The sequence below is a fragment of the Narcine bancroftii genome, chromosome 5, assembly GCF_036971445.1.
Source record: "Narcine bancroftii isolate sNarBan1 chromosome 5, sNarBan1.hap1, whole genome shotgun sequence".
Lineage (NCBI taxonomy): Eukaryota > Metazoa > Chordata > Chondrichthyes > Torpediniformes > Narcinidae > Narcine > Narcine bancroftii.
In genome coordinates, this window is record NC_091473.1 from 182,528,232 (window position 1) to 182,600,320 (window position 72,089).

General features: G+C 45.6%; 1 protein-coding gene across 5 annotated transcripts; it reads right to left on the reverse strand.

Moving 5' to 3' along the window:
* Positions 1-11,616: 11,616 nt before the first annotated feature.
* LOC138764298 (carcinoembryonic antigen-related cell adhesion molecule 6-like) lies at positions 11,617-49,684 on the reverse strand. Of its 5 annotated transcripts, XM_069940031.1 has the most exons (11): positions 49,432-49,684; positions 48,470-48,787; positions 28,839-29,156; positions 25,173-25,448; positions 23,767-24,024; positions 20,189-20,309; positions 18,867-18,916; positions 15,936-15,997; positions 14,456-14,494; positions 13,207-13,250; positions 11,617-13,107 (listed from the first exon to the last, which is right to left on the reverse strand). In XM_069940031.1, exons 1-11 carry the CDS (start codon positions 49,667-49,669, stop codon positions 13,104-13,106), a joined length of 1,728 nt encoding a protein of 575 aa, XP_069796132.1. In that variant the 5' UTR covers positions 49,670-49,684; the 3' UTR covers positions 11,617-13,103. The 5 variants fall into 5 exon arrangements, with proteins under 5 accessions (XP_069796132.1, XP_069796134.1, XP_069796135.1 ...); XM_069940033.1 differs by lacking the exons at positions 11,617-13,107; positions 13,207-13,250; positions 18,867-18,916 and having other exon boundaries at positions 14,452-14,494; XM_069940030.1 differs by lacking the exons at positions 11,617-13,107; positions 13,207-13,250; positions 14,456-14,494 and having other exon boundaries at positions 15,231-15,997.
* Between the last annotated feature and the right edge of the window lie 22,405 nt (positions 49,685-72,089).

Below are 72,089 nucleotides of genomic sequence, written 5' to 3' on the forward strand. Positions count from 1 at the left end.
CCCAATCACTGGAATTAAGAAAGGAATTGTTTCATGTAAAACCCCTCTCAATAACGGCATTCGAGGAGGAGGGTGGGGATTGGGGGTGTGGAGGTAGTGGCCAGGAGTGAAAAATGTGTGGATGATCGTGGAGGTTATTTCTCTTCTCCCACCTACGTGTCATCCTGCCTCCACTCCCTGCCCCTTCCTCCCTCCTCTCCTCCACCTCCTGCCCCTTCCTCCCTCCCCTCTCCCACACCTTGCCCCTTCTTCCCTCCTCTGCTCTACCCCCGCCCCTTCCTCCCTCCTCTCCTCTACCCCCTGTCCCTTCTTCCCTCCTCTCCCCTCCCCTGCCCCTTCCTCCCTCCTCTCCTCCACCCCCTGCCCCTTCCTCCCTCCTCTCCCTGTCCCTTCCTCACTCCTCTCCTCCTCACCTGCCACTTCCTCCATCCTCTCCCTGCCCCTTCCTCCATTCTCTCCTCCTCCCCCTGCCCCTTCCTCCCTCCTCTCCTCAACCCCTCCCCTTTACTTTGTTTTTCGCCCTTGACTTCCCGGATACCCTGAGTGACCTGCTGAGTTTCTCCAGCATTTCTGCGCATTGCGCTCTAACCCATTGGATATAAAACAATATACGGGAACAGGAATATCAAACAATATCAGTGCAACGGTACGAACATTCATCCGGGGGATATTTTCATACGTCCGCGATGTGCTTTTTAGCATATGTGGCCACGGCATCTGTGGGAATACAAAACACTCAGTCACTCCAGAAACAATATCAGAATAAGTTCTCTCATGCAGAGGGGAAGAACTGGCCCCTTGGATCCATATATTCAAACTCCCCTCCTCTTCCCACCCACCCTGTACATTTCACCCCTTTTGACCCCCATCACCCCCGCACACAGGATCTTCCAGTAGGTCCCGTCATGGAAGAGATACGGGGGTCTCAGAGCCGGCACCACCAGGCTGAGGAACAGGTTCTTCTCACGGGCAGTGAGAACGCTGAACGCCCAAAGGAACGGCTCACACTGACCACCCGAGACGTACAATTTAGTCAACAATATTTATTTAACTTTACATACGTATGTGTATCTATTATCTGAATGTGTGTTAAGTCTGGGTGTGTGTCTGGAGGTTTTGCACAGAGGACCGGAGAACGCTGTTTCATCCGGTTGAACTTGAAAATGGACTGGACTTGATGAGCTTCTCCTTTTCTGCTGCTTGTTGTGTGCGAATTTATACAGGGCAGCAAAGACCTCGGGCGTGGGTGAGAAATGAAGGGCGATACAATTCAATGGGCCGCAGGTCGGCCAAGGCGGATCCTGGACCCGCAACACCTTGAAGGCGCCGACACGTCCTCAGGAGGCTGAGGTAGGCAAGTCTACCGGCCTCCATCTGGATAACCTCTTACACGGGCATCATAGGGAGAGTTCTATCTGGGCTCATCGTTGTGTGGGATTGTAGCTGCAAAACATCGGTTGCAACGTCAATACAAAGGATCATGTAAACAGCCAAGAGGATCAGTGGGGTCTACCTTTCCTCTATTGAAGACATTTACTGCGAGAGCTGTGTAAATCGGGCTCAAGGAATAATAGACGTCCATTTTCATCCAGCGCCCTGTATCTTCAACCCTCTACCATCGGGAAGAAGGGACAGGAGCATCAAAATCAAGAACGGGGCTGATGAATTGCGGAGGAAGGACCCACACAGGGCTGCGGGCTGCTGGAGACTTGCTCATGGCAACCAGGAGCCCAGGTCCATTCGGGAGGTCTCTTGCCACCCCTCATGAAATTGAAGATTGCAACTGCTCTCCCCCTTGTGATGAAGTTTGCTAACCCAATTCCAAGAGCTGTGGGAGGTGTTAGTATTTTTAATGGAGGAGCAACGTGGGGATGGCAGAAGGATTTCACTCACCGTTTTCTCTCGCGGTGGTTTTCGCGTCACCTCTCCCCGGACTCTTCCCCCTCAGTGAAGAGAGATTGGCCTCAATCACCGTTCTGTCCAAGGTCTGATTCCTCGCACACGGTTGCACGCAGAAACCCCACCTGGGGAAGGTTCAGCCATTCCTGGAAGGTATTTCAGTATATGAGTGTAGTTTTGGATGCCCACGGGAGGGCTGTGTTCCTTGGAGCGCAGGAGGACGAGGTGTGATCTCAGAGTGGTGGATTCAATCAGAGAAAGAATAGATCGGGTGAACAGAGAACCTGTAGCCGGCCACAGAGGAATCAGTGACCAGAGGTCAAGGGTTTAAAGTGCAGGTAAACAGGAATCTGAGGGGCGTTTAAGCAGAAGGTGGTTGGTGTATGGAACGGGGCTGCTGGGGGAGAGAGATGGCGCACGGAATATTGCAATGTTTATGCACAAAATGGACACAGAACTATCTATGGATAGGATGGGTTTAGAGGGACAAACGTAGGCAGGTGGGGCCAGTGTGGGTGGGGTACATTGGTTGGGTGGGCAACATCAGGCGTTAAGTCTTATTTACATGGATAGGATGGGTTCATTTGTCGGGGACACCAGAACTAAGGGACACAACCTCAAGATTAAGGGCAGTAGATTTAGGACGGAGATGAGGAGGTACTGCTTTCCGCAGAGGGTGGGGAATCTGTGGAATCCGTTTCCCGTTGAAGCAGTGGAGGCGACCTCAGTAAAGACGAGGTTTTATATAACTGGGGAATTAAGGGATACGGGGAAAAGGCATGTCGCTGGAGATGACCCCATCATCAGATCAGCCACTGAATGGCGGTGCGGGACGACGGGCTGAATGGCCGACTCCTGCTCCTATTTCTTTTGTCCTGATGCAGAACCCAAACGTCGAGCATTAACCGAAGGCTGTCTGACCCGTGGACACCAACCGGCGATTCGGTTCAGTTTGTCCAAGATCTGTTCTGTGTTGATTATTTCTGGTTGATTTTTTTCTGAGTTTCGAAAAGCGCAGAACAAAGACAAGTTGCTCTAACTGGAACATTATTAGTTGCAAAGACACTAATGAAACGCAGGGATGCGACGATAGTCCCGCTTGATTTCCAGGCATCGTTCACATGACACCGAGAAGGTCAGGCGCCTCTCCAGAAGGCGAGCGGTGGCCAGCGACCACCCATTCGCTTGTAGTAGGGTCGCGGAGTTTAGGGGCCGCGGGGGCTTAAAATGGGTCGGGAAGTATGACCAGCAGCGAGTGGAGGTAGGCGCACTATCCCGCTTGTGCCCCGGCCAATGAGATGGGCAGGTTGGACACAACCTGTCTGGCCTTGTCCCTGCACCTCGACTCCCGGTGCGACGCCCCCTCACAATGCCCGAGTCTTTACGCACAGGTACATCGTGGCCCTTCTCTCGGTCAATTTGTCTGGAGAAGGGTCCATTTTGTATTCAGGACTTTGATGAACGTCAAAATCTAAACAGTAGATGCTGTAAATCTGAAATGCAACGCGGGAAATGGTCGTAAGAAGCGCCAGGTCGACCAACATCTGAAGAGCGCCCAGCAGTTCAGTGTTAGCTCCAGGACCCTCCGTCATTGAACCAGTAAATAGAGATTCTGTAATTACCCACATGATGTGCATTCTTACAGAATCATGGAATATTACAGACTGTGCTCAATCATTATGCGGCCTCTTCCCACAGATGTACACGCAGTCCATATCCCTCCACCCCAACCCATCCAAGCACCTGTCCAGATTTTTAAGTAAATATTATAATTCAGTCCGCGTTCGCCACTTCAGCTCGTTCCACACTCCCACCGCTCTCTGTGTGAAGAGGTTCCTCCTAAACTTCTCCCCGTTCACTCACGTCCTCTGGTTTGTATCTCAAACCCCCCCCCCCCCTTAGTGGGAAAAGCCGACCTACATTTTCTCTGTCTCTCTCCCTCATCATTTTAAATATCAAATCACCCCTCGTTCTTCTCGGCTACAGGGAATAAAGTCCAAACCTGTTGAACCTTTCCCTGTAACTCGGTCCTGAAGTCCGGGCAACATCCCAGTAAATCTTCTCTGCCCTCCTTCTATTGATACCTTTCCTGTAGTTAAGTGACCAAAATTGCTCAAGATACTCCAAATTTGGCTTTATATACAAATGCACGATGACATCCCAACTCCTGGACTCAATACTTTGATTTATGAAGGCCAAGGTGCCAAATGCGCTCTGGATAACCCTGTCCACCCTATTACACCACCTTCCGGGAATTATGTACAGCAGCTGTATTCTCAGATCCCTCTGTTCTACCCCCCTCCTCAGTGCCCGATCATTCAGCTTCCAAAATGCAGCACCTCACATCTGTCTGCATTAAATTCCATCTACCACATTTCCCCTGCAAGCATTTAAATCAGTGGTTCTCATCCCACTTTCAGTATTCCCAATGCCACCGGTGCTTTGTGATTAGTAAGGGGTGGCTGAAGGTGGTCTGTGAGTGGGAAGGGTTGAGAATCACCCAATTGTTACTGAAATATTTGGCTTGAGAAAATGCTCATTAACCTATTTCCATTGCAGTCCGGAAACCGTGCACATAACCAGTCAACTCGGGGTGATTAAAACAGTGGCTTTCAATCCTTTTCTTTTAGCCCACATCCCACCTTAAGCAATCCCTTACTAATCACAGAGCACCCATGGCATCGGGATTACTTAAAAGTGGGATGTGAGTGGAAAGAAAAAGGTTGAGAACCACTGATTTAAATCCTTCCTCACTTCCAAAACTTGTGTTATTTGGAACAACCTACATACTTACAGTTAACTTTCACAATGGTCTCTCCACTGCCGCTATTGATCACGTTGACTACGGTGCATTTATAGGTTCCTGTGTCATTTCGCTGGATTGGCTGGTCACTTTTGAACCACGTTCGCGTCTGCACAGTGCCCTGAGCATCACAAGTGAGAATGATTGCATCCACATTTTCCACCGGATTTGGATAGTTGAGTGTGACAGTGACTTTAGACACAGGCTCTGAAAATATAACGGGAAAGTGAAAGGGGATGTTACAGCTTCTGACCAAGATTTAATCATAGCGGCTGTCGCTTTGTCCGCCAGGTCAAGACTTGTCACCGGCATCTTGCACCTTACTGCAGAAGGCTTGAATCCAAGAAGGCAGAGATTTGTCAGGGCTCCGGGATATTGGCGAGTTCTCACCGGGACTGTTGGCTTCATTACCACAAACCTTTGAATCAAACTCCCCAAGCAAGTACCTGGAATGAGAGGGATTGTCCTATCAAGAGAGTTTGGACAGTTTGGCTTTGCAGGCCAGGCCTTCCTTCGGTGCCGGTAAGTGAGGGGGAAACACTGGGCTCTCCCTTCCGCCCAGTGATGAGGACGCGCAAAATCGTCGAGGCCCCCCCCCCCCCCCCCCCCCCCCACAACCTTCCACCCCCGCACACGGCTGCTCCCGTCGGGGGATGAGATCCAGGGGATCAGAGCCAGCAGGCCGAGGGACAGCTGCTTCCCACGGGCAGTGAGAACGCTGAACGGCCCGCACGGAACCCTCCGAGACTCCCGAATTTCAAAAGCAATGCACCACGCCATCACGACTCCAGCAGGATCTCGCAGGGCTGAGCAGCAGCTGCGGAGGCAGAGGTCCTTTGCCTTTACAAATGGAAACTCCCGGATTGGCCTCCAGGCCTGGCCATCGGTATGGAAAGGATTACTAAATTGCGGGGCAATATTTAAGGCCTTTGGGCGGAAACGTGACTCCATCCAGATAAGGGGGAAGTGGTGCATTTTGGAAGGTCGAACCTGAAGGCAGAATACAGGGTGGCTGATGTGACAGAGGACATAGAGGTGTTTGGGAGATAAACTGGGAAAGGTTTGTTAGAGCAGGTCACACAAAGACACTAAAACACAGAATATTTGCAGGAGCTTTTGCAAGAGACTCATTTGCAAAAGGCAACAGAGGAGCAACATACTGCAGCAGCTTTGTCTGGAAGAGCAGGTGGTCTTTGAAGGCAGAGGCAGAACTAGCTTTGCTCTCAGAGTGGGAGGGAGTGAGAGAGAGGAGAGACACAGACTTCAGTTCCAGAGGGACAAGCCGGCAAGCTTCGGAACACGGCCTGGTCAAAGGAGAGGACTGGCTGTCTGGTGTTTCCCTTGGAATAGGAGAAACAGAAAGGAACTCTTGCGTGAATTGAAAGAGGTTATCATCTGGAGAACCCTGAAATGGGGCAAGTTTCGTCGTCAAGACAATGGAATGGATGTCCTGGAACGAGGAAACGCTCTCTCTCTGAAAGCCAACAAGAACCCTCCTGAGTGGTACCTGTTAAGCACCAAATCCTGGTGAACTTTATTAATGCAAACTTGTGTGCACAGTCCAAGAATTGCCTGCAACCAGTGAGATTGGACTGTGAACCAAAGAGCTTTTCTAAACTTACATACACATTACACACACCTGCGCTTAGAATTAGAGGGGGGGGGGTCAAGTAGGTTAAGCGAGTCAATAGAGTGTGGCTTTCACGCAAACAGAGGAACTACTGACATGGTCTTTGCCCTCAGACTGCTCCAAGAAAAGTGCAGAGAACAAAACAAAGGACTCTACATCACCTTTGTTGATCTCACCAAAGCCTTTGACACCGTGAGCAGGAAAGGGCTTTGGCAAATACTAGAGCGCCTCGGATGCCCCCCCAAGTTCCTCAACATGGTTATCCAACTGCACAAAAATCAACAAGGTCGGGTCAGATACAGCAATGAGCTCTCCGAACCCTTCTCCACTGACAACGGTGTGAAGCAAGGCTGCGTCCTCGCACCCACCCTCTTTACTATATTCTTCAGCATGATGCTGAAACAAGCCATGAAAGACCTCAACAATGAAGACGGAGTTTACATCGGGTACCACTCGGATGGTAGTCTCTTCAATCTGAGGCGCCTGCAAGCTCACACCAATACACAAGACCAACTTGTCCGTGAACTACTCTTTGCAGACGATGCCGCTTTAGTTGCCCATTCGGAGCCAGCTCTCCAGCGCCTGACATCCTGTTTTGCAGAAACTGCCAAAATGTTTGGCCTGGAATTCAGCCTGAAGAAAACTGAGGCCCTCCATCAGCCAGCTCCCCACCATGACCACCAGCCCCGCCACATCTCCATCGGGTACACAGAACTCAAAACGGTCAACCAGTTTACCTACCTTAGTTGCACCATTTCATCTGATGCAAGGATCGACAAAAAGATAGGCAACAGACTCGCCAAGGCAAATAGCGGCTTTGGAAGACTACACAAAAGAGTCTGGAAAAACAACCACCTGAAGAAACACACAAAGATCAGCGTGTACAGTGCTGTTGTCATATTCACGCTCCTGATCGGCTTCGAATCATGGGTCCTCTACTGGCATCACCTACGGCTCCTAGAACGCTTCCATCAGCGCTCAATCCTCAACATTCATTGGAATGACTTCATCACCAACATCGAAGTACTTGAGCTGGCAGAGTCCGCAAGCATCGAATCCATGCTGCTTAAGACCCAACTGCGCTGGGTGGGTCATGTCCCCAGAATGGAGGACCAACGCCTTCCCAAGATCGTGTTCTATGGTGAGCTCTCCACTGGCCACCGAGACAGAGGTGCACCAAAGAAGATTTACAATGACTGCTTAAAGAAATTTCTTGGTGCCTGCCACATTGACCACCGCCAGTGGGCTGATATCGCCTCAAACCGTGCATCTTGGCACCTCACAGTTCGGCGGGCAGCAACCTCCTTTGAAGAAGACCGTAGAACCCACCTCACTGACAAAAGACAAAGGAGGAAAAACGCAACACCCAACCCCTACCAACCAATTTTCCCTTGCAACCGCTGCAACTGTGCCTGCCTTGCCCGCATTGGACTTGTCAGTCACCAACGAGCCTGCAGCAGACGTGGACATACCCCTCCATAAATCTTCGTCTGTGAAGAGAGAGAGAGAGAGAGAGATAAGTTAAAGTTTGATGCTGTTTTCATGTTTAAAGATAATTAAAAACAACTTTTATTTAAAGTAACCCTTTGTATTGATGCATATCTTTTGCTGCTGGGTTTTGGGGTTCTCTGGACTCGTAACAGTGTTTACATTGTGGAAGAATACCGTCTAAATCCATACATCTTTCAAGGTTGCCGCGCCTGCTGGTGGGGTATTAAAAAGGCTTATGGGACGCTGGCCCTGCTGTGAATCCAGGGGTGACGTTGCCGCTCTACACATCTCTGGTGAGAAGTGCTCATTACAGGAAGGGGGTGGGTGGAAGCTGTGGAGAGGGGGCAGAGGAGATTCACCAGGATGCTGCCTGGATTGCAAAATAAGGGTTAATGAAGGAAGATTAGCAGGGCTGAGGGCTTTTCCCTTTGGAATGAAGGAGAGGGGACTTAATAGAGATCTACAAGATTTAGGTGGACGGCCAGCGCCGAGTGTAGCAATCACCAGAGCACGTCTGTGCAAGGGGAGGAACTTTTAGGGAAGACGTCAGGGGTACGGTTTTTAAAAAAAAACACGGAGAGCAGTGGGTACCCGAAAGGCTCTGTCAAGGGGAGGTGGTGGAAGCTGGAACGATATGTTTCAGTACAGAAAAATCTTTAGTTCCTTCACTATTCCATTTCTACAAAATTAATTCCCCTTCAGTTTAAATCTTTGTCCTCTGTCTACTGATTCCCGACCTCTAGAATCATGGACACGGTGTAATTCCCGCTGTCTGATGTGGTCACCGACTTCAGCAGGAGTGACCCGTTGGGGAGGAATAACTCAGCTCGTGAAGTGAACGCATTATCCACATCTACAGATGAACCGAACCACGAAGCAATGGTTTTGTCCTTGAAACCCCAGTTCCCAGACCTCACCTTCACTGACCGCCGCACCGAAAAGGTCGCGTCGCCGCCGGCGGTGACATTGAACCGACTCCGGTCTGTGTGGATGGTCAAACCCTGCGACTCACCTGAGGGAGAGTAACTCGGCGTTAAGGGAGAAGGCGACACCGCTTCGCCGGACGAGCCCGGTCACCCCTTGCGAGCTGCAATGCGGCTCCGCGCAAATCGAGAGAGCGACCCTCACCCCAGAGGATGAAGAAACAAGCGGCAAGCGTGGTGAGCGGCAGCCCCGCCATCCCCGAGACAGAGGGTGGGGGGGGGGGGGGGGGGGGGGTGGGGGGATGGGAAGAGAGAAGCGCCTGGTCTCTGCTCACACTCGGACACTGAGCCGCTCTTCCTGGTCTGCGGGCCAGATGCAGCGGAGTCATCGCTGATTGGTCCGGGAGCTGCCGGCGGTGCGAAGTCCATTCGGTCCTTTGCCACACTTCCATCCCTCAATGCCATTCGCTTCATTTTTTTCTTTAAAAAAACTTTTTTTATTATATATTTTTTTCTATATTTATGTTTTCTTTTTTTTCTTTCTTTTTTTAATTTTTTAAAATTATTAGTTGTTTTTTTTTTCGTTTAAGTTTTTTGATATATATTCTAAAAATAAAAAAAATTTTGGATTAATAATTAATACTTAATTAATTTTTTTTGTTTTTTTATGTATATCGATCTTTTTTTTAAGATATGTATTTTTTATTATGCTAATAGTATTAATTCTTCACTCTTTATCGTGGGGGTGGGGAGGGGGGGTTTAGGGGTTAAAAATTTTTTTTTAGTCTTAGTTTTTAGTTGTTAGGGGGAGATGCCGAGATTGGTATTCTATTAACTATGTTACTTTGTACTTGTATTACTTTATTTTGTATTTTTTTCTGTACGTGAATTACTTACTTTCTTCATATGTTAAAATCAATAAATAAAATTTCGAAAAAAAAACAATTAAAAAAAAGCAGTGGAGCCATCAATGGTTAGTGGGGGGGGGGTGTGGGGGGCAGTGTTCAGTGTGATGGTCTTGGGTTTCCGACCCAGACTGCCTGAGGTCTCCCCATCAAGAAGTCAAGAATCCAAGTGCAGACGGAGGTGTTTAGACCCAACAGTCCCAACTTCCCTATCAGGTATGTTAAATGCTGAGCTGGTTAATAAATAGGGTTTGGACTACTAGTCCCTATTTTCCAGGTGGGTGCTAGATGGAGGGAGGTGCCCATCGCATCATCCATGGAGCAGAGGGGAAAACAGCTTCCCACATCCCCTCCCCCCAAGTCAACATATTCCTGAGCTCCCAGTACAGATGTGGATAGTGCGTCGTGGACTTTCAGTGTATATGTCTTAATATTTTAATGCATTAACTGCTTTCCTAACTGATATCTATGTAAATATTCTCTGTGGTCCTGGAGAAATGCCTTTACCAGTGAGCAGGGTATGAACAATAAATAAAATTGACTTCACTTGACACGACCAGTGCTCTAACCACTGAGCTCTAACTCTGGCCCAGAGTTGGGGGGAGGGTGGGATCAGTAGACAGAGGACAAAGATTTAAAAAGGGGAATTAATTTTGTAGAAATGGAATAGTGAGTCGTTTAAAGGAACTAAAGATTTTTCTGTACTGAAACATATTTTAAACAGGTGCTTGGTGTACCCCACAATGACCCTCTCAAAGCATTTCATGATGATGGACACGAGGCAGGACACAGGCAACTTGTTTGGCACAGGGACGATGGTTGCGCCTTTGAAACACTTAGGGACCACAGCGCTACTCAGGGAGATGTTCAGTACGTCGGTGGAGATATCCATGTTATCCTTGCGAACCAGGAGTCGCGCGTTCATTCCTCGTTGGGGCCTCATTTCTGTGAGGGGGGCTCTGGACTTTGTCTTTGACAAATTTAAAGAATTTCATGCAGGTTCAATTCTAAATGTAGTTTAACATGGACAATAATAGAACCTTTAATGATTCGGGACAATATGCTCCACAGCACAGCAGGTAAATGGAGAGAGCGCCCCCTATCGATGACATAGAGAACAGAGGATAGTGATCTGCAAATTAGGTGCAGGAAGAAATTTTAATATGTTCTTTATCACATTTTTAAAAATGTAAATGTGCATATTTTAAAAATATTGAATAGTTTTGAATTTTTTGTTTCCTCAGTAACTCGTTTACATTTCCTAGACCACGTATTGAAACTAAGGTATGACATCGGAAAGTGTGGCACATTCCCACAGAGGCATGGTGGTAAGTGCGCTGACCGGCTGCATCACGGGGTCACCAATAGCCACGGAGCACGAAGCCCTGCAAAAGGTAATGGACACAGCCCAGGAGATCAAAACCCTCCCCACTGTCAAGGTTCCATTATTGTCATGTAATACTACATTTAGAATGCAAAGTATCTGAAATTCGTTAACTTTGTCTACCGTAAGGCAAAGAGTCGCCCCTTTGTCCAGCGACCCTCACAGAAACCGACAGCACCTGGTGTTCCCAGGCGGTCTCCCATAGGAACATAGGAAGTAGGAACAGGAGTAGGCCAAAAATGGCCCATCGAGCCTACTCCGCCATTCAATACGATCCTGGCTGATCTAATTTATGACCCAACTCCACCTACCTGCCTTCTCCCCATATCCCCTAATTTCTCTCTCGTTCCCCTCTGAGTCCTGAGCCTGCTTCGCTTCCAAGATCAGACAATCCCAGGCATAGGTGCTACGGGGGGGGGGGGGGGGGGGGAACGATACCGTCGGGAGGGCAGACGCGATCATCAATGACCCCCGCCCCGCCCGGCGCACGCTCTGTTCTCGCTGCTATCAGGAAAGAGGTGCAGGTTCCACAGGACTCGCCCCCACCAGGTTCAGGAACAGCCGCTCCAACCCCCCTCCAGTCAGTTTGTTCACATTTATTTATTTGCGTGTGTACTTTGGGTACAGTTTTTTTTTGCACTTCCAGTAAGCGGTAATTCACCCGGGCCCACAAGAAAACAAATCTCAGGATTGTATGTGAGGTCATGTACGTACTCTGACAACAAATCTGAAATCGAAATCAAAAATGTATTCGGCACTCGGCGTCACGAAGCACATTCGAACTCTCTCTCAATCCTTTGGTCGCTGTGTCTTACAAACACGTGTCTTCCGGGCCGTTCCAGAACCACAGTGTCCATGTCTCCTGCCGGCACTGCATAAAGGTAGAGGTTCTGCCCCTCACGGGTCGAGTTGGATGCCCCAAAACCGATAACAGAGACGTTTTCAGGATCCGTGCGTTGTGGAGCCAACCCCGAGGTTGTGCTTGCTCTCGTGAATGGGCTCGGCTCGCCGGGAAGTGGGTGGGGTGTGGGGGTGGGTGACCTGGATGACACTTTGTCAGCTGCGGAATCCCGGATGGCGTAGTAAGTTGCATCTCCTGCCAATCAAGATTGGACTCCACCCACCCATCGGTGCATACCTGACCATTGGCCTCTTTAAACATCTAATGATGACCTGGGCTGGACCCCCCACCCCCACCCCTGCTCGCTGCAAAGTCCACCATGCGGAGCACCTCTTTCTCTTCTGCCTCTCAGCGAACCCTGCTCCGCTCCTGGTCGCGAACTGTGGAAGCGCTGGAGGAGTCTTGGTCAGGTGCGCTCTATCAAGGGATCGGGGTTGTTGCGCATTGTGGAGCTATTCCAGATAACGTGTGGTTGGTTGTGATGAGTCTGTACAAACACTTCCTAAATCGGTAATTGGATCTGATGTTACTGGGTTGTCATATCCTTGTGTAAGCAGTTCCTGCTATCGGTAAGTGTAAAGTTCGATGTGACTGGGTTGGACTGTGCGGTGTGATTGACTTTACTGGTGTGTGTTAACCCTGTCATTATGCCATTACATGTATTTCAATGAAGACCCTTCCTGTATCCAGACCTGTTGCTCTTTGAACCCACCAAACTTGTTTACCTTTCCACATAGCAGACCGGCAGGGAAAGCGAAGGTACATGCCTTGGTGAATGAAATATTGGGGTATTAACACACCTCTTCAGGGGCTACGGGATAGGATGACCCGCGGCGAGAGGGCGCAGACCGACAGAGAAACAAGAATTACTTCACCCAACAACGAGAAACGTTTGCAAGTTCTCCGGCGGGCATGGAACGGGGTTGAGAGTGTAGAGGGAAGAGGGGTGGAGAGGGAAGAGGGGTGGGGGTGGGGGTTGTGTTCACGGTGTCATGTCACAGACAAAAGGATGTGTCCAGCAGAGAACGGGAATCACTGGGGGGCGACGTGGACAATAATTGTCACGGACAAATGAGAGGGAAGGTGTGCGTCCTCATCTCCCTCGATGGGATGCAGTTGGTGGTCGACGTTCACAAATCAACGACCACCTTCGATTCACCAGTCGCGTTACCTGTGGGAGCGGAAAAATAAAAGATCATATCGAGTTAAATAGGAAACTGGATGGATCGAGTGGACACAGAAATGCTACAAGAACGTTCTGCCTCGTTACCTTTTAAGGTCACTGTAAACGGATCGATCTTCCAAATTCAGTCCCTGTTGAAGATGATGAGGTCGTTACGATGCACAAAACATATCGTCAGACGCGAAAGGGGATTGTTCGGGGCAATCGAATTTGAAGGGAATTGAGAGGCGGCCGTTACGGAGATTTGGCTGGGAGAGGGACAGGGCTGGAGGCCGAATGGTCATGGCTTTTAGTGGGTGATGGAGGGGCAAGGGGAAATAGGTGACTGGGATGGGTTACAAAGCGCAGCTACTGAAAGGGAGCACATGCGCTGGGGCAATCCGGGAGAATAGAGAGGAATTCACTCTGATGGAGTGACACTGCCGGCCTCTGAATAGGCACCGGGAGATTGAGGGAGACCTATCCAGACAGATAATTCAAAACTATAAGATTGAGTGAGTGCGTGATATAATCTCTCTTATATTGACCGAGACGTGCTCGAAGCGACAGGATTAGATGGGAAATAATATCTTCAGGGCAACCAAGATGGTTTCTTTTAACCGTCCGTAGATGGTCCAAGTAGAGAGCCTATTCTCGGTAATGAACCTGACAGGGGAACCGGCCTCTCCATGTCAGATCATCGTGGGAACATTGATCACAACGACTTGGATGTCAAGTTGGTGATGAACCAGGATAAGACTGGATCTCGTGGAACCACGCTGAATTGGGGAGGGGGAAAAGTGACATTATTAGGCAGGATATATTGGGGGGGGGGGGGGTTTAATTAGGGCACCTGTTATTGGACAATTTCCCATCTCCAACGTGGGATTTGTGAAAGATCAGCCGATCCAAGATCTGGTCCGGAATGATCCAATCAGGTCAAGGATGGCCAGGTGAGGGTAATGGGGATGACAAGGGGGTGGGAGGCGGTGCATTTGATCAAAAATACAGTATCAAGTCTATGTGAGGTTTTGGACAAATATCCAGGGGATACAGATGATCAGGTGTCAGAAAGGGTTTTGCTTCAATGTGGATAGTGTTCGGCACAGACATCGTGGGCCGGATGATCTGCCCCCATGTCGCACTGTTCGATGTTACAACCTCTTTACTCCATTCCATGTTGAGCTCGATAGACCTTTGGGCGTTGAGCGGATTTGGGAACATCGGGATCCGGGGCAAACTGAACTCGGGAGATGGAATCCTTCTGAATTGTTGGAGAAGTCTCCAGTGGTTGAGCGGGTTACTCCGGGTTTTATTTCTACACGCCGGAACGGAATGAACAAAGTACTTCTCTTACCATATACGTGGAGCTCTCATCAGGAGGCGGTGTGGGTTTCTGTGGATGGAGCAGCAGAAAATGAACCAAGGGTACAAGGAACACATTTATCCGGGTTACACCCGATTCCTGAGGTCTGGCGCTTCCTCAGGAGGTTGAAGAGGGCAAGGTTACATCCATCACCACCCCTCCCCCATCATGACCACATTTTACAGGAGTACAATGGAGAGCGTCCTGTCCACCTGCCTCGTTGCGCGATGGTAGCTGCGAAGCACCAGACCGGGTCAATACAGAGGGTTATTGAAACGGCCGGTAAGTCATATTAACCGGGAGCGTCATTTCAATGGTGCTCAAAGAATTATCAGACGACCTTTTGTCACCTCTTAGACACATGGCCAAGCTGCAAAATAGCTTCTTCCCACAGACCATGAGACTGATGAACAGCGTCCTTTGACCCAGATAATTACCCCAATTTCATTGTAAATATTCAGCAGAAATTTTATCTTGACCTGATTATGAGGTGCTATGTCTTGTGTGTTTACGTGTACTCCGTGGACCAGAGAAATGCTCTTTCCTCTGGTTCCACATGTAGGGTCAGGGAAGAATAAACATGAACTCGAAAATTGTTCACGCTCATTACGGTCTGGGAGAATGCACATGGGCGTGTTTGACTTCAGGTATAGAACCACTGAACATTGCAGCACAGGAAATGGCCCTTCTGATCTGGGCCGAACTATAATTCCCCCTCGCCCCACTGACCTTCCCCCACTCTATGGCCCTCCATACCCCTCCCAACCTTGTAACTGTCTGAAGTTTTCTTACGTGCTAAAATTGAGCTCGCATTCACCAACTCAGCTGGCAGCTCTTTCCACATTCCCACCACTCTCTGTCTGAAGAAGTTCCCCCTAAACCTTTTCCTTTTTACCTTTAACCCATGTCCTCTGGTTTGGACCTCACTGACCCTCAGTGGAAAAAGTCTGTCTTCATTTACTCTGTCCATCCCCCTCATCATTTTAAATATAAAATCTCCCCTCATACTTCTACGCTCCAGGGAATAAAATCCGAAACTGCTTAACTTTTCCGTGGAATTCAGTTCCAGATATTGGATAATAGACACTGGACCATAGTTATTTGACCATTGACACTGTGGCCTCTGCAGACTGTGATCGACCATGGGTACAGCACCTCTGCCACAGTTGCTGCATGCAGGGCCGGTGCCAAGGGGGGGGGCATTGACCCCCAGACGAGGTGCTGTGTGCCCCCAAACAAGGTGATGCGTTCCCCCCCAAATGAGGTGCTGCGCCTCCCCAAACGTGGTGCTCCCTTGACAACGGGCTCAGGCCGAGAAATTGGTTACGCCTTTACTTCCCGGATACGCTGAATGACTTGTCGAATTTCCCTCGGGCTTTTGCATATAGTGCTCTGACCGTTCTGACCCGTGGCGTATGGAACGAAAATGGGAAACATGGATACCAAACCATACAAGTTCAACAGTACGAACATTCTTCCGTGGGATATTTTCATACGTCTGCGATGTGCTTTCAGCATCTGTGGTCAAGGCATCTGTGGGAATACAAAACACTCAGTCACTCCAGTTACATATCAGAGTAAGTTCTGCAATGCAGAGGAGAAGGACCGGCCCCTTGGATCCATGCATTAAATTAAAATGGTTCAAACACCCCACCCATCCTGTACATTTCACCCCTTGTAACCTCCATCATCCCCAACACACAGGAGGTCCCGTCATGGAAGAGATACGGGGGTCTCAGAGCAAGCACCACCAGGCTGAGGAACAGTTTCTTCCCACAGGAGGTGAGAATGCTGAACGCCCAAAGGAACAGCTCATAATGACCTCCCGAAACTCTTGTATGTATGAAACAATATTTATCATATGTGTACAGCAGAGATTGGTCTAAATATGTGCTATGTCCGTATGTGTGTCTGCATGTTTTTACACCGAGGAACGGAGAACGCTGTTTCGTTGGGTTGCACTTTGTACTATCAGAGGACTTGACGAGCTTCTCCTGTTCTGCTGCTTGTAGCGTGCGGATTTATACAGGGCTGCAAAGTTCCCAGTTGTTGGTGAGAAACAAGGGGCGATGTACTGTATATAATTGATTCTGTGAAAATGTAAGTGGGCTGATTAGGAAGTTTACAAACATCACAAATTGGTGCAGTTGTGGATAGACTCAAAAGGCTGAAAGATATAAATCAGTTTGAAATGTGGGTGAAGAAATAATAGATGGAGCTTAATCTGGACAGATGAGATGTGCTATGTTTGAGGTCTAATAGTATGGCAACATAAATGACAGGACCTTTGATGTAGAGAGCATCTCGGGATGCATGTGAAAGTTGACAGGGTAGTAAAGAAGGCATGCTTGCCTTCATCGATTTGGATATGCAGAATAAAAGCCAGGGAGTCGTGTTTGAGCTACAGTAAAAACCCCTTTATTTGGAATTCAAGTAAGTGGCAGCCTCAAGCAACCAGCTAAAATTTGGCGGAAAATAAATAGGTTAAAAAAAACATGAAACTTCAAAATTGGGCCCCTTCTGGCGGTTAGTTTGCCAATCACACAATCTCAAGCAAGGAAAAATGCACTTATCAGGCATCTACCAATCCCCGTAGGTGCCGAATACTAGGTTAGGTAACATTTGGAGTATTGTGTGCATTTCTGGTCTCCACGTTACAGGACAGATATGGAGATTTTGGAGAGAGTGCTGAAGAGATTTGCCAGGATTAGTGACAAACTTGGATTTTTTTCTCTGCATGGCCTAATAAAAGTTTGTAAAATTGATGAGGGATATAGATAGGGCAGATCATGTTGATAAAAGGGCAGCGGTCCATTTTATTAGAAAGATTAGTAGCGTTGTAAAGTTAACAACATAGTGATTCAGTACAAACTTTCTATACCATCTTTTAGTCAATGGAACTATTCAAAAAAATAGTTCAGCACAGACTAGAAGGGCCAATGGGTCTGTTTCTGTGCTGCAATGTTCTATGTTCAAATACAGTTCAATGGGCCACAGGTCAAACGACGCAGAGCCTGGAATAGCAACACTTTGAAAGAGCAGCAGTGCTCACATGTCCTCAGGAAGCTGAGGTGGGCGAGTCCAACGGCCCCCATCTGAACAACCTCTTACAGGGGCACGAAAGGGATGTCCTGTCTGGAGGCATTACTGTGGGGGACGATAACTGCAAAGTATCGACCCAAAGGTCTAACTCAGTGATTCTCAACCTTTTTCTTTCCACTCACATCCCACTTTCAGTAATCCCTAGGCCACTGGGGCTCTGATTAGTGGGGGATTGCTGAAGGTGGGATGTGAGTGGGAAGGGAAGGTTGAGAATCACCACTCTAGATCTGATTGTTAATGAAATATTTTGCTGGAGTAAAATGGTCATTGGCCCCTTTCCTTTGGAGTTCAGAACCTGTGCATAAAACGAATCAATTAGGGACGATTAAAAGAGTGGTTTTTAAACCTTTTCTTTCCACCCACATCCCACCTGAAGCAATCCCTCACTAATCATGAAGCACTGATGGCCTAGGGATGACTTAAAGTGGATTGTGAGTGGAAAGAAAAATATTGAGAACCACTGGTCCAGACAGCCGAGGATCACTGGTGTCTATCAACAACAATTACTGTGAGAGCTGCGTCAATAGGGCTCAAGGAATTATTGAAGTCCCTCTCCGTCCAGCGCATTGAATATTCAACCCACTACCATCAGCATGAAGTTACGAGTATCAAAATCAGGAATGCCAGGTTGGAGAATTGTGGTCAAATGACCCACACAGGTTACTGGAAACTGGCTCATGGGAGCCAGATATCGGAACCAGGACGTGAGGGCAAGAAGGGGCTGCCAAAGGGGATCTTATGGAAATGTATTAAATGATGAAAATCAGCTAGTGCTAGGTAAGTTGTACCCATTGGTGGGGGAGACCAGAATGAGGGGACATAGATTCAAGATACCGGGGAGTAGATTTTGGCCGGAGAGGAGGAGGAACTGCTTTTACCAGAGGGTGGGGATTCGGTGGAATTCACTGCCCGTTAAAGCAGAGGAGGCGACCTTAGTAAATAGATTTCAGACCAGGTTGCGTAGAATTTTTACATAGAGGGGGAATGAAGGGATATGGGGAAAAGGCAGGTCAGTGGAGATGATCTTCAGATCAGCCTTGGTCTCATTGAATGGCGGAGAAGGCCTGACAGGCCGGGGGGCTGTCTCCTGCTCCCATGTTCCTGTCTTCTTAATAAATGGAGACTCGAACCTTAATCGCCAAAACCAACAAGCCAAGATGTGGGGTTATTGCCCCTTCATGAGACTCCAACTGCCCTCCCTCGTGTGATAAAGTTTCCCAAATCAATTCCCAGCGCGGTGGCAGCTGGTGGTATTTCTAAGGGAGGAGTATCGTGGGGATGGGAAAAGGATTTCTCTCACTGTTTCTTCCCGCGGTGATTTCTGCCGCACGTCTCCCTGGAGGCGCCCTCCTGAGGGAAAAGAATCCAAATCGGAATCAGAAGTTATTGTTCTGGACAAGTGGTAAAATTCAGCCACCGTGCAAACATTTATATTATAACCATCTGACAACATGACTGGAAAAAAGTAACAAAAATAGATCACTAAAAGTGAGGCCGTGTCTGGGGTTCAGGAATTTGATGGCGGTGGGGGTGCAGGCAGGGGGGAACGAAGCTGTCCTTGTGCCTCTGGGAGCCCGTCTTCAGGCTCCTGGACCTCCTTCTCGATGGGAGCAGAGTGCAAAGGGAATAGTCTGGGAGGTGGGTGTCCCAGGGGATAGGGGCTGCTTTAATAAAGTCAACGACCCTTGTGGATATCCTCGATGGAGTGAAATTGACCTCAAACCCCAGTCTCTCCGAGGACTGATTCCACAGGTGCGAATTTCACCCGAACCCTCTCCGGCTTTCAGTCGTTCCTGGAAGCTTTTCTGTATCTGGTCGAGATCTTGCACACCGACGGGAGGGCTGTGTTCCTTGGGTATACACAGAGCAAATGCAATGAGGCTTTTTCCACTGAGGGTGTGTGAGATACAAACCGGAGGACATGAGTTCAGGCTGAAAGGGGAAACGTTGAGGGAGATTTGAGTGACACTGAGAGGTGGGAGTGTGGAATGAGCAAAAGTGGTGAACGTGGACTCAATTTTAAAATTGAAGAAGAACTTGGACAGGTTCATGGATGGGAGGGGCATGGAGGCCTACGGACTGGGTACAGGTCAGTGGATCTAGGCAGAATAATAGGCAGCACAGACTAGAAGGGCAGAAGGGCTGTTTCTTGGGTTTTAATATTGTTAGCTTGAAAGATGTCCCCCTGTTGTTTGGTCATCTCCCCCTTTCCCTTTTTGATCGGACATCTCGCATGTTCCCCCACACCTTGATGAAGGGCTCGGGCCCGAAACGTTGGTGATGTATCTTTACCTTTACTAGATAAAGGCACTGTTTGACCTGCCGAGTTTTTCAAACACCTGTCCTGCATATCTATTATTTGTCTGCGTTTGTGCTATGTCTGGTTGTGTTTATGCACCGAGGACCGGAGAAGGCGGTTTCGCCGTGTTGCACTTGTGCAATCAGATGACAACTATCTTAACCTGACTTTGAACAACGTCCTGTATTGTAGAAACAGTGACCGATTAGCTGACAAAGGGTATGAAATACAAATTGAGCTGCAAATTACAATTGTCGCCTGAGGACAACACCCTTGTCGTGTTTAATCAAAATGCAGGAAACATTTGAATGAAGTGCATTTACCTGTTCATATTATTCCTGACAAACCACACGACCAACCCGCAGACCATCGCAGCTCCACCAATAACGCCAATCGCGATGCCAGCTATCGCCCCAGCCGACAAACCACCAGGAGAGAGTCGTTCTGAAAATGTGCACAAGGGAGCCATGTCACATCATGGGATGGAAGCTAACAGGAAGGAAGCAGAAGGGGAAGTGGGTTTGTTTCTGGGGAGGAGGAGGGGTGAATAAGTTCACAGGGTAGCAGCGTGTATTGAGACATAACCAAGTGAAGGAGATTTTCCGAGCATCTCACCCCCCACCCAAACCCCACTTTCTTTCCCCTCCCCCACCTGAGTAGGACTAAGGGTTTCAACTCAGTGGGTACCTGTCCCCTCCCCCTCTGTTCCTGCCTGAGTGGGACTCATGGGTTAAAACTGCCCGGCCTTCAATCCCCTCCCCCTCCGTTCCTCTCTGCCCACCATCCGTTCCTTATCTGGATCCACCCATCATCTGCCTTTCTTATCCATTTTCCTTCACCTACACCACATAAATCCCACAATGTTCCATCCCACCCTCCTTCCATCCTTCCCTCCGTCACCTTCCACCATTCATAGATCACGGCAGTGGAGAAACAGACCCTTTGACCCTTCTGTGCAGAACTGTTATTCCCCTAAATCCACTGATCGGCAGTCAGTCCATATCCCTTCATACCTCTGCCACCCAGATAACTGAACAAATTTTCACAAATGTCAAAATTGAGCTAGCATTCACCTCTTTAGCTCATTCCTCACCCGAGTCCTGATGCAGGCTTCAGACCCCAAATGTTGTCCATTTCATTGCCTTCCCATAGTCCAGTGGTTCTCAACCTTTTTCTTTCTATTCACATCCCACTTTAAGTATTCCCTCTGCCATCAGTGCTCTGTGATTAGTAAGGGATTGCTTACGGTGGGATGTGAGTGGGAAGGGAAAGTTGGGAACCACTGCTCTAGACCCAATTGTGACTGAAATATTTTGCTTGAGAAAAATGGTCATTGGCCCATTTCCTTTCGAGTTTGGAAACAGTGCACATAGCGAGTCAATGAGGGACAATTAAAACAGTGGTTTTCAAACTTTTTTTTCCCCCACCCACATCCCTCTTTAAGTAATCCCTTTGCAATCACAAAGCACTGATGACATGGGGAATATTTAAAGTGGGATGTGAGTGGGAAGAACCAGTGCCGTTGGCTGTCTGAACCCTGGACTTCGTCCACCGGTTCAGTTTATTTTGCCCGCCAACTCTTCCATGTTCATTGTTTTTGGGACCGACAGGTTGACTATTAAATCATGCGGAATAAAGGAAAGTTGCTCCAAAAAGAACATTAGAACTTTAAAAGCAATCAATAGAATGTAGGGAACCACACTGAATTTTCACCAGCCCTTCAGGTGAGTTAACAAGGTTCCACAAGGTTACGAGAGGAACAGACCACGTGGATGGCCAGCGCCTTTTTCCCAGGGCAGGTCGAGCAACACCAGCGGATGTCTGTACAAAGTGAGGGTTAGGTTTTCTTTTAACACAGAGGGTGCCGGGTGGTTGGAATGCATTGCCAGGGGTGGTGGCGGAGGCTGGTTCAACAGGGTGATTAAAAAGAGATGGAACAGGGATGAAAGGGAAAGAGTGAGCCAATACTTAACTTAATTTTGGGTATGTTTATATAGGTCGGCACAACATTGTGGGCCGAAGGGCCTGTGCTGTGGTGTAATATTCTATGTTCTATGACCAACAGGTGAGAACACAATGTCTGTCAGTTTTCATTAATCTCGGCACGTTGCGTCTGCTCTACTCTTACTCTCGTGGACCAGCAGGGATGTCGCTACGATAGTTGATGACTTGGAAGGCCCATGGCCGCCGAGAGAACTTAAAACCAGGTTGGGTAAATTTTTATATTGTCGGGGAATGAAGAGATGTGGGTAAAAGCCAGGTTGGCTGAGATGAGCCTTTCCTTGGCTCAGCCACGAAGGCGGAGAAGGCTCGACGGGCCGGATGGCCGCCTCCTTCTCCTGTTTGTGATGTTCTTATGCCCTGATGCAGGCTGCAGACCTCTATCTGTATTTTCCTCTATGTAATGCACTATCAGTTTGTTTACATTCATTTTATTTGTACATTGTGTACAGATTTTGTTGTTGAACTGAGATCTTGTGTACCATTGGAAAAAGTTACATATAATTTACGAGATAATTATTTAGCTATCGGAAAATTTGGGGCTTTATTTGGAGCCTCTATGGGTTTAAAACGTTGAATACTTCTGCCTTGTTGTGGTTCAAAGTCTCAATCCACAATATTTATCTGATATTATAGTTCACTTCTCCTTTCTTTCCTTTTCAAAAGGGTAGTTAGTGGTGAGTATAGGGGTGATTTTAGGTAAGGGGTATATAAATGGAGAGGGTTTTGTGGGTAAGGGGGGGTTAGAGGTGTTTCCATTATAGGTATTAATATTTTGTATTGTTTAGTAATTTTATGTACCATGTTTTTAAAATTTAAATAAAGTGCCGACAAATGTTCCTCACATGCAAACCCATTTATTCCTGGTCTCATTCCAGTGAATACTCTCTGAACCCTCTCCTTTCCAAAACCAGATGCCCAAAACTGTACCCAATACCCCAGGTGAGGTCTCACCTGTGCCTGGAAAGCCTTAACATTACACCCCTGCTGTTACATGCTCAAAATGAACGCCAACATTCTATTCGCCTTTTTCACCTACCCGGTGGTTCACCTTCAGGGTATCCTGCACGACGTCTCCCAAGTCCCTTTACACCTTGGGATTTTGAATTTTCCTCCCATCTAATTAAGTCTACCGAAGTGCACGACTGTCCACTTCCCAAAATAGTCCTCTTTGGCCGTTCGCCTCATCTCTGTCCTATTTTGGTATCATCTTGAAACATAGTCACAAAAAGCCGTCTTCTCCATAATCCAAATCATTTATATACGACGAGGAGAAACAACAGCCCTGACATCGACCCTGCAGATCTAGTACCAGTCCACCAGCACTAGCCAAAATTGTGGGTGTCGAGAACCATCCCCGATGACTTGAGCTCCCAGCGATGCCGTCAACAAACTGAAGGCGCTGTCAAACGAATCTGCATTTGACTAGGACTGGCCCCGCTTTCAGACACGGGACACTTCGATCTTATGTATTGAAGCCACGAAACGGACTCACCCCACCCCCCCTCACCCATCCCATTAACATAACTGAGCACCTTAACTCATTCTTGAATTAACAAAGCATTAGCAAAAACTGAAAGGGCACCTTGCCCCCGAGAGATCGAAGTGAGGGCATTACCTGGCACTTGGCTCCTCAGTAAATCCCTTTGCACAGTCTCTCACCCCTGTTCAGCTCCACATTCAGCCCTGCATTACGTTTCTCTGATTAGCATACCAGGCTGAAGAGGGGCGCAGGTGGCACACAAAACAATTGTAAGGAACTTTTACAGTCAATCCAAGTGGAATGCAGAGAGAAACATTGACGTAACCTGTGCAGTTATGCCAATGGTTAGACCGCTTCATCTCCTGCTTACGTTATGAACGTGATCCACGGAGAACGCAGAGGGAAATGTTTACTCACCTCGCAGTGTTATTTCAACAATTTGATTCATACTCTTCTTGGTTCTGGAGTTCTTGACCTGACAAGTGTAATTTCCACGGTCAACCGCTTGCAATGACCTGATGGTAAATGCCTGACCTGACTGCAGTTTATTTGTCCCAAGGAACCAGAAAAATTCACCAATGGGAACTGAGAGCGCAGAGCAGGTTACTGTGACCCTCGAACCAATATCGGCCACAACTGGACCCTGCGGTTCAATTCGGATGTTCTCTGGTCCATCTACAAAAAGAAATCGAGATGGTCTGTCGATTCTGTAACGACTAACATGGTGTGCAAACCATGGAATATTACACCAGAGAGAACCTTCAGCCACGGTTATCTGGGCCAAGCTATTATTCTCCCATGTTCCACAGACCTGCACCCAGCCCATTCGCTTCCCATCTGGCAATCCATCCAAATCCTTCTTCAATGTAATAATACAGCCCACATTTACAAATTCACCTGGCAGATTGTTCCACATTGTCACCACTCTCCCTCTCAACAGATGCACCTCACCTTGCCCTATACATTTCCTCTTAACCCAAGTCCTCAGGTTTGTATCTCATCCACCCTCAGTGGAAAGTGCCAGACTCCATTTATTCTGTCAGTTCCCCTCATTTTAAATACCTCATCAAATCTTCCTCATTGCTCTACGCTCCAGGGAATAAAGTCTCAACCTGTTCACCCTTTCCCTATATCTCAGTTCCTCAAGTCCTGGAAATATTCTTGTAAATCCTTTCTTCACTTTCAATTTTAATGATATAATTGCTGTGGTTAGATTACAAAAACTGTACTCAATACTCTAAATTAAAAACATAATGTTGGAGAAACTCAGCTGGTCAAACAGTGTCATTTACATGCAGCGTTAAAGATACAGGACTAAATTTTGGGCTTGATGTATATTTATCCTTGCAATATAAAGGACGCTGTTTGACCTGCTAGGTTTCTCCAGCATTGTGATTTTACTTCAACCACGATGTCTGTAGTCATTTGTGTTTTACTTTTCATAATGTTCCAAATTTGGCCTCACCAATGTCTCATACAACTTTACTATAACATCCCAACTCCTATACTCAATGAAGGCCAATGTTCCAAAACTCTCTGTATGACCCTGTCTACCGGTGATGCCACTCTCAGGCAATTATGTATCTGTATTCCCAGATCCCTCTGTTCTACCACACCCCTCAGTTCCCCACTGTTTCACTGTGTACGTCCTTTCTTGGTTTGTCTTTCCAAAGTGCAACACCTCACACTTGTGTGCATTAACTTCCATCTGCCAATTTTCACCCCACTTTTACAGCTGGTCCAGAATTCTCTGCAGACATTGAATGCCATCTTGACTGTCCATGTCTATCTGTCATCTGCTCTCGAACTACCTCAATACTTACAGTTAACTTTCACGATGGTCTCTGCACTGCTTTTGCTGACGTCATTGCCTACGGTGCATTTATAGGTTCCCGTGTCATTTCTATTAACGTGGCTTATTGTCAGATGACGAGACACTGGAGATATTAATATCCTGTCATTTGCCTGGATGGGCTGGTCATTTTTGAACCACATCCATGTCTGCACAGTGCCCTGAGCATCACAAGTGAGAAGTATTGTATCCTTGTCTTCCACTGGATTTGAATTGTTGAGTGTTACAGTGACATTAGAGACAGGCTCTGAAAATATAACGGGAAAGTGAAATGAGACACAGCTGGGACGTTGTCCATAAAGTCCAGACTCATCAGCGACACTTTGCTCTTTATTGCAGAGTGGTTGAGTCCTCGAATTGAGAGGTTTTGTCAGTGCCGCGGCAGGGTGGTGATTTCTCACCGTGGGTACCGCACACAGTGTTGGCCCTTCTTCCACGGAGAAGACACTTACAGCAGGCTACAGGTGGCACCTCAATCAAGTTCCGAGGATATGAGGGCTGTCCCCTCATGAGAGTGTGGACAGTTTTTGGCTTTGCAAACCTTGGAGATTCCAAAACAATAATCCTTTACTCCACAGAATGTCCAATGAACACCTACTTGTGAAGTCCTTATAGGTATCCAACAATGTTTTTGCAAAGGCACCTGGAGCCTGAACTGTTTGGCTTGAACAGAGCTCTGACATTGTAAATGAGATCCGTTTTGAAGTGTTTGTGTGTGACCTACTCTTAAAAAAATCCTGCCACAATTTATCTCCTTTAAAACAATATAAAATATAACATTATCAGTCACAGACCCAGTTCACATCGCATGAATTGTTACAAGCCCGCAAGACCCCAAAACATAGCAGCAATAGATATTCACCACGACAAGCAGTTACTTAAACAAAAGTTGTTTTTAATTATCTTTAAACATGAAAACAGAATCAAACTTTAACTTATCACTATTAACTAAACTACCAAACATAACCCCCTTCGAATTCTTAGCGCACTTGTATGTAATGTGTGTGTACAATTAAGAAATGTTATTTGGTTCACAGTTCAATTCACTTCTCAATCTTCCATGTTCATTGTTTGCCGGAAATTCTTATACTGTGTACAGAATTTAACATGTATAAAGTTCACCATGTTAGAAATAGATGTACCTTAACAGAAATTGCTCGAGACAAAAATTGAGAACAAAGAACATTTATTACAACAACAATGCAAATTTGGGTGCTTCCCCTTACCCTGGGAATACACACATACACTAGGGCTCACCCAACTTTTATACAGTGAATTTCAGTATCAGGATACCCTCCCCCTTACATTCCTGCCTACGTGTAGTTTCAGTGGACTTGGAGGACCAGGGTGTCTTCTCATGTCATTATCCCCATTGTCCTTATTCACAACCTTGCCCTTGTCCCCATTGACACCTTTCCAACTCTCAGAGCTACAGTCTCTTCATATGCAGAGTTCGCTAATCCTGTCTAGGGTTTACTAATTAAATATGCATAACTTGATAAATCTGTGTATGGTTTACTAATTATATATGTAGAACTTGGTACTTCTGTCTAGGGCTAGGAGACCCTTATCTCATCCAGACTATCTCAACTTCCTACATTCTATTATTCCTTACCTCTCCTTATCTTATTCATAAGGTGGCCTCACTGATCCAGTCCTAGAAGATTCTTATCTTACAGAGGCTGACTCTGCTTCCTGCATTCTAATTTCCATGCTTAGCCTGTTCATACTGAGTTTAATCCATCACTGCACATGTCTGCACTAGTTTCCCCATCTTTCATATTTTTATGTCAAGTTTCCTCATCTCTCACAATCCACTCTTCTCTTTTAGATCAGTGATACTGATCTCTCAAAAAGATCAGTGTAACTGATCTCTCACACCAGGCTTTGGTGCTCAAAAGGTCATTGTTTACCACTCAGGAAGGTTCTTGTAGGGTTTGCAGAGAGAGATATGTTGTTCCAGGATTTCGACACTAAGGTACTACCATTAGTTACCTCAATGTCTCACTGATGAAACTTGCCCCATCAGGGTTCTCCAGATGGTAACCCCTTTCTTTCAGGCTAGCACAGAGCTCCTTCCTGTTGCACCTTTTCCAAGAGAAACATCAGTCAGATAGCACTTCCAGCCATCCGCCACTCTGGAACTTCTGTTTCAGTTCCAACAAGCTTCTCCTGGCTGACAGTGTTCATTCTCTCCCTCTCTCTGTGATTTCAAATGCCAGCCACGTGTCCTTCTCTCTCTCATTTGCAAAAACCCCTCTTTCTCCAGCAAACAATAGGAGTTAGTCATCTGCTCCCATCTGTTGTTTTAGGTAAACAAGAACCCAGCAGTGACCTTTCTGTGCTCTCTGTCAAAACCCTTACAAAGAGCTATCAACAGACAGTGTGTCTCCTGCTTGTTGCTTGAAAGACCACTCCATTCAATCATGACATCATTTCAATTAGCATCTACTTGTGAAATGTGCATAGCATTTTCCATAGTTTCTGTAAAGTCACTGAATATGAATTCTTCAGTATTTCAAATAAGATATGTTTTAAGGTGTGCGTGACCTACTCGAATTTTCCCAATTTATATCCTAAGAATATCTCCAAATATTCCATCACAGAATTCAGAGAAATAGCTGCAGAATATGGGTTGATCATCACCACATCATCCCAGGAGGCCATGAGTTCATGGAGAGGAGGGTACAGAAAATTCAATACACTCTCACTAAGTGCCAAGAGTCAACAGAACACCCTGACCTTGCTCTTCTGTCAGTGCGAGCAACAGCCTTGAGGACCGACATGAAAGCCCCGGCAGACCTTCTGAATGGTAGAAAGTACAACACAACCCTGCCAAGCAAAATCTATTCACCAGACGACCAAGAGGAAATAAGAAGAAAGTTGACGAACATACAAGAGGGAAGTTGTCAACATTCTAACAAACTTGCACAATCATTTACCAGAACTCTTCACAGGGCAGCATGTGCATGTTCAAGAACCAGTGATATAAAACCTGGAGTCCAGCAAAGATTGTTAGAATAGCTGTGAGGCCAAGGTCATACATCGTTGAGACAGAATCTGGCAGGAACAGGACCCACATTCCCCCAACACCAGTTCTGACACAAAAAGCCCCTGAAGCATCAGCAGCTTCTGTCATTCCGACAACTAATGAGGGGACACGACGCGAAACCCTGACCAGCAACACCACAACGACTGCACAGCGAGCGGCAGGAGAACCGCTGATCCAAACAGTGGCAACAAGGTCCAAAGCAACATCCTACCACCAGCACGATTCCACTGAACAGGATATAGATCCGCAAATGTGGAAATAGAAGAGTTAATTCTTAACTGCAACTGCAGATAAAGAAGTAGGAACCATTTATTTTATAAAAACCTAAAGTTGTAATAAATTTTGTAAATATTAATAATTGTTTTAAGAAAGAGGGATGTTATATACTGAAGAAACCTGGGACCATTTTATGCTGGAGCATGTCCACTAATACTGTAAGAGGCACATCACATCTGAGAGAGGTGGAGACCTGGTGAGAGACATTCTGCGCGGGGGTGGCGGTGAGTGCGTGTGTGTGTGTTCACCTCGGGAACGGTAACAGTCGCCGCAAAATAAATCATTCAGCCAGATCGACGTCTCACTCACCAATGACCAGCAGAGCGATGGTCGCTGTTTGCATATCCCCGACCTCTGGAACCATGGTCACGGTGTAATTCCCGCTGTCTGATGTGGTCACCGACTTCAGCAGGAGTGACCCGTTGGGGAGCAATAACTCAGCCCGTGAAGTGACCGCATTATCCACATCTACAGATGAACCGATCCACGTAACAATGGTTTTGTCCTTGAAACCCCAGTTCCCAGACCTCACCTTCACTGACGGCCGCACCGAAAAGGTCGCGTCGCCGCCGGCGGTGACATTGAACCGACTCCGGTCTGTGTGGATGGTCAAACCCTGCGACTCACCTGAGGGAGAGAAACTCGGCGTTAAGGGAGAAGGCGACACCGCTTCGCCGGACGAGCCCGGTCGCCCCTTGCGAGCTGCACCGCGGCTCCGCGCAAATCGAGAGAGCGACTCTCACCCCAGAGGATGAAGAAACAAGCGGCGAGCGCGGTGAGCCACAGCCCCGCCATCCCCGAGAGAGAGAGAGAGGGAGAGAAGCGCCTGGTCTCTGTTCACACTCCGACACTGAGCTGCTCTTCCTGGTCTCCGGGCCAGATGCAGCCGAGTCAACTTCCTTCATATCGTCAGGTTTCCTCTCTTGAAGTTCCCCAATGTTGGGAAGGCACGTGATTGGGGTCGTGGCCGCTCGGGGAAACCAACCCTCTCCTGGAAAATAGGAGAAAGCAAAGCAGAACAAAAATAGAATAGAAGAGAAAGATACAGAGAAGAGAAAGAAGATGGCCCCAAGAAGGAGAAAGTAAAAAGAACTGGAGAAAAGTGGCCGGAGAAGAAAGAGAAGGACTTTCCTGCAGGAAGGAACACGGAGCCGTTAATTTATCTAGCATTATCCTCGGATTCCCCCCTTTCCATATGAATTTCATTTTTATTTTCTTTAGCTCATTGAAGAATTTCTCTGTTAAGGGAATTGGTAACGATTGAAATAGGTATTGTATCCTTAGGAAGATATTCATTTTAATGCAATTTATCCTTCCTATCAGTGTTAGTGGTAAATCTTTCCAATGTTCTAAGTCATCTTGTAATTTCTTCATTAATGGCTGATAATTTAATTTGTATAGATGGCCTATATTATTATCTAGTCTAATATGTTGGTATCGGATTGCTTGTGTTTGCCATTTAAATGGTGATTATTTCTAAACTGCTGTTTACATCCGGTACCGCACGGATGGCAGTCTCTTCAATCTGAGGCGCCTGGAAGCTCACACCAAGACACAAGAGAAACTTGTCCGTGAACTACTCTTTGCAAACGATGCCGCTTTAGTTGCCCATTCAGAGCCAGCTCTTCAGCGCTTTACGTCCTGTTTTGCGGAAAATGCCAAAATGTTTGGCCTGGAAGTCACCCTGAAGAAAACTGAGGTCCTCCATCAGCCCCCCCCCCCCCCCCACATCTGCATCGGGCACACAAAACTCAAAACGGTCAACCAGTTTACCTATCTTGGCTGCACCATTTCATCAGATGCAAGGATCGACAATGAGATAGACAACAGACTTGCCAAGGCAAATAGCGCCTTTGGAAGACTACACAAAAGAGTCTGGAAAAACAACCAACTGAAAAACCTCACAAAGATAAGCGTATACAGAGCCGTTGTCATACCCACACTCCTGTTCGGCACCGAATCATGGGTCCTCTACCGGCATCACCTACGGCTCCTAGAACGCTTCCACCAGCGTTGTCTCCGCTCCATCCTCAACATTCATTAGAGCGCTTTCATCCCTAACGTCGAAGTACTCGAGATGGCAGAGGTCGACAGCATCGAGTCCACGCTGCTGAAGATCCAGCTGCGCTGGGTGGGTCACGTCTCCAGAATGGAGGACCATCGCCTTCCCAAGATCGTGTTATATGGCGAGCTCTCCACTGGCCACCGTGACAGAGGTGCACCAAAGAAGAGGTACAAGGACTGCCTAAATAAATCTCTTGGTGCCTGCCACATTGACCACCGCCAGTGGGCTGATATCACCTCAAACCGTGCATCTTGGCGCCTCACAGTTTGGCGGGCAGCAACCTCCTTTGAAGAAGACCGCAGAGCCCACCTCACTGACAAAAGGCAAAGGAGGAAAAATACAACACCCAACCCCAACCCACCAATTTTCCGCTGCAACCGTGTTTGCCTGTCCCCCATCGGACTTGTCAGCCACAAACGAGCCTGCAGCTGACGTGGACATTTACCCCCTCCATAAATCTTCGTCCGTGAAGCCAAGCCAAAGATTTCTAAACTTTGTGAAATCCGCATTATTCATTGGCATTGCTTCACTTTTATTTGCGTTGATCTTATACCCCGATACTTCTCCATATTCCTTCAATTTCCTATGTAATTCTTTTATTGATATTTCTGGTTCTGTTAAGTATACTATGATGTCATTTGCAAATAGACTGATTTTATATTCCTTCTCTTTTATTTTTATCCCTTTTATTTTATTTTCTGTTCTTATCAGTTCTGCTAGTGGTTCTATAGCTAACGGGAACAATGAGGGAGATAGTGGACATCCCTGCCTTGTTGATCTGCTTAAGTTAAATTGTTTTGATATATATCTATTTACTGTCACTTTCGCCAATGGCCCCTTATATAATCCTTTAATCCAATTAATATATTTCTCTGGTAAGCTGAATTTTTGTAGTAATTTGAATAAATAATTCTATTCTACTCTATCAAAGGCCTTCTCTGTGTCTAAAGCTACTGCTACTGTTGGAGTTTTATTTCCTTCTACAGCATGAATTAAGTTAATAAATTTACAGATATTGTCTGTTATTCGTCTTTTTTTAATAAATCTAGTTTGGTCTAGATTTACTATTTTTGGTACATAGTCGGCTAATCTGTTTGCTAATAGTTTAGCTATTATCTTATAATCTGTTTTAAGTAAAGACATTGGTCTATATGACGCTGGTGCAAGTGGGTTTTTCCCTGTCTTTGGTATTAGTGTAATTGTTGCTGTTTTGCATGAATCTGGTAAGCTTTGTGTTTTATCAATCTGGTTGATTACTTCCAGAAGGGGAGAAATTAATAAATCTTGAAATGTTTTATAGAATTCTATTGGGAATCCATCCTCTCCTGGTGTTTTATTGTTCGGTAGCTTTTTTTTATTATCTCCTGAATTCTTCTATTTCAAATGGTTTTATAAATTTATTTTGCTCCTCTTTGTAATTTCGGTAGTTCAATTTTAGTTAGAAATTCATCTATTTTGCCTTCTTTCCCTTCGTTTTCAGTTTTATATAGTTGCTCGTAGAATTCCCTGAATTTTTCATTGATCTCCGTTGGATTATATGTAATTTGCTTGTCCTTTTTCCTTAATGCCAATACCATTCTTTTCGTTTGTTCTGTCTTAAGCTGCCACGCTAGAATTTTGTGCGTTTTTTCTCCTAGTTCATAATATTTGTTTTGTCTTCATTATGTTCTTCTCCACCTTATACGTTTGTAGTGTTTCATATTTTATTTTTTTATCTGACAATTCTCTTCTTTTAGTTGTGTCTTCCTTCATTGCTAATTCTTTTTCTATATTTACTATTTCCCTTTCCAACTGCTCTGTTTCGTGATTGTAGTCCTTCATCTTGGTTACATAACTTATTATTTGCCCTCTGATGCATGCTTTTATTGCATCCCACACTATAAACTTATCTTTCACTGATTCCGTATTTATTTCAAAGTACATTTTAATTTGTCGTTCAATGAATTCTCTAAAGTCCTGTCTTTTAAGTAGCATGGAGTTTAATCTCCATCTATACATTCTTGGTGGGATGTCCTCTAGCTCTATTGCCAATAACAGTGGTGAGTGGTCCGAAAATAGTCTAGCTTTATATTCTGTTTTCCTAACTCTCCCTTGAATGTGGGCTGATAACAGGAATAGGTCTATCCTTGAATATGTTTTATGTCTGCCTGAATAATATGAATATTCCTTTTCCTTTGGGTGTTGTTTCCTCCACATATCCAAAAGTTGCGTTTCTTGCATCAATTTAATTATAAATTTGGTTACTTTGTTCTTTCTGTTAGTTTTTTTCCCAGTTTTATCCATGTTTGAGTCCAAATTAAGGTTAAAATCCCCTCCTATTAGTATGTTCCCTTGCGTGTCTGCTATCTTCAAAAAGATATCTCGCATAAATTTTTGATTTTCTTCATTAGGTGAATATACATTGAGTAAATTCAAAAATTCTGAATATATCAGACATTTTATCATTACATATCTCCCTGCTGGAACTATTATTTCCTCTTCTATTTTGATTGGTACATTTTTATTCATTAATATAGCTACTCCTCTAGCTTTTGAATTATACGACGCTGCTGTTACATGTCCTACCCAATCTCTCTTTAATATCTTGTGCTCCATTTCAGTTAGATGTGTTTCTTGTACGAATGCTCTATCAATTTTTTCTTTTTTCAGTAAATTTAGCAGTTTCTTCCTTTTGATTTGGTTATGTATTTCATTAATATTTAAAGTCATATAGTTCAACATAGCCATTTCATACTTTGTTTATCTTTCCTTTCAATTTCCTAATCACCACATTCCTTTCTTATCCATTTCTGCTTTCTTTTTTTGAACACATTTCCCTTATTCTCCTATCTAAAATTCCTTTAACCCCAGTAGCCCCTCCCCTTCCTGAGTTGCCCTTTGTCCCTTGTCGGGCAACCACATCTCCCCTCTCCATTTGGATTTGCGAATTCACTCGCAAGCATCAACTGATTTCGCAGTGACCGTAACTCCTCCCCACCCAGCCCCCCCAGAAAAAATGTTAATCTTCATATATAACAAAGGTCACTCTCTTAATTCCCTCCTTACTTCCTTTCTTTCCTTTCTTTCCCTTCTTAGATTCATACACACACACACACATATATATATATATATATATATATATATATACCTACATACACACATATAGTTCATGGTCATTTTTGCTCTCGTTACATCTCTTCATCTCTCTGCCTCTTTTGTAGTTGTTCTGCAAATTTTCGTGCTTCCTTCGGATCCGAGAATAGTCTGTTTTGCTGCCCCGGAATAACTATTTTAAGTACTGCTGGGTATTTTAACATAAATTTATAACCTTTTTTCCATAGGATCGTTTTTGCTGCATTAAACTCCTTCCTTTTCTTCAGGAGTTCAAATCTTATATCTGGATAGAAAAAAAATTTTTGACCCTTGTATTCCAGTGGTTTTTTGTCTTCTCTTATTTTCTTCATTGCCTTCTCCAATATATTTTCTCTTGTTGTATATCTTAGGAATTTTACTAGAATGGATCTTGGTTTTTGTTGTGGTTGTGGTTTAGGGGCTAATGTTCTGTGTGCCCTTTCTATTTCCATTTCTTCCTGTAATTCTGGTTTTCCCAGGACCCTGGGGATCCAATCTTTTATAAATTCTCTCATATTCTTGCCTTCTTCATCTTCCTTAAGGCCCACTATCTTTATATTGTTTCTTCTATTATAATTTTCCATTATATCTATCTTCTGAGCTAACAGCTCTTGTGGCTCTTTAACTTTTTTATTAAATTCTTTTAATTTCTTTTTTAAGTCATCTACTTCCATTTCTACGGCTGTTTCTCGTTCTTCCACCTTGTCCACTCTTTTTCCTTTATCTGTCATGATCATCTCTCATCTATTCACTTTTTCTTCTGTACTTTTTATTCTTCTTTTCATTTCACTGAATTCTTGTGACTGCCATTCTTTTACTGTTTCCATATATTCTTTAAAAAAAATATCTCCATGTATTTTCCCTTCCCTTCATCTTCCATTTCTCTATGTTCTTCCTCCTCTTCTTCTGAGTCCACTCCAGGATCTGTATCCTTTACCTCTGTCTCTTCTGGTTTTCTTGTTAGGTTGTTTGTTTTATTTTGTTGGGTATTTTTGGTCTTTTTATTTTTATTAGAAGTGTCTTGATGCTGGTCTTCTTCCTCTGGGTTGGTCATCTGTTGTTTCTTTGATTTCTTATTTTTACACAATTCTTTCTTGCTCTCATTATTTTCTGTGTTTTCCTCTTGCTGTTGTGTTGTAGTTGTCAGTTTCAGCTGTGGAGATCGACTCTTCAGCTGGTCCCCCCTCCCGTCAGTGTTATTTTTTGTCTTGCACATCGCGCATGCATGAGGAGTCGCGCATGTGCGGTTGCGCACTTTTGTTTGGCTCCGTGAGCCATTTCTGTAGTCCCGAGTTCGGGGCTTCGACTGACCTCAGGGAGCGGGCTTCTCTCTCCGCGGCGGGCCTCCTCGTACAGGTAAGGCCTTCACCTTCTTCTTCCGACGTAACAAACTTGCACAATCATTTAACAGAACTCTTCTCAGGCAGCATGTGCATGTTCAAGAGCCAGTGATATAAAACCTGGAGTCCAGCAAAGATTGTTAGAATAGCTGTGAGGCCAAGGTCATACATCGTTGAGACAGAATCTTGTGAGGGGACACGACGCGAAACCCCGACCAGCAACACCACAACGACTGCACAGCGAGCGGCAGGAGAACCACTGAACCAAACAGTGGCAACAAGGTCCAAAGCAACATCCTACCACCAGCACGATTCCACTGAACAGGATATAGATCCGCAAATGTGGAAATAGAAGAGTTAATTCTTAACTGCAACTGCAGATAAAGAAGCAGGAACGATTTATTTTATAAAAACCTAAAGTTGTAATAAATTTTGTAAATATTAATAATTGTTTTAAGAAAGAGGGATGTGATATACTGAGGAAACCTGGGACCATTTTACACTGGAGCATGTCCACTAATACACTAAGAGCCACATCACATCTGAGAGAGGTGGATGCCTGGTGAGAGACATTGTATCAATATGCGACCCAGAAGCCTGATGTGAGTAAAGAAATGTGTTGTTAAACTTACGAACCTCTGTAGTGTTTATCAAGAAATCAGGGTTTAAAACCTGGACACAGCACCAAGGATCACCAAACTGTATGTGTGTGAGAGAGAGAGAGTTTGTGCGTGCGCTCACGCGTGTGTGTGGGTTGGTGAGTGTGTGTGGGTTGGTGAGTGTGTGTGGGTTGGTGAGTGTGTGTGGGTTGGTGAGTGTGTGTGGGTTGGTGAGCGTGTGTGGGTTGGTGAGCGTGTGTGGGTTGGTGAGCGTGTGTGGGTTGGTGAGCGTGTGTGGGTTGGTGAGCGTGTGTGGGTTGGTGAGCGTGTGTGGGTTGGTGAGCGTGTGTGGGTTGGTGAGTGTGTGTGGGTTGGTGAGTGTGTGTGGGTTGGTGAGTGTGTGTGGGTTGGTGAGTGTGTGTGGGTTGGTGAGTGTGTGTGGGTTGGTGAGTGTGTGTGGGTTGGTGAGTGTGTGTGGGTTGGTGAGTGTGTGTGGGTTGGTGAGTGTGTGTGGGTTGGTGAGTGTGTGTGGGTTGGTGAGTGTGTGTGGGTTGGTGAGTGTGTGTGGGTTGGTGAGTGTGTGTGAGTGTGTTCACCACGAAAACAGTCGCCGCAAAATAAATCGTTCAACTTGATCGACATCTCACTCACCAATGACCAGCAGAGCAATGGCCACTGTTCGCTGATCCCCGACCTCTGGAGTCATGGTCACAGTGTAATGCCCGCTGTCTGATGTGGTCACTGACTTCAGCAGGAGTGACCAATTGGGGAAGAATAACTCAGCCCGTGAAGTGAACGCATTATCCACAACTGTCGATGTACCGACCCACAAAGCAATGGTTCTCCCCTTCAAACCCCAGTTCCCAGACTTCACCTCCTCTGATGACCGCACTGAAAAGAACACGTCGCCACCAATGGTGACATTGATCCAACTCTGGCCTGTGTGGAAAGTCAAACCCGACGACTCACATGAGGGAACAAAACTTGGCGTTAAGTGAAAAGGCGAGACCGCTTCATCGGATGAACTCGGTCGCTACTTGTGAGCTGCACCATGGCTCCATAGCTGCTGGATCTACATAAACCGAGAGCGACCTTCACTCCAGCATATGAATGAACAAGTGGCGATTACGGTGAGCAGAAGCACTGCCAACCCTGAGAGAGGGAGGCAGCGAGGCGGAGAGGGGGCGGCGAGGGGGAGGGGGGGCGGCGAGGGGGAGGGGGGGCGGCGAGGGGGAGGGGGGGCGGCGAGGGGGAGGGGGGGCGGCGAGGGGGAGGGGGGCGGCGAGGGGGAGGGGGGGCGGCGAGGGGGAGGGGGGGCGGCGAGGGGGAGGGGGGGCGGCGAGGGGGAGGGGGGGCGGCGAGGGGGAGGGGGGGCGGCGAGGGGGAGGGGGGGCGGCGAGGGGGAGGGGGGCGGCGAGGGGGAGGGGGGGCGGCGAGGGGGAGGGGGGGCGGCGAGGGGGAGGGGGGGCGGCGAGGGGGAGGGGGGGCGGCGAGGGGGAGGGGGGGCGGCGAGGGGGAGGGGGGGCGGCGAGGGGGAGGGGGGGCGGAGAGGGGGAGGGGGGGCGGCGAGGGGGAGGGGGGGCGGCGAGGGGGAGGGGGGGCGGCGAGGGGGAGGGGGGGCGGCGAGGGGGAGGGGGGGCGGCGAGGGGGAGGGGGGGCGGCGAGGGGGAGGGGGGGCGGCGAGGGGGAGGGGGGGCGGCGAGGGGGAGGGGGGGCGGCGAGGGGGAGGGGGGGCGGCGAGGGGGAGGGGGGGCGGCGAGGGGGAGGGGGGGCGGCGAGGGGGAGGGGGGGCGGCGAGGGGGAGGGGGGGCGGCGAGGGGGAGGGGGGGCGGCGAGGGGGAGGGGGGGCGGCGAGGGGGAGGGGGGGCGGCGAGGGGGAGGGGGGCGGCGAGGGGGAGGGGGGCGGCGAGGGGGAGAGGGGGGAGTGTGGAAGAGGGGGGAGTGTGGGAGAGGGGGGAGTGTGGGAGAGGGGGGGAGTGAGGGAGAGGCACCACCATCTGGTCTCTGTTCACACTCGGACACTGCGTCACTCTTCCTGCTCTCCAGGCCCGACGCAATGTAGTCAACTTTCTTAAAATCGTCAGATTTCCCCTTTTGAAGTTCCCCAATTTTCTCCCTTCCTCTTTTCTAATGTTGAAATTGCCTTCCATTCCATTCGGTCACACCCTTGGTCAGGTGTGTGTGTGTGACACCCGTGTCATTTTTCTCCATGGGAAACCTCTTCAAAGCCACTGATCTTTGCTTGATAAAGGACAATGTTGGATACTGTATTGTAATTTTATTATTTTATTCTTAATTTTTTTAAAATGTAATCCTATATGTTATTCATGTTATAAAATCTTAAATAAAGTTTAAAAAAAAAGGAAGCAGAGGAGATGACCCCCATGAGACCGTGATCAGTGAGATCAGGCTGCAGACCAGTGAGGGACTCAGTGGCTTAAGGACCCACGCACATGGTGGTGATGGCAGGACTCACACCAGGCTGTGGACTCCTGGAGACTAGCTTGAAACTGGCAGAATGGGGGGGTGGGAATGGTGTGGTTACCAGCATTTCAGAATCGGGATGCGAGAGGGTGCTGAAGGGTTCCTGATGGTATTGGAGGTTCGGTTCTGGAGCCTGTGTTGTTGATAGTTTAGACTGGACTCTGGGCAGCAGCGGAGGCTTCAGGAGCTCTGGAGGCGAATCCACCAACCCTTAGTGAAAAAGGCTAAACTAATTCTCCTCTGTCTAAACATTTCATCATTTTAAATACCTCCATCAATCTCCCCTCGTTCTTCTACACTCCAGGGAATAAATCCCCAACCTGTTTTACCTTTCCCTATATCTCAGTTCCTCAAGTACTGGCAATATACTTGTCCATCTTTTCTGCACTCTCAATTTTATTATAATTGCTCTGGGTTGATTACCAAAACTGTACACAATACTCTAAAGTAAAAACAATGTTGGAGAAACTCATCGGGTCAAACAGTGTCATTTACATGCAAAGTTAAAGCCACAGAACTAACATTTTGGACGATGTATCATTATTTTTGCGATATAAAAAAAAAACGCAGTTTGACCTGCTGAGTTTCTCCAGCGCCGTGATTTTACTTCAACCACGATGTCTGTAGTCTTTTGTGTTTTACTTTTCATAATGTTCCAAATTTGGCCTCACCAATGTCTCATACAACTTTACCATAACATCCCAGCTCCTGTACTCAATGAAGGCCAATGTTCCAAAACTCTCTGTATGACCCTGTCTACCGGTGACGCCACTTTCAGGGAATTATGTATCTGTATTCCCAGATCCCTCTGTTCTACCGCACCCCTCAGTTCCCCACTGTTTCACTGTGTACGTCCTCTCTTGGGTTTGTCTTTCCAAAATGCAACACCTCACACTTGTGCGCATTAACTTCCATCTGCCAATTTTCACCCCACTTTTACAGCTGGTCTGAATTCTCTGCAGACATTGAATGCCATCTTCACTGTCCATGTCTATCTGTCATCTGCTCTCGAACTACCTCAATACTTACAGTTAACTTTCACGATGGTCTCTGCACTGCTTTTGCTAAGGTCATATCCATTTTATTTATTCTCTTTTCTGTGTTGTTTATTCTTCTTCTTAAATCATTGAATTCCTGTGTTTGCCATTCTTTAAATGACTCCATGTATTCTTTAATAAGAGAAAGTATATCCTTTACCTTGCCTTTCCCTTCTTCTATTTCACTGTATTCTTCCTCTTCTTCTTCCTCTGGGTTGGCCATCTGTTGTTTCTTTGGTGCCCTTTCCTCCTCTTCTTTCTTGTTTCTATTGTCTTCTGTGGTCTCTTCTTGCTGCAGGTGTTCTGCAGCTGTCGTTGCCGGCTGTGGAGATCGACTCCCCAGCTGGTCCCCCCTCCCGTCGGTGTGTTTTTTTTCATGCGCGGTTGCGCACTTTTACTCGGCTCTGTGAGCCATTGTTGTAGTTCTTTTTCTACCGACCTGAGGTAGTGGGCTCCTCTCTCCACAGCGGGCCTCTTCGGACAGGTAAGGCCTTCACCTTTTTCCTCCGTTGTCTTCTCTTCTTTCCGTTGATTTTGATTTTTCTCCTTTTGTCTCCATCTTCTTTCCACCTTTATACTCACTTTTCTTTAACTTGTATTTCTGTGCCTTTGTATTTTCTCTTGTTTTTCCCGACTTTTCTGGAGAGGGCTGGAGTTCACTGTCCGGCCACTACTCCATCACGTGACTCCTTGCACTGCTTTTGCTGACGTCATTGCCTACGGTGCATTTATAGGTTCCTGTGTCATTTCTATTAACGTGGCTTATTGTCAGATGACGAGATACTGGAGATATTAATATCCTGTCATTTGCCTGGATGGGCTGGTCATTTTTGAACCACATCCGTGTCTGCACAGTGCCCTGAGCATCACAAGTGAGAAGTATTGTATCCTTGTCTTCCACTAGATTTGAATTGTTGAGTGTTACAGTGACATTAGGCACAGGCTCTGAAAGTATAACGGGAAAGTGAAATGAGACACAGCTGGGACTTTGTCCATAAAGTCCAGACTCATCAGCGACACTTTGCTCTTTATTGCAGAGTGGTTGAGTCCTCGAATTGAGAGGTTTTGTCAGTGCCGCGGCAGGGTGGTGATTTCTCACCGTGGGAACTGCACACAGTGTTGGCCCCTCTTCCACGGAGAAGACACTTACAGCAGGCTACAGGTGGCACCTCGATCAAGTTCCGAGGATATGAGGGCTGTCCCCTCATGAGAGTGTGGACAGTTTGGCTTTGCAAACCTTGGAGATTCCAAAGCAATAATCCTTTACTCCACAGCATGTCCAATGAATACCTACTTGTGAAGTCCTTATAGGTATCCAACTAAGTTTTTGCAAAGGCACCTGGAGCCTGAAATGTTTGGCTTGAACAGAGCTCTGACATTGTAAATGAGATCCGTTCTGAAGTGTTTGTGTGTGACCTACTCTAAAAAAAACCTGCCACAATTTATCTCCTTTAAAACAATATAAAATATAACATTATCAGTCACAGACCTAGTTCACATCGCGTGAATTGTTACAAGCCCGCAAGACCCCAAAACATAGCAGCAACAGATATTCACCACGACAAGCAGTTACTTAAACAAAAGTTGTTTTTAATTATCTTTAAACATGAAAACAGAATCAAACTTTAACTTATCACTATTAACTTAACTACCAAATATAACCCCCTTCTAATTCTAAGCGCACTTGTAAGTAATGTGTGTGTACAATTAAGAAAAGTTATTTGGTTCACAGTTCAATTCACTTCTCAATCTTCCATGTTCATTGGTTGCTGGAAATTCTTGTACTGTGTACAGAATTTAACATGTATAACGTTCACCAGGTTTGGTGCTCAAAAGGTCATTGTTTACCACTCAGGAAGGTTCTTGTAGCGTTTGCAGAGAGAGATGTGTTGTTCCAGGATTGCGACACTAAGGTACTACCATTAGTTACCTCAATGTCTCACTGATGAAACTTGCCCCATCAGGGTTCTCCAGATGGTAACCCCTTTCTTTCAGGCTAGCACAGAGCTCCTTCCTGTTGCACCTTTTCCAAGAGAAACATCAGTCAGATAGCACTTCCAGCCATCTGCCACTCTGGAACTTCTGTTTCAGTTCCAACAAGCTTCTCCTGGCTGACAGTGTTCATTCTCTCCCTCTCTCTGAGATTTCAAATGCCAGCCACGTGTCCTTCTCTCTCTCATTTGCAAAAACCCCTCTTTCTCCAGCAAACAATAGGAGTTAGTCATCTGCTCCCATCTGTTGTTTTAGGTAAACAAGAACCCAGAAGTGACCTTTCTGTGCTCTCTGTCAAAACCCTTACAAAGAGCTATCAACAGACACTGTGTCTCCTTCTTGTTGCTTTAAAGACCACTCCATTCAATCATGACATCATTTCAATTAGCATCTACTTGTGAAATGTGCATAGCATTCTCCATAGTTTCTGTAAAGTCACTGAATATGAATTCTTCAGTATTTCAAATAAGATCTGTTTTAAGGTGTGCGTGACCAACTCGAATTTTTCCAATTTATCTCCTAAAAATATCTCCAAATATTCCATCACAGAATTCAGAGAAATAGCTGCAGAATATGGGTTCACCATCACCACATCATCACCATATCATCCCAGGAGGCCATGAATTCATGGAGAGGAGGGTACAGAAAATTCAATACACTCTCACTAAGTGCCAAGAGTCAACAGAACACCCTGACCTTGCTCTTCTGTCAGTGCAAGCAACAGCCTTGAGGGCCGACATGAAAGCCCCAGCAGACCTTCTGAATGGTAGAAAGTACAACACAACCCTGCCAAGCAAAATCTATTCACCAGACGACCAAGAGGAAATAAGAAGAAAGTTGAGGAACATACAAGAGGGAAGTTGTCAACATTCTAACAAACTTGCACAATCATTTACCAGAAAGCATCACAGAGAAGCATGTGCATGTTCAAGAGCCAGTGATATAAAACCTGGAGTCAAGCAAAGATTGTGAGAATAGCTGTGAGGCCAAGGTCATACATCGTTGAGACAGAATCTGGCAGGAACAGGACTGTGAGAGATGGGAAAATTGATCTAAAATTATGAACATGGAAGAAACTAAAGTTCATCAGTAAAATGGCTGTAACCAGTTCAAACAGGATAAGCTTGGGGCTTAGGATGCAGGAAAGCAGAGTCAGCACGATTAACATAAGAATCTTCTAGTCTTTGTTACAAGACCATAGGACTAAGATAAGGAATGGTAAGGTACAATAGAATGTAGGAAGTTGAGGTAGTCTGGATCAGATAAGGGTCTCCTAGCCCTGGACAGAAGTACCAAGTCATACATTTCTAATTAGCTAACCATACACAGATTTATACATATGAAATTAGCCAACCCTAGATAGAATGAGTCAACTCTGCATATCAAGAGACTGTAGCCCAGAGAATCAGGAAGGTGTGAATAAGGACAATGACATGAAGGGACACCGACAGGATACCCCCCCTGGTTCTCCAAGTATACTGAAATTGCACGTAGGCTGGCAGGATTGCCTAATGCCAAACCTCTCCAGCAGGAGGCAGAAGAATGTAAGGGGGAGGGTATTCCTACACTGAAATCAACTGTATAAAAGTTGGGTGAGCGCCAGTGTCTGTGTGTATTCCCAGGGTAAGGGGAAGCACCCAACTTTGCATTGTTGTAGTAATAAATGTTCTTTGTTCTCAATTTTTGTCTCGAGCAATTTCTTTAAAGGTACTTTAATTCCTAACAAATGGGGGCTCGTCCGGGATCACACTCCCTCCACTGACAGAGTACCCCGACGACGAGAGTAGGTGCACCCCGGCTGATTCAGCTGGACTCACGGGCGACGGGTGGCTGGTCAGTGGAAGAAGCGAGTGATATCCGAGAAGAGGCATTGAGAACAAACGGCGGAAGGACGCGCGCTAGAGCAGTACTGCCAGAACTCGGTAAGAGTATTTTACTTGTTCCTAAGCATGGGAATGGCGGGCAGTAAAGATGAGAGTCCTGACACAGGACGTGACCACCAGATAGCTACGTACAGCCCGCTTGGGTTGATGTTATCTGAGTGGGGCACAGGAAAGACCCGCGGTAAAGACAAACTGACGATGGTCAGGTATTGTTGTAATGAATGGGTTAAATACCCGGTTAAAGGGAGCTCCGTGTACTGGCCAAAATTCGGATCCGAGGATGAATGGATGTGTAAAGCTTTGAACCTATGGCTCTATCAAAACCAGAAAGACAATGTTGAGAGCAGGGAATATGCAGCCTGCTGGCTCAAGGGATCCATTGAACAGCTGGTTTTGAATGAGAAAGAATCCAGGGATAAGAGAGAGGAGGATCCTCTTGTCCCTGAATCACAGGGTTGGGATGTGTTACATTCCCTCCCTCCACCCTATGTTCCTCCTATGCCAGCTCCTATCTTTCCTTCCCCTCCTATGACCTACCCTTCTGCACCTTCCCCACCTCCCCCACCACTAGAGAAGAGAGAAGAGAGCAGGAGTGGTATGATAACTTGCTCACAAAGCACTCGATTACAACCTCTGTTGGCAGGAGAGAGAGGTAACTTTAATTCAGAACAGCGTGAGACTCTTCAGGAAGAAAGGGCAGAACCCTTTGATTCATTTCCCAGGGAGCAGGAACCCAGACCTAATAAGCCAGAAACCAATTGGATGAGACCACTGCGGGAAGTTCCCATGGGAGAGGGTCTCGGTTTCGTAAATGTGCCCCTGACCAGTACTGAAGTGTGTAACTTTAAGAAAGAACTGACCTCCCTGATAGAAGATCCCCAGGGATGTGCTGAACAGTTAGACCAATTTTTGGGACCATATATATATACAATATGGGGGTCTCGACATAGAATCCCCAGCAGGGGAACAATTGGTACTAACAGGTTTTGTTACCAACTCAGCCCCAGACATGAAGAGAAAATTACAAAAGACAGAAAATTGGCATGAGCAGGGAATAACCCAGCTTCTACAGATCACACAAAAAGCATTTGTCCAGACATCTGAGGATAAGCAGAAAGCAAAGGCTAACATTTTGATGCAAGCAGTTAAAGGAATAGTAGATGAGTAACATGAAAAAAGGCAGGGACTGTGTGCCAGCTCCTGAATGTTGGGAGAAGTGCAGGGAGTGGGAGAGTAGAGACCAGAGATAATTTCATAAATCACGACTTCCCACTTCAGTCACTGACCAATATTGATTAAAATTCATGCTAAAAATTAAATGTCATAAATGATCGTTTTTCAATACTGTAGAATTAGCGAATTTAACTACCAGTTAATTCCAATTTATGAAATAAATTGTATTTAAATGTGATTTTGCACAGGGAGTACCTGAGAGTTGAGTGATGTTATAACATTTGCAGGGAGAAATGTTTGCGCAAATAGGGTGAGTTCTATACATCTTAACTTTAAGTGTATGTGAGATAAAGAAAGGATCTGATGTGTAAAGTGGCTGGATCAGCCAGTTGAAGGGGGAGTGTGCATGTCCCTTTAAGTGCACTGTGGCACTTGAAATTGAGGCTTCAGGCTCTTGTTTTGCAGTTAGAGGTATGGAGCCCTATCAACACATTTAATACATTTCTTCTACACATTCAGCAGTCAAGGTCCGTGAGTTTAAAGATCACCCACCTCTGGAGAATAAAGATACCTCTGGGGATTCCTATGGGGATTCCTATAAGTTTAATCATTCATTTCTCTGGTGCATTTTCCTCTGGAGTGAAATTAATGCCTCAGCACAATTTCTCTGTATTGCCGCTGTTATTTAATTCATGATAACTTTCCCCCATTTATCAGGTTTATATTTAAATCCGGTAGTGCGGAAGTTACATTGTAAATAATCACGGAGGTAAACCCTGCGCAACTGGATTCAGCTTAATGGAGAAATAAACCTGCGAACTGGTCTATGGTGCTGTGTGAGTACTGCAATAGGTGGAATATGATTTAAATTGGTGGCATAGTTCAGAACAATTGGGTGCATAAGAATAATAATATCATTAATAACTCACAAATATTGTACCAGATGCTATTCAGTACATCTTGACTTAAGGACTGGAGAAATTGGCATGTTAGAATGAGATTGGCATGGTACCAATATTTCTTGATTCAATAATGACTCCACAAGCTCCAGGATTCATGCAGCAGAACTTTAAGTGGAATATAATAGAAACTAGCCTGTACTTAAATTATTGTGTGTGCAATCTTCATAAGAACATCTTTTAACTTTTTTTTGGTGCCTGTTTTACAGACTGTTTTAAATAAGGCCAGCTCCTGTGAGCTGTGGCACAAGGCATTTTACTTAAGGCAGAACTAAAGGTTGAATATGTTTCAAGTTCTCTTGCAGGGGCTCTTGTGCTGCAATGTCTGTTATGTACTCACTCTAACAAATTGGAGGGTTGTGCCCCATACAGACAAGCAGCTCCAACTGCATTTTAATAAGGTCTAACATATTCAAAACCCATGCAAATATGGTTTGTGTTTCATTTTACAATTTTTACACTAACACAAAGGAAAGTCAGATTGTTACAAAGTGCCGTAATGTTACATTTTTTTCGTTTTTTTAATGGTTTATAGTTATTGTTGTATTCTTTATTGCCGTATTTTTATGGGTTTTACATTTATTTTCGTGCTTTAATGGTTTATTCAGTTATTGTTGTATTTTATTGCTGTTTTCAATGAGCTTTACATTTTTTGTGGTTTATTCAGTTATTGTTGTATTTTATTGCTGTTTTCAATGAGCTTTACATTTTTTGTGGTTTATTCAGTTATTGTTGTATTTTATTGCTGTTTTCAATGGGTTTTACTTTCATTGTTGTTTACTCATTTTTTGGAATATTGTTCGTTAATGTTTTAAGTCCCCCTGGAATAGGGGCAGCAGAGGTTACAATTGTGCTCCTTTAGAATGTAGACAGGGCATAGATTTAATGTATAGTCATAGTGGAATATGGGTTAACAAGGGATTCCAATACGGACCAGGGGAACTGAACAGCTTTAGTGGAGTACATCTAATTTGTATCTTAGCCTACACAGGTATTAAAGACAGGAGTTTTGAAGCGATAGCACAAAGGACATGGTGGGACAAAGACAGACAGGTAGTCAGGATTGTACATGTAGCAGAGAGAGAGAGAGAGTTAATACATATGCTAATGTACACAGACAGGCTGCAACTCACAAGTTCAATGATACATATGCTAATGTTAGCAGACAAGCTGCAACACACAGTTAAATCACAAGAAACAATCCCCCCCAGCTTGGTCTCTTTTCATCACCCCGTGAAGGGGAGCACCAGTTTCCAACAACGTGAGCTGCTTGACACTTTAATATCAGGCTCCAAACAGCCTTCGGAGATCGGTGGCCCTAGGGTTCGGGGCTGAAGAGGACATCAGATACTAGCCACAATTCAACGGAACCGCCTGACTACTCGTTCGCTGCTGAAGGCAGCGTTTCTCAGAGACTGCTACTTGTTCGCTGCTGAAGGCAGCGTCTCTCACAGACTTCGTCAGGACAATGCTTACAAAAGTCGGGTGGTTAAAAGACACTGCTTCAATGTTTCAACGTGAATCTGCCCATGCCCATGTTCAGACGTGGCAACTTCGGACTGATGTGGGATGGACTAGACTCTTTACTGAGAACTGGAGCCTGATACTCACAACCCTAATAAGCAGCTGGACTCGCTACTCTGACCTTCATGGTGCTCCCCTACCTAAAGACTTTACACAGAGATTACAATTCAGTTATTGACCAGCTGGGTAAAACAACACCTTACACTTGAAAGATCAGTATTACTGATCTAAAAGAAAAGTGAGGAAGTGGGGGGGGGGGGGGGGATCAGTCACACTGACACTAGTAACCAAAGATCAGTAACACTGATCATGGTGAAAGATCAGTATTACTGATCTAAAAGAAAAGTGAGGATTGTGAGAGATGGGAAAATTGATCTAAAATTATGAACATGGAAGAAACTAAAGTTCATCAGTAAAATGGCTGTAACCAGTTCAAACAGGATAAGCTTGGGGCTTAGGATGCAGGAAAGCAGAGTCAGCACGATTAACATAAGAATCTTCTAGTCTTTGTGACAAGACCATAGGACTAAGATAAGGAATGGTAAGGTACAATAGAATGTAGGAAGTTGAGGTAGTCTGGATCAGATAAGGGTCTCCTAGCCCTGGACAGAAGTACCAAGTCATACATTTCTAATTAGCTAACCATACACAGATTTATACATATGAAATTAGCCAACCCTAGATAGAATGAGTCAACTCTGCATATCAAGAGACTGTAGCCCAGAGAATCAGGAAGGTGTGAATAAGGACAATGACATGAAGGGACACCGACAGGATACCCCCCCTGGTTCTCCAAGTATACTGAAATTGCACGTAGGCAGGCAGGATTGCCTAATGCCAAACCTCTCCAGCAGGAGGCAGAAGAATGTAAGGGGGAGGGTATTCCTACACTGAAATCAACTGTATAAAAGTTGGGTGAGCGCCAGTGTCTGTGTGTATTCCCAGGGTAAGGGGAAGCACCCAACTTTGCATTGTTGTAGTAATAAATGTTCTTTGTTCTCAATTTTTGTCTCGAGCAATTTCTTTAAAGGTACTTTAATTCCTAACAGGACCCACGTTCCCCCAACACCAGATCTGACACAAAAAGCCCCTGAAGCATCAGCAGCTTCTGTCATTCCGACAACTAATGAGGGGACACGACGAGAAACCCCGACCAGCAACACCACAACGACTGCACAGCGAGCGGCAGGAGAACCGTTGATCCAAACAGTTGCAACAAGGTCCAAAGCAACATCCTACCACCAGCGCGATTCCACTGAACAGGATATAGATCCGCAAATGTGGAAATAGAAGAGTTAATTCTTAACTGCAACTGCAGATAAAGAAGCAGGAATTATTTATTTTATAAAAACCTAAAGTTCTAATAAATTTTGTAAATATTAATAAATGTTTTTAGAAAGAGGGATGTTATATACTGAAGAAACCTGGGACCATTTTATGCTGGAGCATGTCCACTAATACACTAAGAGCCATATCACATCTGAGAGAGGTGGATGCCTGGTGAGAGACATTGTATCAATATGCGACCCAGAAGCCTGATGTGAGTAAAGAAATGTGTTGTTAAACTTACAAACCTCTGTAGTGTTTATCAAGAAATCAGGGTTTAAAACCTGGACACAGCACCAAGGATCACACTGTATGTGTGTGAGAGAGAGAGAGAGTGTGCGGGTGTTGGTGAGCGCGCGGGTGTGTGCTGGTGAGTGTGTTCACCTCGGGAACGGAAACAGTCCCCACAAAATAAATCATTCAGCCAGATCGACGTCTCTCACTCACCAATGACCAGCAGAGCGATGGTCGCTGTTTGCTGATCCCCGACATCTGGAATCATGTTCACGGTGTAATCCCCGCTGTCTGATCTGGTCACCGACTTCAGCAGGAGTGACCCGTTGGGGAGCAATAACTCAGCCCGTGAAGTGAACGCATTATCCACATCTACAGATGAACCGACCCACGTAACAATGGTTTTGTCCTTGAAACCCCAGTTCCCAGACCTCAGCTTCACTGACGGCCGCACCGAAAAGGTCGCGTCGCCGCCGGCGGTGACATTGAACCGACTCCGGTCTGTGTGGATGGTCAAACCCTGCGACTCACCTGAGGGAGAGAAACTCGGCGTTAAGGGAGAAGGCGACACCGCTTCGCCGGACGAGCCCGGTCGCCCCTTGCGAGCTGCACCGCGGCTCCGCGCAAATCGAGAGCGACTCTCACCCCAGAGGATGAAGAAACAAGCGGCGAGCGCGGTGAACGGCAGCCCCGCCATCCCCGAGAGAGAGTGAGAGAAAGAGGGAGGGAAGTGCCTGGTCCCTGTTCACACTCCGACACTGAGCCGCTCTTCCTGGTCTCCGGGCCAGATGCAGCCGAGTCAACTTCCTTCATATCGTCAGGTTTCCTCTCTAGAAGTTCCGCGAGGTTGAAAGGCACGTGATTGGGGTCGTGGCCGCTCGGGGAAACCAACCCTCTCCTGGAAAATAGGAGAAAGCAAAGCAGAACAAAAATAGAATAGAAGAGAAAGATACAGAGAAGAGAAAGAAGATGGCCCCAAGAAGGAGAAAGTAAAAAGAACTGGAGAAAAGTGGCCGAGAAGAAAGAGAAGGACTTTCCTGCACGAAGGAACAGGACGCTGTGCTGGAGAGGAGCGTCCCATCCCCGAGGTTCGTGCCGGCCCTGCGGAGTCGCGACCCACCAGCCGCTGCACCACAAACACGGCTCTCGGAGCCACACAAATGTCCGGAACTGACCAATCAAAGGAGCAAGAGGACACCGACGGGAGGGGGGCTCAGCAGAGGAGCGGGCAGCCCAGAGCGACCAGCTGAGGGACGCCTGATCCCAGGGGAGGGAGCGAGGAAACAGACGAGGGAGATGGACGGAGGGGTGATCGACAAGAGGGTCAACGGCAGGAAGCACAACAGAAGGGCAGCCCAGGAGGGGAGGATCCACAGCAAGAGGAGGCCTGACAAAGACATACAAGCAGCTCATCAGCAAAAAACAGAAGGGACGCGCAGACCCAAAAAAGAGAAGAAGATACAGACACAGAAGAAGAGGGAGAAGAAGACAAAGATCTTCACAGAGAGATAGAAGGTAAAACTGATGGACAAAAAGAAATAAAAGGTCAAATTGATGAACAGAATCTAGATAAAGCCTCTTTTGAAGAGCAAATGAGATCATTAAAAGAATGGATATCTTTCGAGTTTAATGCAATTAAAAGGAAAATGAAAAGAACAGAAGATAAAATGCAAAGATTCGAACTGGTAATGACAGAAATAGCGAAAAGAGTTGTAAGAGGTAATAGATTATAGGAAGTAAAGTTAGTATGAATAAAATAAAGAATAATAGACTAGACTAGAGGAAGTTAAGTAAGTGCTGAGTAGGGATGAATTCCGATAAGAGTGTGAGGAAGGGTTACACAAGTATAATAGAAGAAGGGTCTTATAGTGATAGACAGAATTAGCAAGTTCTGCATATGAATTTAGTAAGTCCTGGGGGTTGAGATGTGTGAATAAGGACAATGACATGATGGGACCGGTCTTCCAAAAAACTGCAGGTCGGCAGACAGAATTACCAAATGCCAAACCAATCCAGGAGGCAGAAGAATGTTAGGGGGGGGGGGGTATCTCTACACTGAAATGAACTGTATAAAAGTTGGGTGAGCCCCAGTATGTGTGTGTATTCCCAGGGTAAGGGGAAGCACCCAACTTTGCACTGTCGTACAGTAAATGTTCTTTGTTCTCAATTTTTGTCTCGAGTGAAATCTGTGAAGGTACTTCTGTTTCTCTCAGAGTAGAGAGTGTGGAAGAGTGAGAAACGGGTGTAGAAATGGAAGTGAATGATTTAAGAGAAAAATTGGAAGAAAGTGACAAAAAAATTAAAGAGACACAAGAGTTGTTATCTCAGAAAACTGATATGTTGGAAAATTATAGTAGGCGAAACAACATAAAAATAGTGGGCCTGAAGGAGGGTGAAGAAGACCCAGACATGAAGGAATTTATAAAAGGATGGATCCTAAAGGTCCCGGGAATGAAAGAAATATAGGAAGAAATGGAAATAGAAAGGTCTCACAGAGTATGAGCTCCGAAACCACAGACACATCAAAAACCAAGATCCATCTTAGTAACATTGTTGAGATACACAACAAGAGCAAATATACCAGAGAGGGCAAGGAATAAAGTTAGAGAAGATAAAAACCATTCGAATGCAAGGATTAAAAAATATTTTTTAACCCAGTCATAAGTTTTGAACTCTTAAAGAGGAGGAAGGAGTTTAATACAGCAAAATCGATCCTATGGAAAAAAGGTTACAAATTCATATTAAGACATCCAGCCGTGCTTAAAATATTTATCCCCGGAGAGCAAAACAGACTGTTCTCAGATCCAGAGGAAGCGCAAGAATTTGCAAAACATTTGCAGGACAGGAGAAGAGATGAGATGTAACAAGAATGAAGAACGGCGATAAAGTATATGTAAAAATTTTAAAACAGTGTATATGTACAGAGCTAAAGAGGGAAAAGAGAAGGGAAGGAAGGGAGTAAGGGGGGAAAAAAGGAAGAGAAAGAGCTTTGCTATGTGATTTTTAAAAAGTTTTTTTCTGGAGAGGGCTGAGTAGAGGGGGAATAACCATCACTGCAAAATCAGTTGATGCTGCAAACAAGATCGCAATCCAAATGAAAAGGGGAGTTGTGGTTGCCTGGCAAGGAATTTGTGGCAACTTGGAGAGGGGGGTGAACTTTTGGGGATGAGGTATTAGTGGTTGTGGGAACTACAGGGGTACTTTATGTCTTAAGTGGGTTGTCGTACATTAAGTGTAATAAGAGAAAACTAAGAGATGAAAATGGGGAAAAGGGGGATGGAGGTGGCAAAGAGATGGAAAAGAGGTGTATGCAAGATATCAGATAACCATGTTGAGCTATATGACTATAAACATTAATGGAATACATAACCAAATTAAAAGGAAGAGGCGACTAAATTTATGGAAGGAAAAAATAGATGTAGCATTTGTGCAGGAAATGCATCTAACAGAAGTGAAACATAACAAACTAAAGAGAGAATGGGTAGGCACGTAATGGCAGCATCCTATAATTCAAAAGCTAGATGTGTAGCCATACTAGTTAATAAAAATGTACCAATCTAAATAAAGGTGGAAATAATAGATCCAGCAGGGAGTTATGCAATGATAAAATATCAGATATACTCAGAATTTTGGAATTTGGTCAATGCACCTAACGAGGAGGATCAAAAATTTATGCAGGATATTTTTTTGAAGATTGCAGACACACAAGAAAATATATAGATAGGAAGGGATTTTAACCTTAATTTGGACACAATGTTGGATAAAACTGGATAAAAGACAAGCAAAAATAATAAAGTAGGCAAACTTATGGTTAAATCAATGCAGCAAATGAAACTTATGGATATATGGAGGAGGCAGCACCCAAGAGAGAAGGAATTTTCATTTTATTCAAGTAGGTACAAAACATACTCAAGGAATGATATGTTTTTGATGTCAGCCCATATTCAAGGGAGAGTTAGGAAAACTGAGTATAAATCTAGACTACTATCAGGTCATTCACCCCTATTATTAGCAATAGAACTGGAGGACATCCCACCAACAACATATAGATGCTACTTAAAAGGCAGGAATTTAGGGAGTTTATTGAACACCAAATGAAAACATATTTTGAAATAAACACAGGATCAGTGAAAGACAAATTTATATTATGGGACCCAATGAAAGCCTTCATTAGAGGGCAGATAATAAGTTATGTGACAAAGATGAAAAAGGGAGATAGTAAGTACAGAAAAGGAATTAGTAAAAAGGGATGATATAATGAAAAGGAGAGAATTGGCGAACAAAAAATTCAAATACGAAACATTACGAACGTACAAGGTGGAAAAGAACATAATGAAAACAAGGCAAAAGTATTACAAACTGGGAGAAAAAAACACATCAAATATTAGCCTGGCAACTTAAAACAGAACAAGCTAAAAGAACAATACTGGCATCAAGGAAAAAGGACAAACAAATTTCATATAATCCAACAGAGATTAATGAAAATTTTAAGGAATTTTATGAACAATTATATCAAACTGAGAATGAGGGGAAAGATGATAAAATAGAGGAATTTTTAGCTGAAATTGAACTGCCGAAATTGCAAAAAGTGGAAAAAAAGAAGCTAATAAAACCATTTGAAATAGAGGAAGTACAGGATATATTAAAAAAGCTGCCGAACAATAAAACACCAGGAGAGGATAGATTATTAAATAGAATTTTATAAAACATTTAAAGAGTTATTAATTTCTCCTCTCCTGGAAGTAATGAACCAGATAGAAGAAACACAAAACTTGCCAGATTCATGTAAGACAGCAATAATTACAGTAATACCAAAGACGGTGAAGGATCCATTAACACCAGCATCATATAGACCAATATCTCGACTTAACTCAGACCATAAGAGGGGAGTCACGTGATGGAGTAGTGGCCGGTAGGAGAATAACATCTCTCTCCAGAAAAGAAGAAATAAAGTGAAGAAAATACGAAGTTCAAGAAACACAAAATATAACAAATAAAAGATAAAGTTGTGGAGAAAAGAAAGTGGCAACCGAGAAGGAAAAAGTAAAAACAAAGGAGGAAAAAAAAGAAGACAAGACGCCGGAAGAAAAAGGAGAAGGCCTTACCTGCATGAAGAAACAGGGAGACGTAAATTTATCTAGCACTAGCCTTGGATTCCTCCCTTTCCATATGAATTTCCTTTTTATTTTCTTTAGCTCATTGAAGAATTTCTCTGTTAAGGGAATTGGTAACGATTGAAATAGGTATTGTATCCTTGGGAAGATATTCATTTTAATGCAATTTACCCTTCCTATCAGTGTTAGTGGTAAATCTTTCCAATGTTCTAAGTCATCTTGTAATTTCTTCATTAATGGCTGATAATTTAATTTGTATAGATGGCCTAAATTATTATCTAGTCTAATACCTTGGTATCGGATTGCTTGTGTTTGCCATTTAAATGGTGATTATTTCTAAACTTTGTGAAATCTGCATTATTCATTGGCATCGCTTCACTTTTATTGGCATTGATCTTGTATCCTGACACTTCTCCATATTCCTTCAATTTCTTATGTAATTCTTTTATTGATAATTCTGGTTCTGTTAAGTATACTATGATGTCATCTGCAAATAGACTGATTTTATATTCCTTCTCTTTTATTTTTATCCCTTTTATTTTATTTACTGTTCTTATCAGTTCTGCCAAGGGTTCTATAGCTCAAGTGAACAGTTAGGGAGATAGTGGACATCCCTGCCTAGTTGACCTGCTTGATTTAAATTGGTTCAATATAGATCCATTTACTGTCACCTTCGCCAATGGTACAAACAAGGGGGCTTACAGATACCAAACTGTAAAAATTATTATAGATCAGCACAATTAAGATATCTATCAGATTTTTATCAAACGAGGGAAAAACCAGATTGGACCAGATTAGAGCTAGATAAAATAGGGGAAAAGGTACCAGAACATATACTTTATAAGTGGGATGTAAAACTGGTGCAACATAGAAGTTCACCAGTACTGCACCATCTGCTCAAAATTTGGAAGAAGATTCACATAGAAAGGAAAAAAACAAATTATCATCTACCAAAATTATTATTGATGCAAAATCAACTAATCCCTTTTACAATAGATAACCTTTCCTTTAGAGAATGGGTGAGAAAAGGGATCAAAAGAATAGAAAATTATTTTTTGGGAAATAATTTATTATCTTTTGAACAAATGAAGTACAAATATGGTATAACTCACAGTGCAATGTTTTTATACCACCAACTGAAAACCTACTTAAAGGACAAATTGGGAAACAGACTGAGGTTACCAGAAGGAAGCAGCTTTGAATATGTGATTACAGACACAATGATAATTAAAAGATTTATAACAAACATGTACATCAAGCTGCAAGAGAAAGAGAACGATGACATAAGCTGTAAACCCAAACAAAAGTGGGTACAAGATCTAAAAATAAGGATAAAAAATGAAAAATGGGAAAACATTTGCTCTGGAACTATGAGAAATACAATAAACACGAGGTTACGCATGATACAATATAATTGGATACACAGGCTATACGTCACGCCCCAAATGTTAAAAACATGGGACCCAACAGTATCAGATAGATGTTTTCGCTGTAAGAAGGAAACGGGAACAACAGTACATGCAATTTGGGCATGTGAGAAAGTGGAAAAGTTTTGGGAAGATCTAAATCAGGTATTAAATAAAATCACAAAAAGCAATATACCAAAAAATCCAGAGATCTTTCTTCTAAGTAATATAAGAAGTAAGGAATTAGGCCTCAAACTGGATGAAGCGCAAAAAAGATTTATTAAGATAGCCTTAGCTGTAGCAAAAAAATGTATATTGTCAACCTGGAAATCAGAAGAGACTGAGAGTACAGCAATGGTGCATAGAAATGAATAAATGTATTCCATTGGAAAAAATAACATATAATTTAAAAAAGAACGTCACAGTATTCAAACAAATTTGGGAACCGTACATGGAACACAACAGAGAAGTCCTACCGCGGACCTCCACTACCTAAAATGACAGAATGAGAAGATGAAATGAAATGACCCAGTGTGTAAAAGTAGATGACACAATTTTCTTGTTTATTTGCATTATGTGATGACATTGTTTAATGGGTTTTTTGTATTGTGTATGTTGAAGGTTTAGTGGGTTGGGAAGGGGGTGGGAAGGAGGGGAAAATATGAAACTGTGTATATTCAAGAGGGAAATGTTTTTGTGTATTTTGGTTAATCTGGTTCATAGTGTGAAAAATAAAAAAAATAAAAGAAAAGAAACATGGAGCCATCGTGGAGAAAAGAGCCCGCTCCCCAAGGTTGGTGATGACCCCGCAGAGTCGCGACCTGCCAACCGTTGGACTGCAAAAATGGCTCTTGGAGGCAAACAGAAGTGCACAACTGCGCATGCGCACACTAAAGAAAAAGAAAACACCGATGGGAGGTGGGCCCAGCTGAGGAGTGAACTAACACAATGCAACCAGCTGAGGTCTCCCCGACATCAGGGCTCTCAGCTGGAAGAAGTGGAAAGCCACAGGAAAAGGAGTGATAGGAAAGAAGAACAGCAACTGGAGGCCCAACAGATGAGTAGCCCAGAAGAAGAGGACCAACAGCAAGAAGCCAAGCAAGAAGAAGCCCAGCAAAGTGAGACAAGCAGCTCATCAGGAAAGTCAGAAGAGACACAGATACACGGTAGAGAAGTAGAAGAGACAAACACAGGAGCAGACATAGAAGAAGAGGAAGAAGACCAGGCTCTGAACAGAGAAATAGAAGCTTAACTAGATGGACAATATATAGATTTTAAAAAATTCAAGAACAAATGAGAGCATTAAAATAATGCTTGACATTACAATTTAGTGAAATGAAAAGCAAAATGAAAAGTACAGAAGAAAAAGTGAGTAGAATAGAGCTGATCATGAGAGATGTAGGGAAAGGATTAGAAAATGTGGAAGAACGAGAAACGGCTGTAGAAATGGAAGTGAAGGACAAAAAGAAAATTGGAAGAAAGTGACAAAAAAGTTCACGAGTCACAAGAATTGTTAGCTCAGAAGATGAATATAATGGAAAACTAGTAGGTGAAACAAGGTAAAGATAGTGGGCCTCAAGGAAGATGAAGAAGGCACAAACATGAAGGAATTTATGAAAGGATCGATCCCAAAGGTCCTGGGAATGCCAGAAATACCTTCGCCAAGGCGCAGATCTTCCCTTCCCCTGCGAGTGCCGGCGGAGTGGAAGGGAACGACCCCTTCCCTCAACGCCCCCCTCTCTCTGCCCGGAGGGAAAGTGTGCGGCGTCATCTCTCTCGCTGGGATTCAGTGGGTGCGCGACGTTCACAAATCAACGAACACCTTCCTTTCACCAGTCCTGTGGGAGTGGGAAAAAAATAAAGATCATATTGGGTTAAATGGGAAACTGGATGGAAGGAGTAGAGACACAGAAATGCTGCAGGAACTCAGCAGGTCCCGCACCGTCCACGAGAGGTAAAGTAGTAGCAACGTTTCGGGTCCGAGCCCTTCCTAAAGTAGGAGTCAAAAGCACGGCAGGCGCCTGTATCAAAAGGCTGGGGGAGGAGGGAAGAAGGGGCAAGTGGAGGAGCGCAGGCCAACGGGTAGGGGGAGGCCGGTGGACATGGGTAGGAGGGAGGAGATGGAAGGCGATAATTGATCTGAGCAGGGAGGAGGCTCCGTGAATGCGGAGCTGAGGGAAAGGGAAATAGGGACAAGAGGCAGGAAGCCGGAGGAATAGAGGGAGAGGGGATGAGGGAAGATACCGGGCTGTTAACGGTTAACGGAGAGCGGGGAAGTCGATGTTAACGCCATCCGGTTGGAGGGAGCCCAGATGGAAGATGAGGTGTGCCTCCTCCAATTTGCGGCTGGTCTCCTCCGGGCAGGGCACGAGACCGTGGACAGACACGGCAGCGAGGGAATTGAAATGGGCGGCCTCTGGCAGACCCGCGCTGCTGCGGCGGACAGAGCTGAGGTGCCCAACAAAGCGTCTCTCTGGCGTAGAGGAGACCACAGCAGGAGCATCGGATGCCAGAGACGGGCCCTGCAGATTCACAGGTGAAATGTTGCTTCACTTGGAAGGAGGGCTTAGGGTCCCGAATGGGAGGGAGGGAGGAGGCGTGGGGGGCAAGTGAAGTCTTTCTTGCGGTCACAGATGCGACGGGCCGAGGAGGGAATGGGATCCTTACAGGGGACAGGGTGTGAAGAGGTGTAGTCGAGGTGACTGGATGCGAGGAAAGTTGATCGAGGAGAAACGCCAACAATTTCCACTAGAAGTCAGACCCTCTTGAAGTGCGTGTTACCAGCCACGTTATCCCGTCTGCTGGGCTCTGGTTTTAATAAAGAGACACCTCTGCAGTCGACTAACTTCCCGTGTGTCTACGCCGCTCCCCAATGCCACATTCACTACCTGTCTGGCATCTCGTAATCGCAGTGGGACTCGGAAGCGGACGACGGTGCATTCAACACGAGCAGGACTGGGACAAGGTTGCAAATATTTCTTCGGGAAATAACATTTGTCAAAACGTTCTGCCTCGTTACATTTTCAGGTCTCTGTAAACTGATCCATCTTCCAAATTCAGTCCCTGTTAAAGATGATAAGGTCGTTACGATGCACAAAACATATCGTCAGAGGCAGGCAATGGCGAAAGGGGATTGTTCGGGGCAATAGAATTGGAAGGAAATTGTGAGGCGGCCGTTACGGAGATTTGGCTGGGAGAGGGACAGGGCTGGAGGCCGAATGGTCATGGCTTTTCGTGGGTGATGGAGGGGCAAGGGGAAATAGGTGACTAGGATGGGTTATAAAGCACAGCTACTGAAAGGGAGCACATGCGCTGGGGCAATACGGGAGTAGAGGGGAATTCACTCTGATGGAGTGACACTACCGGCCTCTGAATAGGCACCGGGAGATTGAGGGAGACCGATCCAGACAGATAATGGAAAACTATAAGATTGAGTGAGTGCGTGATATAATCTCTCTTATATTGACCGAGACGTGCTCGAAGCGACAGGATTAGATGGGAAATAATATCTTCAGGGCAACCAAGAGGGTTTCTTGTAACCATCTGTAGATGGTCCAAGTAGACACCCTGTTCTCGGTAATGAACCTGACAGGGGAACCGGCCTCTCCGTTTCAGAGCATCGTGGGAACATTGATCACAACAATTTGGATATTAAGATGGTGATGAACAAGGATTAGACTGGATCTCGTGAAACCACGCTGAATTGGGGAGGGGGAAAAGTGACATTATTAGCCAGGATCTTTTGGGGGGGGGGGTTTAATTAGGGCACCTGTTATTGGACAACTCCCCAACTCGAACGTGGGATTTGTTGAAAGATCAGCCGATCCAAGATCTGCTCCGGAATGATCCAATCAGGTTAAGCATGGCCAGGTGAGGGTAATGGGGATGACAAGGGGGTGGGAGGCGGTGCATTTGATCAAAAATACAGTATCAAGTCTATGTAAGGTTTTGGAAGAATATCCAGGGAACTGGGGATACAGATGATCAGGTGTCAGAAAGGGTTTCGCTTAAATGATAGTGTTCGGCACAGACATCGTGGGCCGGATGATCTGCCCCCGTGTCGCACTGTTCGATGTTACAACGTCTTTACTCCATTCCACGTTGAGCTCGATAGACCTTTGGGCGTTGAGCGGATTTGGGAACATCGGGATCCGGGGCAAACTGAACTCGGGAGGTGGAATCTTTCTTAATTGTTGGAGAAGTTTCCAGTGGTTGAGCGGGTTACTCCGGGTTTTATTTCTACACGCCGGAACGGAATGAACAAAGTGCTTCTCTTACCATATACGTGGAGCTTTCATCAGGAGGCGGTGTGGGTTTCTGTGGATGGAGCAGCAGAAAAAGAACCAAGGGCACAAAGAAGACATTTATCCGGGTGACACCAGATTCCTGAGGTCTGGCGCTTCCTCAGGAGGTTGAAGAGGGCAAGGTTACATCCATCACCACCCCTCCCCTATCACGACCACATTTTACAGGAGTACAATGGAGAGCGTCCTGTCCACCTGCCTCGTTGCGCGACGGTAGCTGCGAAGCACCAGACCGGGTCAATACAGAGGGTCATCGAAACAGTCGGTAAATCATATTAACCGGGAGTGTCACTTCAGTGGGGCTCAAAGAATTATCAGAAGACCTTTGGTCACCTCTTAGACCCGTAGACAAGCTGCGAAATAGCTTCTTCCCACAGGCCATGAGACTGTTGAACAGCGTCCTTTGACCCAGATAATTACCCCAATTTCATCGTAAATATTCAGCAGAAATTTTATCTTCACCTGATTATGAGGTGCTAAGTCTTGTGTGTTTACGTGTACTCCGTGGACCAGAGAAATGCTCTTTCCTCTGGTTCCACATGTAGGGGGTCAGGGAAGAATAAACATGGACTCGAAAATTGTTCACGCTCATTACGGTCTGGGACAATGCACATGGGCGTGTTTGACTTCAGGGATAGAACCCATGTCCTCTGGTTTGGACTTCACTGACCCTCAGTGGAAAAAGTCAGTCTTTATTTACTCTCGTCATTTTAAACACCTCGATCAAATCTCCCCTTGTTCTTCTGCGCACCAGGAAATAAAGTCCGAACCTGCTTAACCTTTTCCTGGAACTCAGTTCCCGACATTGAATAATAGACACTGGACCATAGTTATTTGACCATTGACACTGTGGCCTCTGTAGATTATGATCGACCATGGGTCCAGCACCTCTGCCACAGTTGCTGCATGCAGGGCCGGCGCCGGGGGGAGGGGGGGCGCATTGCCCCCCAAACTAGGTGCTGCGTCTCTGTCTTGGGTAAACTTGTACCTCTCACTTTGTTCATTTTAGATTGGTCACATTGTTTGAGGTACCTAAAGAAAATAGACACACACACCGAGAGCAGTTCAGTTTATACAAATATTTATTACAACTTCAAAAGCTGATTTCACACTACAATATGCAAGCCCTTCCCAACTATACTTATCAACGCCTGGACTGGTCCCAACTGCCGAAGCGAGGCAACGACCTGTAGTCGGTTGTCAGGGCGCCGGTAGCAGCTTCTCCACCTCCAACGACCGGGACCTTGGCTGGACTCTAGAAGCTCTTCTTCTTGCTGAGAGATGTTGCCACCTCTCGGAGAATCTCAAACTTCAGCAGCGGGATGGTGGCTTATATTACCCAAGCACCTATTCCCAGCACAGCAAGAAAGATAAGCCAGCAAGCTAGCATGCCTTCTTCTTTGGCTTGGCTTCGCGGACGAAGATTTATGGAGGGGGTAAAAAGTCCACGTCAGCTGCAGGCTCGTTTGTGGCTGACCAGTCCGATGCGGGACAGGCAGACACGATTGCAGCGGTTGCAAGGGAAAATTGGTTGGTTGGGGTTGGGTGTTGGGTTTTTCCTCCTTTGCCTAGGCTTCTATTGAATAACATAATTTTCAGCTTATCACTTTGAATACAATGGTTTATTTTGCATCAAGGCTAGGCCTCTGACAGTCTGTGACCAAAACAAGCAGGAAGATTGAAAGTTCTTGGTACACAGATGTCCTTTCGTCAGGTAACAGCATCTCTGGCCTCTTGCAGGAGCAAGAGCTGAAAGGTAAAAAAAACCAACACATTTCGAATCTTCCATTACATTCCACCCCTTGGTCACAGGCTGTCAGACAGGAGACTTGACAAGCATTTGAATACAAAAAGAGCGTAAAAGAGAAATCAAAACTACAATAATCACAAAAACCTGCAATAAAACGAGCAACCAACGGAGAAGAGTGTGGCCCAAACCCCTAAATGTACCAGCTAACCATGAAAAAGGATTCCAACCAAGGCTCAAACTATCCTTGTTGGCCACAATACCCAGACACTGGAGCTCACGAACAGAATTCAAAACATGCTGAATAATAACAGAAATATTAGTGAATACATCAGGAATATTCGAGCAACATTCAGAACCGACAATGGCACACGTGCCACCCTGTTTTGCTAACAGAAAATTCAAGGCCATATGATTCTGTAAAGCCACAGTCCTAATGGCAGAGAATTCATGATTAAGGTCACTAAGGCCCTGACTGATAGACAAAAGGGCAAAGGATGTCTCATTGGCAATAACATACAAGCTGCACTTGAGGCGGGTGACCGATGACTTCCTTGATGTAATGCATCGGACCGTGTTTCCCACGGGCAACTCCCTCGGAACGTCCTTGTTATTACAAATCCAATTGTTGGCACCAAAGCAGCTGTAAAGCCAGATCAGCAGGAGCGTAAAACGGAGAACCTGACACATGTCACTCACGATACCGTAAGCGTTCAGTGTTTAAACAGACTAAATCATCCTGTCCCTCAATAGCTACCCACCGAGTGTTACCCTGGGCAGTGTTGGGATCTAGGGGTTAAAACATTATGAAAGAAATGATTAATTAATAAGTTTATCTGTACTGCATGGGTCAGGGAAAAAGAGGAATGTGATTAAGTGGCAATCACAGCATGGAGCAAAGTTGGCTGAGCAAAATTGTCTGCTCCCAAATACAGGGAGAGGAAATGCATAAAACGATTTAGGAGGAATGCTCAAACTGAAGGAGGTGGTGAGTAGCACAGGAGACACAGGCCAGACCAGAACAAAAAATGGCCTGCAAGAAACAAAGGGAATGGAAAACCAGTCTAGGAGGAAGATTAAGGCATGAGGAGGTGTTAAAGAGAACAGCAGAAATTGGCCAGACAGGAACAGAATGGTGATTAGAAATATCTGGGGATGAATTAATTTCTGATCCAATCAACAGGATAGTCTGGCCTGGAGGATTAAGATGGGAGTGCTACACCCCAGATATCTGCAAAACAGGAGATGACTTGTGATAACCCTTATGCAAAAAGATCTAGAAAAGGAAGACAACTTTTGTTCTGTATGATAATGAAATCTAGCAAAGGAAGCCAAATTTTTTTCTGTTATGATAAGGTTGATCTATATAAACTGAGCCAACTGGACAATAGGGGTCAGTCTTGGCGAATAGCTCACTGTGCAGGTGACCTATGAACTAACGACTGACCCAGAGCTCTGTTAAGTTTTATTCTTGTGCTGTGTAATAAACTGACTGTTGAACCGAATACCTTCTCCTATCACTTCATTCAAAGAACACGCTGGACTCAGACTACACATAGACTAAATTAAGAGTAAGGTAAAGCCAGAGTCCGACAATTTGGTGACCCCGACGTGATGAAGATGGAGAAGTGACGGAAGAAAAAGATATGAAACACCGGTCGATTGTGGTGTGGTGATAACAACAAGTGACCATTCTACAAAGGGAGGTAAGCAGACGCCTGTTTAAACGAAGTTCTGCTATTGGCAACGATAAAATTGTGTGTTGTCACTACTCTGCAAAAGCCCTCGTTAAAGCCAAAGAATAAAACAAAAGGGGGTTGGAGTCCCCCTAGTAGAATGGGGTTGGAGTCCCCCTAGTAGAATGGGGTTGGAGTCCCCTGTAGAAAAAAGGGGGTTGGAGTCCCCCTAGTAGAACGGGGTTGGAGTCCCCTCGTAGTGATCTCGAGAGATAGGTTTAGACACTTGGCCAATTAGAATAAGGTGTATTGTGTTATAGTTATTTGTTTCTATAGTGTATAAGTATCTGTTTAAGAATCGTGTAGTGTATCATAATAGTTTATAATAAGTGTTTGTTTAAGGATTGTGTGTAGTGTGCCGCTGGTGTTTATAATAACATGGGAAGGGTCGAAATAGATTGCAGGGTGTCAAAATCCTACCAGGGGAGAGACCCAGTGAAGTACGAAGTCTAAAGGGTTAAAAATCGGAACATAAGATGGAAGGAGTAATTAGGGATGTAGGGCAAGAGTTCGGGGAAGACAGATGGTTTCCCCCATCTGTAAACCGACAGTGGGAAAAAACAAGGAATCAATTACTGGGAGGATTACCGAAGGGAGAGGAGGTACAGGCTATGGCACGGTACGAACAGATATGGAAAGAGCTGCAGAGTCAGGGGAAGGTACCACGAGGGTTTGAAAAAATCCGGCTGGTACTGTACTTAGGAGAAGCAGAGAGGGAAGCAGCCAAGGAGGTACAGGAACATGAGGGAGGGACTAGGATCTATATGGAATAGAGAAGGCTTAAACAACAAAAAGAAGTGAAGGAACAGAGAAGTGCAGATTTACACAATATGACATTGGCTTGCATGGCTGTGGAAGCGAAACTTCAACATGATATTAAAAAGGGATCCCCTATCATCCAGGAGAAAACGGGGGAGGTTAAGCTGTCAGTCCCGCTATATCCAAAGTTACCGGAGACATTGCCACCACCTTATCCTATTCCCCAGATGCCAGTGATGCAGATAAATGAGGGAATAGTGAATGTCACTGAATTAGCAGGTCATGAACTCCAGGCGGCGAAGGAGAGACTTGAGAGAGTTATGCAGGAAAGGGTGGAGGAAATGAAGGAGTTAACAAAGGAAATACAGAATGATGTATGTAAAGTGAGGGAAACTAGTATGCGACTGGAAAAAACAAATGAGAGAGAGCAAGAACAGACACTTGAGAATGCCTTCTCGGTAGGAATGTCAGAGGATCACACCACCCCCACTCCTCACAATAGACAAAAGGAGTCAGAGGATGAGGAGATCTTGACCTTTTGGAGTCAGTGTAAGGAGAGTTGGACTGATAAAGCAGGAGTACACCCAGCCACAGATCCCTTGCAGACGACACTCTTTAGGGCTGCAGTAACGAGCGGACTGCCAGCTGTAGTTAGGGAGGCGTTAGAGAATAACCCTGATATTCCTGGCTGCTCGAGTGAGCAATGGGAAAAATATTTGACCCATCACATGAAACGTTACAGGGCTAAGCAAAAGGAGGACAAACATACTACGGAGTTGGCACAAGTGCAACTCCTTAAGCTTCAATTGGAAGAGGCTAGGAAAAAGGCAAACGAGGCCAAAAAGAATTCCTCAAAGGGTGCGAACCAGATGATTCAGCAGCCACCGCAGCCACCACAAGGGAATAATATGAGTTGGCACCCGGCCCCATATTGGGCACCGGGTCCCACCTATGTGGGCAGAATGGGAGGTCCAATGGGGGGATTCCGAGTAAGAGGGAGAGGTCGGGGTGCTCCACGAATGCAACCAGCCGTATGTTTTGTATGCGGTCAGCCAGGACACTGGAAGAGAGACTGTCCCCTAGTTTGGGGTCCTCAGGACACTGGGGGAAGGGGATATGGACCACAACAAAATGAGCATTGGGTCCAGCCCCAGAGATTGTCAGTGCCACCCCCGGTACATCAGGCACCCCATGCGGCTCTAACTCCGAAGAGACAATTCCCTTTGCTGACAGAGGAGGAGCAATATTGCCCACAGTGACGGAGCCCGAGCACCCACGAGCAGGCTAGGTTGGCAGACCCTTTCCTGCAGATTAAAGTAATGGACATGGAAGTATCCTTTTTAGTGGATACGGGAGCCAGATTTTCAACACTCACTGGCGCTGAGTTTCAAGCTAAAACATCATCCTCTAGCGTCCAGCTGATAGGGTTCTCGGGTACACCAGAAAATCTGCCGTTTTTTACACCACTCGTCACTTCTGTGGCGGGACAGACTTTTACACATCAATACATTTTGTCAGCCAGGTGCCCTACCAATCTTTTGGGCAGAGACCTGTTGGTCAGGTGCGGAGCATCGATCCTTTGTGGACCCAGCGGAATAGAGGTCACCTTTCCAAATGGATATTCTATGAACTGTTCAGTAACTACACTTCATTCCAGTTCTCAGATGTTGGCGGCAGCTGGAGGATCCGCGTCTGAGGGACAATGGGCTGACATTTACTGGGGGCTGTTGCAACCGGAGGACCCACAGAAGGGAGGGCTGCTAAAGCTTTATAATCAATGGAAGCCGTGGATCCAGACGTTACACCTGTATACCCCTCCCTCGGACCCCCCCATATGACCCTCTTTTACGATAGTGATGGGGATGAAATGTATCAGCATGCCTTTATGAAGAGGTAGAGGGCATGCTATGGGAAATTAATTTGGACTACATAGTGGTAGGAAAGGAGGGAGTGGCCGCTACGGTGGCACTGACATCTGAACAGCTGGAATGGTATGAGATGGCAGGTGAGGCCATTCCTCATGTCACCCTTGCAATTGGCACTACTCACCAGCCAAAAGATTTGGGACCGATATGTCGGAACTTGATGTCCCTTAGTGACTGGTCCGATAACCAAATACTGACAGTGCAGTTCTCCTCATCTGGTCAGTGTTAGGTCTGCTTTGTTCATGAATGAGTGAGACAAACACCAGACTGAGTCGAAATCAGGGTTCTTTGTTCTTTATTACCGGATTGTAACACTTGCGACTAACCATGTTAGTCGGAGAATGCATTCTGCCGTTATCAGCAAAATGGTGATTTTTTATACCCTTGGATATGTGCTTAGAACATCATCATATCATTACTTGTCCAATGACTAAAACTGTTGCTATCCTTTCCCTGCTAGCTTCCTGCCTCTCAATCCATCAATGTCTCTCTTATCTTGTAAGTACAAGGATGCATTCACATCTTGTTACAGCCCTGCACATTCCCATCTCATGATGTTTTACCTAACAGGAGTACAAGGACACCTCCCCTTCTTGTTACAGCCCTGCCCAGGGTAACTCCTTACACATTCCCATCTCATGATGTTTTACCTTACATCAGGCATACAAAATTTTGTCTCCAACATATGATCAAGTCCTCCTTGAGCATAGACAGATTGAACGCTTTCATGGTAGAGAGAAGATGGATCACCCCGACTCGGCCCCTATGCTAGATTCTCTCCCTGAGAACCCGTGGTCAGTGGGATCAGCAGATGTGGGTTTTTGTCAGCAGGTTGATCCCATAACCTTCAAACTGTCAGATTATACCCCTATTTGGCAGATGCAGTATCCCCACAAACCTGAAGCTGAGGAAGGTTTGGCAGATACCATTGATGGCCTTATGTATTCAGGGGTGTTGGAACATTCGTGTTCAAGTTGGAATACACCCATCTTATCTGTTCTGAAACAAGACACGGGCAAATATCGGATGGCCCATGACTTAAGGCGCATCAATGGTATTGTGCGAACACCCACAGTTCCAGTACCAAACCCATATACTGCCATGACTGCTTTAACCCCTAACCACAAGTGGTTCTCTTGCATAGATTTAGCGAATGCTTTCTTTTGCTTGCCGCTGGCAGAACCATTAAGAGATGTGTTTTCGTTCACGTATTGAGGTAGAAAGTTGTGATATACTAGGCTTCCGCAGGGCTTATCTCCAGGGATTTTCAATCAGATGTTGAAAGAACAGCTGGGGAGGCTAGCACTGCCAGGTGGGGTAGTTCTGATCAAGTATGTAGATGACATCCTATTAGCAGCACCTGATCATACTTCCTGTTTGGAGGCCACCTGTCTCCTGCTAGTGCAGCTGTTCAAGACAGACTTTAAAGTCTCTCGCTCAAAGCTGCAATGCTGCAGACAGGTGGTCACCTTTTTAGGTAGAATGGTCCCAGCGAAAGGCACAAGGATATCCCCTGCACATCGAACAGCGATACTACATCATCCAAAACCAAAGACAGTAAAGGAGATGCTTTCGTTTTTGGGTTTGTCAGGTTATAGTAGGTTATAGTAGGCAGTAGGCCCATCGTATGGTGAGTTGACACATACACTGCGAACTTTGGTGAATGAGCAGGGGATGAGGAATCTGGGAGCTACACTTGATTGGACTGCACAGGCTGAGATGAGTTTTATTCTATTGAAGCAAGCTCTTACAACAGCTATAGATTTGGCGATTCCAAATTATAAACTACCTTTCTTTTTGGATGTTTCTGAAAAAGCACACACAATTGATGGTGTTCTTTTTCAGAAAAAAGGGGGTGGAAGATGTGTGCTCATGTATGTGAGTATCACACTAGACCCGACGGAAGACAGACACCCACCATGTACGAGACATGCAGCGGGAGTAGCAAAGATTTTACAAAAGGTGGCATACATAGTGATGGGACATGGCCTGACGGTATTAACAACACACAGTATTGTAGCATTTGTGAGCTCGACAGCATTTACAATGACTTCGCTAAGGCAGACGAGACTAGAAAAGATCCTGAATGCTCCAAATGTTACGTTTACCCATGAAGGCATTAACATGGCAGACAATATGGGAGAGGGAGAACCACACTGTTGTGAGAAGAGGGTAGTAAAGGATATTAAAATAAGATTTGACTTACAGGCTACACCCTTAAGAGAACCAGATGAAACCTTGTTTACAGATGGGTGTTGTTACAGACACCCCACGGATGGATTGAAAGCTGCCTATGCGGTGGTACGAAAAACTACAGGAGGATTTGAAGAAATCATTACAGGGACAGTGAGAGGAAAGGAGTCAGCACAACTCGCAGAACTACAGGGAATGATAGCAGCATTAGAATGGGCAGAAGGGAAGGAGGTCAATATATATACAGACTCGGCATATGTGGTAGGGACAATACAGGTTGAGCTTAGTCAATGGATTAGAAGTGGGTTTTTAACAGCAGCAATGACCCCAATTAAACACGAGAAGGACGTTAGGAAACTGGCTGAGGCCCTCCTGAAACCAAGGGCATTAGCAGTTCTTAAATGTAAAGGACATGATAGAACAGATACGATGGTGGCTCGGGGAAATCAGGAAGCGGACATGGCCGCTAAAAGGGCAGCAGGATACGGCCCTCAGTTTATTATGATATAGGCAGATAGAACAGCACATGACATTACCATCGTGTAGGGTAGAAGTGATAATACAGGAACAAGGCATCACCTCAGGAAAGGATGGTATGGGAGGAAAGGGGGGCAACCGAGGATCAAGGACTATGGAGATCGATAGACGGGAGGCCAGCTTTACCATCTGGACTCATGAAACCCCCCCCTCGAGGAGGCGCATGGGCTAACACACTGTGGAAAGAAGCAGATGATAAGGTACTTGATACATTGGTGGCACCCCTTCCTGCCGGCGATGGTGGAGAATCATATTAGAGAGTGTGAGGTATGTATAACTTTCAATCAAGGCGACTGTAAAGCCACATGAAGGTCAGTTCCCGTTACCTACGTTACCAGGGCAGGAAATCGTACTTGATTATACGGACATGATTGAGAGGGTAAGTGGCTATCGATACTTCTTGGTAGCAGTAGATGTGTTAACAGGGTGGCCGGAGGCAATCCCTGCCAAAAGAGAAGATGCAAGGACGGTATGTAAATTCTTGATCAACCAGTATATTCCGAGCTACGGATTTCCTAGAAAAATTAGGTCCGATAATGGAGGTCATTTTAAGAATAACGATCTACAGGAGGTAGAAGCGACGTTGGGATTGAAACATGCCTTTGGAACGGTGTACCGTCCACAATCCCAAGGGAAAGTGGAGAGGATGAACCAAACAATAAAAGGTAAGATTGGGAAAGTACAGGCATGGACCAAACTAAATTGGGTGGATGCGTTGCCCCTGGCATTAATGTCAATAAGGAGTTCAGTAAGTTCTGTGACAGGATTTACTCCATGTGAACTACAAACGGGGCACCAGTTTCTGGGACCGGGAGCCAGAATTCAGACTACGAAGAATGAGGTAAGTTCAATGGGATGCAAGCTTTATTGTGATAAACTAACGGCTCTGGTGTCAGATTTTTCACAACAGGTCACAAGTCCCAACAGAGAAGGGGAAACACCGATATCATCAGTCGCGGAGTGGGTTCTGCTAAAGGTCATCAAGAGAAAGTGGTCAGAGCCCAGGTGGACAGGACCCTACAGAGTGGTGGAGAGGACGTCCCACGCGGTTCGACTACTTGGAAAAGGCGAGACGTGGTATCATTGGAGTCAGTGAACAGCAACTGACTCACCTACACGGACACTGGAACAGATTCGAACGGAGATGACTGGGACTCTGAAGAAACCACGGACTAAGAACACTTAACACGTCCCTTTTTAAAGAGACTATTGGACTACGGTGACTGTATACCAGTGGTTGACGGTATAATCCATTTATTGGCATCAAAACAATGAAGGGAGCTGGGATGAATACTATGTGGGGACTATGGGTGATGTTGTTCCAAGCCCTTGAAGCATCTGGAGAAGGAAACAACTGTACAAAGTGTTTGTGGTCAGCCTGGGAGGCCCATAACGAACCGAAACAGTACTTTGCGAATTGGACTGACGTTCCTGAACACAGTGTAGGGGCCCCCACTGGAATGAAGTGTGTTCATAATGGCCAAGTTTGTGAGGTTAAGTTTAACAAGGGGTCGGAGATGCCGGTCCTTGCAAAAACTCCTGAGGTCTTGGTCCCATAAGTTAACTGGTGGTTGGTCTCATTTTCATGAGACCAAAAGGGGGACTGTTGGAATCTAGAGGTTAAAACATTATGAAAGAAATGATTAATTAATAAGTTTATATGTACTGCATGGTTCAGGGAAAAAGAGGAATGTGATTAAGTGGCAATCACAGCATGGAGCAAAGTTGGCTGAGCAAAATTGTCTGGTCCCAAAATGCAGGGAGAGGAAATGCATAAAATGATTTAGGAGGAATGCTCAAACTGAAGGAGGTGGTGGGTAGCACAGGAGACACAGGCCAGACCAGAACAAAGAATGGCCTGCAAGAAACAAAGGGAATGGAAAACCAGTCGAGGAGGAAGATTAAGGCATGAGGAGGTGTAAAAGAGAACAGCAGAAATTGGCCAGACAGGGACAGAATGGTGATTAGAAATTTCTGGGGATGAATTAATTTCTGATCCAATCAACAGGATAGTCTGGCTTGGAGGATTAAGATGGGAGTGCTACACCCCAGATATCTGCAAAACAGGAGATAACTTGTGATAACCCTTATGCAAAAAGATCTATCAAAGGAAGCCAACTTTTGTTCTGTATGATAAGGTTGATCTATATAAACTGAGCCAACTGGACAATAGGGGTCAGTCTTGGCGAATTGCTCACTGTGCAGGTGACCTATGAACTAACGACTGACCCAGAGCTCTGTTAAGTTTTATTCTTGTGCTGTGTAATAAACTGACTGTTGAACCGAATACCTTCTCCTATCACTTCATTCAAAGAACACGCTGGACTCAGACGACACAGTCTAAATTAAGAGTAAGGTAAAGCCAGAGTCCGACAGCAGGTGTCACTATTTCCCTTTTTACAGGAGGGCCACTATCTGGTGGTGTCACACATACCTTTTGTCCGGCATTCTCTAGTTCGGGAGTGGGGGGGGGGGGGGGGGGGCAATGGCTTTTTCTCCTCTGGAATAGGCTGTAATTCAGAAGGGTGAAGAAGTCGGTGGAAAGGTGTACCTCCTTTTAAAGGGCGATGATTCAAATTGTCGACTGCCTGCTGCAGCACATGACACCACCCCTTCAGGGTCCCCAGTGGTGTTAACAAACGAATTTGTTCCTTCAGTAAGCCGTTCATTCGTTCAACTAACCCAGCAGCCTGCGGGTAATAAGGAATATGGTGAACCCATAAGGTACCATTGTCATTTGCCCAATCACAGATTGCCTTCCTGGAGAAGTGCGTGCCATTGTCAGACTGAATCTCCTCTGGAACATCATAACGAGAAATTAAATGGCTTAGTCCTTGGATAGTGCTAGCTTGGTCAGCCGTCTTGGTGGGAAAAGCAAAAACCAGGCCCGAAAAGGTGTCAACCATGACTAGGTCATAACATTTACCCATACAGTCTAGCATGGGGCCTATGTAATCAATTTGCCAAACCGCAGCTGGGTGAGCACCCTGTTTTATTGGGCCATGTGGACCAGGAGGAACAGTACAGGGCTTCACATGCTGATATTCTGGGCATGTACGCACGACCATGTGGACATCATCCTGATGGACAGGTAAAGCATGTGTATTGGCCCACATAGCTGATCCCTTCTCCCCCAAATGGCCACTCTGTTCATGTGCCCATCGAGCCAGGGGGACAGTAGTGGCAAGCTGATCTGCTACTGCATTATGTTGTGCCATGTTAGTGGCCACATTGGCATGGGCATCAACGTGATACACAGTTATCTCACGGTGGTGGGAAGCATCCCACAACAGCTGCCACAACTGTTTGCCACACACTGGGCGGTCATGTATCAGTCAGTCGTTCTTTTGCCAATCAAGCATCCATAACACAAATCCATTAGCCACAGCCCAGGAATCAGTAAACAGGTGAAGAGGGTGATCATGGGGATCTAGTGGTAAAGTGACTGCCTTCAACTCAGCATATTGACTGGAGCCACCATCCCCCTCCTCCGATAAGTGAGTTCCTGACCTGGGATGGTAAGCCACTGCCTTCCACTTTTGCTTTCCTTGCACCCACCGGCTGCTACCATCAGTCAACCAGGCATCCAATTGTTCTGCTGGAGTGAGCGAATCATATGGTTTACCCCACTGAACCGGTGAAGAGGGTAAAGGAGGGGGAAAAGTGGGTTCAACGTCCTCATGACGAGACAGAAGATCAGCCACCTGTTCGTGTATGCGGCCCACCCCTTCAGGCCCTCTGGTCGCACGACTCTGAATATACCATTTCCATTTAACAATAGAAGACTGCTGAGCCCGCCCGATCTTTAGATTAGCGCCATTAGCCAGGACCCAGTTCATTAATGGAAGTACAGGTCACAAATTAACATCTGCATCGCCTGTTATTCGTTCAGTCTCCAGCAGGACCCAGTAACAGGCTAGTAACTGTTGTTCAAAAGCAGAATAACGTGTGGCAGCCTCACGCATGGTGCATGACCAGAATCCCAGTGGGACTCGGCAGCCCTCTTGTTTCTGCCAGAGGCTCCAGGATGCCACATCATCAGTAAGAGAGACCTGTAGTTCGTCAGGGGTATCTGGGATGCGGGGAGCAATGGGCAGGGCCTTAAGAATAGC

Coding starts and splice junctions, on each gene's coding strand:
- LOC138764298 (XM_069940030.1), bottom strand. CDS start 49,669: ATGAGCTGCTTGTATGTCTTTGTCAGGCCTCCTCTTGCTGTGGATCCT. Junction 29,157..48,469: donor CATCGCTCTGCTGGTCATTG/GTGAGTGAGAGA, acceptor TCTCTCCCTCAG/GTGAGTCGCAGGGTTTGACC. Junction 20,310..23,766: donor TGTTGAAATAACACTGCGAG/GTGAGTAAACAT, acceptor GCACATTTTCAG/AACGACTCTCTCCTGGTGGT.